Source organism: Ananas comosus, linkage group 8, assembly GCF_001540865.1.
Source record: "Ananas comosus cultivar F153 linkage group 8, ASM154086v1, whole genome shotgun sequence".
Classification (NCBI taxonomy): Eukaryota; Viridiplantae; Streptophyta; class Magnoliopsida; order Poales; family Bromeliaceae; genus Ananas; species Ananas comosus.
In genome coordinates this window covers 3502937-3575025 of record NC_033628.1, presented here as the reverse complement: position 1 = coordinate 3575025, position 72089 = coordinate 3502937, and the positions used below count along the sequence as shown (strand labels likewise).

Genomic DNA, 72089 nt, shown 5'->3' with positions numbered 1-72089 from the left:
CCTACAGTAGCAATGTAAGTGTAAAGAACAGAAGAAGTATAAGTATGCAACAACCGCTATTGTAGCTATATGCGTCAACTGGACGAAAAGTCCAAATGTACCAAATATATACTGCCGTGTAGGTCTAAGGACCTTAGGCAAGCCATAAGTACTATGTCTGACATATAACCCTAGCATAAGCTCCTACGCTCATGGGTTGGTAACCAACCACTTTTCCGGAAAAGAACACCCTCCTGCGATGGTCAGATCGTTGGTATTTGTGAAATGTTGTCGAACTGTGGCGATCGATGCAAATATGATCAATAGCCAACTATTGGCGAATGGCCAACAATCTCTACCACTCGGGGCACATCGACCAATAGGTCATTAAACTGTAAGGGAACACAAGTACCGACCACTCAGGTCAACTGAGATGGAACAACTCAATATTCTCTCAAGTGTATATAAATACCGACCACTCAGGTCAACGAGTAGATATGATGTCCATGTCACAAGGGGTATACAGGCACTGACCATTCAGGACAACTAGAAGGTGTATATTAATGTCATTACCGCTCTACTCTAAGTAATAAATGCAAGAGAGAATGCACTACGTAGAGCAAGGTTAAGGTCATGTGGTGAAAGGCTCAAGTACTGGATAGACAAGTATATGTAAACAATAAAGGATAGAGATGAAGGGAATATCACCAAGCATACACCACTGAACCGACTTCAGATCGAAATACCCACCTGTGTCCATCGTGGCGGCTAGTTCTTGCGAGACGAAGGATATCGACCGGACCTATGATAGGTTCACCGAGTCAGGATCTAATCCTCATGACTCAAAACGCAACTCTCACAAACCCAAAAGCACCTGTGGAATGGATTCACCAAAACCGATTCCCGAAACACGCCGAGAATCCCAAAAATGCACCGGGATGCCCTCGGGATCTGCGAAACATCACAAAACACACCGACTCATACCGAGAGTCACCCGATGTCTCGAAATCTACTCATTTGGGTGTTCGGACAACAAACACAAATTTTCGGATCAATACAATTATCGCTAGATAACCGTTCTACTTCGGGTTTTCGAAAGTATCCAATTTGGCACCGGAAGCCTTCGCCAGTCATCGGCCTCCTCCGAACACGTGAGGGGACCACGGCGGTCAGCCAACAAGGCTAGGCGATAATTTTCAGGGCAACCACGTATCCTAAAACCCATCACGACACGAAACCGCGTTCTACCGGCGGTTTCGCCGAAAAACACACTGAAATCCTATTTCCGTTCGCACAAGCACTTCGAAACCTGGACAACAAGTCTAGAGGGTCACAAACAGTGACTACGCGCTACTCGAGGCAGCCAACAATGTCCAATTTACAAGATTGCCCCTAATCAAGTTGTTAATCGTAACTTTATATACATAAAGGAGGTGTTTAAGGCTGTTACCGCAATCCGTGTGCCTCCGAGATGAACCGATGACTCCAGCGGATTGGTCTCGACACACTGGACACCGTGCTCACTGTCGGGAGCGAAAATGACGGTCGAGGAGCTTGCCAGACCCCCAACAATCAACAGCATGAGAACCTCGTTCTCTTCACTGTATAATCCTAGTTTAGTCAAGACTTACCTCACACTTTCGGACTTACCTCATACTTTCTGCTGGTAATTAACTTTGATACCAACTATGATGCCCCGACTTCCCAGGAGGTCACTTATCTTAGGACTACTCCCATCCTCGCACGCTTAACTCTCTTTCAAGCCTAATCACCGCCTAAAATGTTTAAACCAGGTTAAGAGTTTAGTCTTTTTATATCTTATATATAGAACTACCTGGAGTCTCACATAAATGGTATTATGAAAAAAAAAAAAACCAAACAAGTTGTTAAAGATTTACAATAATAAATTAAAACAGATCAATAAAATATTAAAAGTAGTTCAAAAAAATTAAAATTTAACAGAATATCCTATTAAGTTTGTTATTTTTTAAATAAAACAGTTTTCTTTCTATTTGTTCAAACAAATTTTAAAAACTAATATTAAAACTTAAGGATGGCAATTTCCGTGCAATGCATGGGTTAATTACTAGTTTTAATATTTATAATAACTAAACCTTCCACCATTTTGGCATCCATGTAAAAGTTTTATACTGGGCCAAAATGGAACTCTATGGGGAACAACACGATGAATGGGCCTAAGGCCTGCTTAGTTTTGGACCACCAAAACCAGGGCCTAGGCTGGTTGGGTTTGGTTTTGGTGATCTAGGGTTTAGGCCCGGTACCCGGTATTCAAATTAACCTATAATGAGCCAGCGGAGGAGGAAGTAATGTCGCAGCCTCTCCCCGATTGATATCTTAAGCCACATTAGATATATATACAAATTAAGAACCAGCGGCGGATTCAAATTTTTTCCAATATAGACAAATATATAATAAAAAATAAATTAGTCATAAATAATATATTAAACAAAAAATTATCATTTCTATTTAGAATTGTTCTCGACGTAATTTTATTTTTGAAAATGATTTATAATAGGCTTATTGGTAACACCGTCAAATACATCTCTTTTTATGTATTTACTAGCCAAAATTTATGATAAAAAAATTACTTTCTTGTGAACTATAATCATATGCCAATAGCCAACAAAAATAGAAACATAAATCAAAATTATTTTTCACAAACAACAATAATAACTAAATACAATTATACTTTTATATATTACAATAATTCAAAATATTCATAAATAAAAAATTGATAATTAAAAAAATAAATAATAAAATTATTATACCTATTGACCCCACTTTCAGATCAAAGTTGACCCCAAAGTCAAGCCAACATGACCAAAGTGGGGCCTTTCTTTAATTGGGCTGGTTCAGTGGGGTAGCCCAAGGAAGCTATACAACCACCAATGCAAAGAACTTGGTTGAAAATTTTTATATATTTACTGTCTAACTTAAATGCTTTTATAAGAGCCAATAGGAATTCTATTTATAGTTTCTTAGACTTACAAAAATATAAAAAATACTTTAAAAAAATTCACCTAATCTTTTTATTCTTATTCAAATTAGTTTTATTCTTATCCGAATTAGTTTTATCATTATTCAAACTGGTTAAATAATTTGATCATTCTTCCAACCCCTTAAAACATCCCGATTCTTATCCTATTAAAAGTAGTTGAAACCGCCTCCGCCTTATACACAATGATTGAAACTTAAGCCAACTTTTTTAAAATTCTGGTTGTCCCGGATCAACCTCCGGGCTAAATCATGATTTTGTGCTTATCACAGCGGCGAGATATTGTCAACTCTATATTTTACAACTATTTCTTTTGAACAGGGTCTTGACCATATCGTACAACATCCATGGAAGAAAGATGTGTAGCTTTGTTCTCAATAAGGACAGACAATATTTGAAACCTGCTGGTGTCTCAGCTAGATTATGTTAAACTTATTAGGATTTTCTTTAACTTGATATTATAAATCTTCTGCCGGGCTAGCTTCTTCTTTACTTAAAATGCTCCGTAGCAGCTCAATCAAACTGTTAGATGTGTTTCGAAATTTGGTAATAGATTTCGATTTTTAAGCCCTCAATTTATTAATAGTTTCACAGTACGATAAGTTTGAAAAAGAATTTCGAGAAGAAAAAATGAACGTGTGTGGTGGGTAGCAGAGGGCTTGGGCCGATAGGATCGGATCCAAAACCCCCACGGTACGGATCCGATCCGAAACCCAATAAGAAATCTTTTTTTTTTTTTTTTCCCCTTCTGTTTCNTCTTTTTCTTTTTTTTTTTGCCCTAGACACGATACAGCGTATTGTACTCACAAACTTTGTACTCCTTCTTTCATAGTAAAATTCTTCCCTCCTTCGTCTGTGATTTTTTTTCTGCAAAGAATTTTTTATATAAATTCTTGTGTTCATTTATGTTACTATTTTTATGGTTTATCTATTTCACGTTCGCCATTTTTTTTATTTTTGTTTGTACATTTGTCGTAACACAAACCCACATCACCCTAATCCCAAGGTAGGATGAGCCAACAGTCGTCACTGACTTCCGACCTATAAGTTTGTGAAATATGGGGCATAAGATGATAGCCAAGATACTGACTTTGCCCCTAATGCCTCTACTTCCTTCCCTTGTGCTTATGGCTCGACATTTACCTTCTGTTATGGTTTGGGTGGATGCATTGGTGACGTTCGTAGTCGAACTTGCAAAGCATACAGAAATTGTTGGCAAGTAAACTAATTGTTGATGAACTTTTTGGTAAGGAGGTTGCAGTACAGTTATAACTATATGCAAATAAAAAGCCTTAAGGGCTGAATCGGAGATTGCTTTCTAAATCTGATGCACTATATTATCACTGAATAGCAAATTATCTAATCTCAATTCTAATTTCTTTTAGAATTCATCATCGCCTATTGTAAATCTTACATTTTCTGAAGTTTAAAATATTAATATATTCAAGTATATATCCAAAAGTAAAAGTTAAAAGGCGAAAATGTGTGGAGACCACAGTTAGTTAATTCGCGAATTATTCGTGAATTATTGAAAATCCGAATAAAATGGTCCGTATACGATTTATTTCCAAAAATTTGGAATAAAATCTGAATTTTTTGGTTAGATTTATTATTTGAGAATAATTCGTGTATGTCGAACTATTAGGTTAAAAAAATGCGCAAAATTTTTGGATAAAATCTCTTTTCGAATTATTGCCGAATTATTCGTAAATTATTGAAAAACTTCATGAACTTTCGGAATATGTAGATCATGAAAAATATGAAGATGGAGATGCCAATAAAATTTAATTTTGCTTTTTCTTACTTAATCTACTTTGTTTTGTGAATCTCTATTTTTATATTCTTAAGAAGTTATAACTATGTATGCTAGAAACATAAATTTAGAGAAAAAAACTTAGTTTAATAGCAGAATTTTTGATCTCGAATTTTTAATTCGTAAACGTATAATTTTCGTATAAATTGTATATCCGAATAATTGACAATCCGTTTTCTAAACCATATTTTTTAATAAATTTAAAGATTGAGATACGAATTTTATTCAAATTATATCCGTACCGAATTTTTGCCAGATCCGAATTAACTAACTATGGTGGAGACTCCCTAAACCATACAACATTATGCAAAAGCCCCCTCAACTTCTAATATTTTATTTTTTTTGTATTTTGTTAGAGTTAATAATTAAAATTGTGAAATTTAATAATTATCAATGAATTTGATAAAATTTTTAATTTTTTAACTAAAGTTATTTAATTTCAGAAAAGGCGAGAGACTAGAATAAAATGAATAACAGGGCCTCAATACATTTTTCATCTTGATGGAATGAAAAATTTTATTAGTGATATAGATCTTACATCTAAAATTCATAATTTAAAAAATTGATGTAGCAAGTAAATAAATAATGATGTTTGGATAATTTGGATATAAGATATGCATCACACCCGCTTTGGATGTACCAACAGCATTGCTCTAAAAAAATATTGCGATATGGTCTACGGCTGACGTGGTAGACTGGGTCTATCCAATAAAATTGTCCGGTCGAACCGTTAGGTCAATTTAGCAAACTAAAATCCTTTTGCCCTTGTTTGGTTGGGGGTTAAGGGTGGAATAACCCCTTAACCCCCATTTTATCTCCAAACACTCCAAAAAATAGATGGGATTAGCTAACCTCACCTAATCCCACCTTAAATAAATTATTCCGGATTAGCTAACCCCACCTAACCCTACCAAACTCCAACCAAATACTTTTTTCTATTCATAATAACCCACTATCTTTCTTATCATACCTACTCCAACCAATCATTATCCTTCTTTATCAATCATTATCTTCTTATCCCACCTACTCTAACCAAACGCTATTTTTTATTATTCTAGAGTAACTCCAACCCCCAACCAAATACAAAAAAATTTTAATCCCACTTTAATCCTAAACTTACTGAAATAACTACTTTTTTCTTAACCTCGAACCAAACAAAGCAAAGGATTGGGAACCTCGACTTCCGGTTCTCCTACATCCACTCTGAAACTCCTATAAATCTCACAACTATATATTTCATGTTGGATTCCTCCTTTTTTTTCTGACTTGCGTTTTATTAGCGAACCCGGTTCAAAGAAAGAAGAGAGAGAGACCCCAGTACTTACTCTGTGCTCCTCATCTTTTGCCTTACACCGGAGTTTCCCAAATTCAGAAAGAGAGAGAAAAGCGAGAGAGAGAGAGAGAATGAGGGGAAGAGGCGGCGGCGGCGGCGGCGGTGGTGGTGGGAGGGGTTGGGGAGGAGGGAAGAAGTACAGGAACGCCTGCCTGACGATGCACCAGCCCTGGGCTTCCCTCCTCGTCTACGGCATCAAGCGCGTCGAGGGCCGATCCTGGCCCTCCCCCATCACTGGTACTTTCTCTGTCTGCCTTTCTCTCCCTCTCTTTCTCTCTCTCTCTCTTTTTTCCTTTTTTGGGTTTCTTGAAAAAAAAAAAGATTTTTAGAAAACAAAAAAAACTATAGTTGTCGGAACTGTAATCCGCCGCCTGTCTTGATTTGATTGCGTCACTGGATTCTTGGCAGAACAACTCTTTCTCTGCTTACCTCTGCTCGTGGTGGTCAATAATATCAAACATTGCGAAAAAAAAACAGTTTGAATCGCAGTTACCAGCTGTGGGAGTATCACATTCTTTTCTCTTTTTCCATTCTGACGTCTTCGCGAGACTCGAGCACCATCACAGATAACAGACGGTGTGAGACTCGTCTCATTAGTCTTAGATGATCTTGTCAGAACTGGGGGCATTATAGTTGGTATCAAAGTTAATTACCAGACTTGTAAGTGGAGTATGGCTCCCCACAAGGTCGGCTGTGACTAGCGAGACGAGACGAGTCTCACAATGTCTCATAACATCCGGTGCTTGTGAATGTGCTTAAGTTTGACGAGAACGTCAGAACTTAAAAAGGAAAGAAATGTGACACCCTCAATATTTGGAATAGTATTATGTGAAATCATTAATGGACTTGGATTCTTTGGAAGTAACTTAATTATTGGGTAGGAGACAAGAGAGAGAATTTGCTGAACTCGACGAACAAATTATTTGTCACAGGGGAGGCTTTTTTTCGTAAATAATTGTTCCCTGAGATTATTCTAGTAAATATACATCACCGTATTTTAAATGTGGTGAATCATTCACCGTGTGTGTAGGTGCTTTTGTATTTTTTATAAGAATTCCTATGAGTAATTGGTTACCGCATTCAATGAATGCGGGTGAACCATTCACTGCGGAAGCCATTCAGAGGAGATTAATTTGCAACAGAAGTTTTTAGGACCTGTTATTTTGCGAAACAACCCTCGGGGGGCGGCAATTGGTTCATCTGCTCGATATTCTGTTTGGAATCATAGAACTCTGTGGAATTCCAATTCAGTTTTTCTGAGCTCTATTGTTTGGAATCGGGCATTGCATTGATTTCGTTTTGATGTAGATTGTTCTCAATAAGCAAATCCAAAGTCCTACGGCGTATGCTTCTCTTCGTTTTCATTGCGAGCGCAAATTAGTAAAACGGTTCACATTTTTTGAACAAACCTATCATACTCTGCCAACGAGTTGTTTGAGAGTCAGCTGAAGATTTATCAGCTTTAGAACTATAGTGCTCAATCAGATCCTTTTCTTTAGCTTACTTATCTCTTCACTGCTTCACATTAACTCTTGAATCACCCCAAGTGACATCTCATAAACTTAATAATTCAAACATTTCACAGGGATAGTCATTTCCAATATTTGTCTTGGGGACCCCATTACCAACTACGGATATGTTTTGGCGATTAGTGATCTCTATTTAGCGTAACTAAAGATGTTTTCCACTTTAGGTCGACTGTGGATTCATGCTGCCTCAAAAGTTCCAGATGCAGATACTATCAAGGCAATGGAGGACTTCTACAGGGAAATCTATGCAGTTAATGGGATCACAGACATCAAGTTTCCTGAACACTATCCAACCTCACGATTACTAGGTACGTATCTCTCATTCTTTCATATACTATTATTAAGAACTAAAATTAGCAAAATAAAAGCACTTTTTGAGTTCTTTTCTTTGAACATAATTCGTGCGGCACCTCTTGTATAGCATATTAGTATGTGGATCAACTTGTCGAAGCATCTAGGGCAAAGAAGAGACTGCCTTTTGTACGAATATGTCCTTTGGGATGAGCATACTTTTGGTTGCTCTGTCATAAAGATATGATTATGAGTTGCAATATGGTGACATACAGTTTTATTACGCTACCAGTTAGTTTAACGGGGTCATGACGAAATAATAAACAATTTACTATTTGTTGTTTTTGTGATTTTTATGGTTATTTTAATTGCCGTTGATGTTATTTTGGCTAAATTTCACTTTTGGTCCTCAAACAATGAGGTGTGTGACACTTTAGTTCTCAAACTTTAATTTGTTGTAATTTTTGGCTTCAACTTTTTAAATTGTTGCAATCAAGTCCCTTAATTTATTTGACTAAATATTGGCGTACTGTTGATGTGAAAGTAATGTGGCATTGTAATCATTGTTGCGTCATCAATCACAACACTTTCACATCGCTTCCACAGTAGAGGCATGTCAATATTTAGTTAACTAAATTGGGCCGTGAGACTTGATTGCAAATATTCAGAAAGTTCAAGCAAAGAATTATAGCAAATTAAGGTTTGAGGATCAAAGTGTCACGCATCTCATAGTTTTAGGGCCAAAAGTGTAATTCAGCTCATTTTTTTTGTTCGTCCTTTTCCGTAGAAACACAGCTATGAGATGTAATATTTCAATTTAGTGCAACAATAGTCTACTGTATAATAGAATGAGATTTAGACATTTGTTAGTGCAAAGTAAGGTTCATTCAATGCATTTTTGGTCTTATCAACCTTACATCTGTTTCTTATTTATCTTTGATTTATAATGTCACGTAACAAAGCTTAAGATCTCAAAGAACCTTCTATCAGGGCTCGTCAGTATCTGTTTGTTTAGTCTTTTTGTCTAATTCTTCTCTGAGTTACTTCTTGTACAATTGTATTGTAAAGCTAATTTTTCAATGGAGTGATGATATTAAATGATCAAAATTTAGAAATAATTTTGCAAATAGAAAGTGCTTTGTACTAAATGATGTTCTCCACTTCTAACCCGTGAAACTAATTTTTCACCTGAAAACTTCTTTATCCATGTTGCTTATTGTGCTGTGTGAAGTTCTCTAATATGACAGAACTAAATTTTGACTAAGTAGCTCCAAATTTCTTCACATAGGTTATAGTTATCCAAATAGGACAAGGAAGCTGAAATCCCTTACATGCAAGGAATCAGAATAGGGGTAAAGATTGGGCCAATGAAAAGAACAGCAATAGAGGACAACTATCTGGAATAAGAAATAAAGGCCCAGTGAGCAGAATAGCCCGAAGTAAGAGTCGATGAGCAATTAAAAGCTCGAAAATTGAGTCAGATTAAATCAAAACTGGAATGATCCAAGATTTTGTGGGCACATTTGTTAGAACTAAATAAACTAATTTCGAACTAATATCCGGCAACTAAACGAAGTATGAAAAACAAATAAAAGACTGTAAAGATCTGAATATGAAAATAAAAATAAGTACATTTATGCTGCACCATTTAACAAGTGGAGATTTACCACATAATAAGGTAATCTAGCAACCAAATGCCCATAATCATTCTTAACCAACGCATGCTATACATGATATATAAGGCTCTCATCCAGCCTATGCTAATTTAAGATAGTGTTCTTTGTATACCATACCTTAGGAAAGCAGAAAGCAAACATTCTCACAGAAACTTGAGAATTAGTCCGTTAAGGCCTCAGCAGCACATGAATTTCTGATGAAGTCAATAGCAGAAAGCTTGTTTTTTTTTTTAATCCAATTTAATCTGGTTGACCTCTAAACAAAGATTGTTGCATGATGGTCTTTGCATGACAAGGACAGTATATTGTTGGCATCTTTTTGGGTTTTTTCCCCCTTTTATCTACACCGTCTTAACTTTAGTAACACAATGTTCATCTCTATCTCCTGAAGTACATTTGCTATATTTAGTAACACGTTGTTCACAGTTCTATTTTTAATCTAAATGGGGTTTTTAGAAGTTTCCTGTTGCTCAGTGTCATTAAGTAGTAAGAATAATCATAAATACGTTATGCATCTCCTCCTTCGAACTAACTGGAAGGATGCTTGCTGAACACATTTCCACCTGATGTTTTAAGCTTTAATATAACGAAGACGTTGATGATCATCTATGTGCACTGCAACACTTTAGTCTATGTTCCTTGTGAAGTAGCTCAGTTAACATTTATATGTTGGAAATCCAAAAAATATTCTTGTTTTCAAGATCATTGTGAACTTCTATCTGACTTAAACTTCATTTTACTTTATCGCAGGTTGTGTTGAAGTGGTAGGCTGTGTAAAATGTGAAGAGCTCGTAAGCTGGGAAGCAGTACCTGAATCAGTACGTCCCCATTTCCTCATCTTTATTGCCTTGTGTTTCCTGGAGTTGCATCTTTTATGTATGGTTTTCATTCTTCTCTTTTTGTTCTTGATTACAGGTGAGGCTGGAAGGACTAACAGACTTCTGCTGGCTCTGTGAAAACCCACAAGTACGTTACCATCCTTGAAGAATATCAATTACAGATTAATAGAAGTCCCCTTTCTAATTATAGACTCTAACTCATTGATGAATATAATTAATTTTACTTTATAATAAAAACAATTGTTCCTTGTTCTTTTTCTTCTTCTTTTTTTGATTGATGCAGAGATTATTAGTGCCATTTGCAATGCGAGGCTACCAAGGTGTTTATAACCTGGAAAAGAGGGTATTAATTCTCAACCTTTGTTGTAAACTCTCTCTTAATCTCGTTAAAAGGTGCCATAACTTTAATGGCTGATTCATTTTTTTTCCCCACAGATCTACGATGCAGCAGATAGAGGCCTTCGTCCTGTCCAAGGCCCTTTGCCTGTCAAATTTCCTCTTCCAAATCCCCAGGATCCTTTCTCACTGAAGCCAGGATCTCTTGTACGCTACCTCAATAGCTCCACATCCTCTGCGGTGGAGAAGCCACTGAGCATTACAGCAGCCATAGCCGGTGCTCGAGCTGCGGCTACACAGTTTTCAAAGAAAGATCAGATCAAAGCCAGCACAAGTAGCAGTTTAGATTGTGGTGTGAATGAACCTGGAGTAAGTAGCCACAGTATAAGGTTCGAAGTTGATTCTGTAAAAGGAAAACATGCTGAGCAACAACAGCAGAGTGACCAGGCTCAGAGTATCACTCAAAACCAGCCCAATGCAAGAAGAGGAGATGCTAGTGGAGCCCAGAATGAAGTTAGGAAGTCGCAACTAGGAGCTCCTACGAGGGTTCGTAATTTACCTTTTATGTTCGTTATATTTTCTGATGAATATTCCTGCATCTTATACAGAGGTACTCGGATGTAATCAATGCGCATCAGCTTACAGTAAAATAGAATAAACAGTGTCATACTAATGTTAAATAGACAATCATATACTCTGAAATGGTGTATTAAAATTGTTGTATAGTGCAGAAACCCTATAAAAATCTGACACTAAACATTGATATCCAAACAAGAGAGTGTGTGGATCTGTGCTGCATAATTAGAAGCAACCAAAACCTGTTACATTATTGAGTAGCGACTTTGCAATATGAAATCCCAAAAGCTAGAAGCCTTTTTGTATCTTTCTGGTTTGCTGGTTTAGCTTCATCATGCCAACTCCAATGAGCGCGGAATGAGTCCTCTCCTGGAGATCATCAAGTGCTCATGCACATATTGCTTGTACTCTCATTGTTTATTGCTATTGTTAATTTCATCATGAACATGCATATTATTACCACTTGTGCTCTATAACTAGCTGATCTTTTGGGCTCGATTCTAATTTGACTATTTTAAATTGTTAGCTTTTTGCAGCAGCCTTCAGAGAGTTGAAGTTCGAATCAAACAGGTGATAGAGCTTACACTTCTTGGGACCTGAAGCCGTGAAAAGCGAAGGAATTCGACTGCGACAAGCACTGACCTTCATGTTATATAGCTGGATTCGACATTATTTATCAGAACACAATAAGCTGAAGCATTTTGTACATATTTATCTCTCTGAAGGCAAAGTTTCGCTGAATTTAGAATTGTGGTGCATGAGTGTGATGTAGTAGTAGCAGTGTGTTTTAATTGTTAGGTGTTGCCAATGTAAATAGATAATTCTGGGGGTTTTCATGGGTTGTACTAATCAGAGTAGTGTGATAATCGAAGTTGCATAACATTGTCATTTTATTATTTGCTAAATTAAATTCAAACGTTTGTTTTCTTCTCTTCTGTGTTAATTTCTGGTATGCTCTACCTTGTTGATGTTAGATACAGAGATACCATAGTATGATATTTCAATTTTGAGGTACACACTATTATTTTCCTTTTTATTCTTCCTCCTCTTTTCTTTTTTTAATTTATTGTTATCCTCGAGAACATGCTGTTGAGGGGTCGATGCTGGGCAGGAGATGAATAAGAAAGGCTCAAAAGTCATAGCCTTATATGTAGATGAAAAGGTAGGGGTTTGTTTGGTCCCCCTTATGCTTCTGTTTTTTTTGCAGTAATATGTTCTAATAGAGCATTAAACAAAAAGATAAATGAGAGAAAAAAATTTAAAAGCTTCGGTTAAACATGTCTAAGGGTAAATTACACTTTTGATCCTCAAAACTTTAATTTGTAGAAGTTTGCTTTACTTCTCAAAACTTAAATTTGTAATAAAGTCTAGGGGACTACTATCATCCTCAAAACTTTTTGGCCTTTAGATTAAGAATTGTACGATTAGGATGATAGTAGTCCCCTTAGGGTTGAGTGATCCCCTAGAGTTGAGTGGTCTTCATAGGGTAATAATATTAGTTCAAAAGTTACAAATGGTCGCAGGGGTTGATCCATGGGCCAAAAAGTCGGAAGCACCAACTTTTTTATGATTGAAAGCATATTAGCTCTACTCTCTCTCTCTCTCTCTCTCTCTCTCTCTCTATATATATATATATATATATGGTTGGGCTAGAATAATATGGTATTTGTCCGTTTTGCTATCAAATTTTTAGCCTTTAGATTAATTCCTTTGATCATTTCTAATCATTGGATTAAATATTATAATCCAGTAAGGACCACTCCTAGGGGGACCACTAAGGGATTAATATCATCCTAACCCTATAATTTCTCATCCAAGGATTAAAAACTTGATAGCAAAAAAGGCTAAATACCATCAATAGTATTCCAACCCAACTCTACACATATATATATATATATATATATATATATATATATATATATATATATATAGTCCGGCTACTATACTCTTATGAGTATAGGCCTCTTTGTGCACATAAGTTTTCGGCCGTTAAATCTACACTTTTCAGCATTTTCATCTATTAGATCATGCTATTCAACCATTCAACCAACCATCCACTCAACCCTATATATACATATACCCACTCAACCCTATACGTATACCCTATATATACAAATATCCACTCAACCCTATACGCAAATATCCTATACACAACCCTATATATACCCTATATATGCCCTATACTCAAATACCCTATTCACTCAACCATACAAATACCGTATACTCAACCCTATATATACCCTATACATATACGTACCCTATATATACAAATACCCTTATATATACATATAACCTATACATATACCCTATATATATACATATGCCCACTCAACCCTATACATATACCCTATATATATATATATATATACATATACATATACATATACCCACTCAACCCTATATATATATATACTATTCAACCAACCACCCACTCAACCCTATACATACATACATATACATATATGTACATATATATATATAGTAGAGCTATCATACTATCGTATAGAGAATCTGGTGCGTCCAACTTTTTGGCTTTAAGATCCGCTCCTTTAATCATTTCTAGCCTTTGGATTAATACTATTACCCTGTGTGGATCACTCAACCCTAGGGGTACTACTCAATCTTAAGAGGAAACGCAATCATCCCAACCGCATAATTTTTGATCCAGCGTCAAACAATCGGAAGCATCAAATCCTCTCTCTATATATCAATTTTCTTATAAACATACCGTGATTATTTTTACAGAACACGCAAGAGGGACACACAGAAAAAGTCCAGAAAATTAAGAAAAAGTCGTGAGAAATTCGTGTGTCTAACGTCCTGGGAGAGAGAAAACCATTTTCTCCATTGTCATGGTGATTTTAGAGGGTTGTGAATGACAAAATATAGGTCTAGCTCTTTCATAGCTGGATCTACCGCGGGGTTGAAGCATTAAAAGACTCTTATCGATGATTCAAAGACACATGAATCAATTTCTACAATCCGAAACTAATTGTGTGCAAAAAAAAAGTTAAATGCGACTTATTTCTGACAAAAGACAATCTAATCTGTGTCCTACAGCAGCATTTGGTTCGAGAATAAAAGGGAGAATGAGCACTTATTCTCCTATTTGTTCCTAAATGTAAATTTTCGTATCCGAAATTAACAGTAATTCTCGAGTTCCTGAAATAAGTTGCTATAACTCATATAAAGCTAGAACTGTTGTTCCATCTTTTTCCTAGAACAAGCTTGTTCTCGAGTGGAAACAAAGTTAATTAAAGTCTAAATTTAATTTTAATTATGATATTGAATTAGTAATCAATCTAATTAATATATTTAAATTATTATCCATTGCTTAAATAATAATTAATTAATTTATTACTTATAATTCCTTAGCTAATTAATTACTAATAATTTAATATTTTTACCCATCAACTAATATTTATATTGATCAACTATTAATATTTCTATTAATCTAATTAATTTTTTTTACTAGTTATCTTACTAAAATAATTTATTAAATTATTTTTAAAATTTAATTAATTAATTTATATATTTTTATTATTTTACACAATATTCAAATCTAATAAATTTATTAATTTATTAAATTATTTTTAATTTAAAATTATTATAACTCTTAATCCTCTTCGTTCAATCTAACCATTCAAACACTATTCGTTTATTTCCAGAAATAATCCAATTTTCTTTCAAACATAAAATTGGTCTAGTTTCTATCTGTATCCGAATTTGTATCAATTTCTGAAATAAGCAGTTTATACTTATATCAGAACCAAAGCCATGTCTTAAAAAATAGCGTAGCATATTATCTGCTTCGATTATTTTTTAAGAAATAAACTTAGCTGAATATATGAATCAATTAGAATTCGAACTTAAAGCTTCAGACACGCACCATCAAGAGTTTTGCTACTTGTCTTAGGCATGGTCGGTATTTGTAATTTTCAACGTAGATGACATGTTATGGTGGCAAACTCCCGGGTAAAACGCTATCATGTAATTAAGGTGGCAATTGCCATCAACGGCTGCAGGACACGTGATACGGTACATGTGATCTAGTACTGACTCATAAGTCATAACTGGCGAAATATAATTCTTTTTATGTTAATGTGTCAGCTTCGTAACAGTGACAATATTCCAGCAAATATATATATATCTACCCATTAATATATTGTCCCTAAAAAGTTGACTTTTGTGAAAGGGTTTTGTTCGACAATTTCTACCACTGCTGTGACACATAGGGCTAATTAAAAACTGTCTAATACAATTAGATATTTGATAAAATTATATTCGCATCCATATTTTTTTCACATTTAAATTTATATAAAAATATATGTGGGATGCTAAATTTTTCATTATCATAGTCTGTTCAGATATGAGTCGAATTTGTATTCGAATAATAATAATATATATGAATTAAAATTAATGTGAATAAAACATACAATGCAACTGAAGGTTGGCATTCGTGTACAAACTTTTATATACCTGCTTATATTTTATTCAATAAAATTTAATATTTTTAATAAATATAAATATAATTTTAATATGAAATTCATAATGAAATAAATGAAGAACATGATGGAAAAATACTTCATCCCGCAAATAATATATAGTGATATTCCCCTTATCTCTTTAGAATGAAAATGGTTGATTTTTTAAAAAAAATCATATTTGCATCCATATTTTTTTTCGAATACGGATTCGAATAAAAATATATATTGAGTGCTAAATTTTGACATTCATATTCGCATTCTATCGAATCGGTATTGAATTCAATTACAGTTTACCTTAATTCTTTTCGCCCGTTGTCACACAAAAATTACATATATACCTTAATTCTTTTATAGTTTTAATTTTTTCAATAAAAAATTCAGAAAGTAGAATTTTTTTTTATAAAATCTAAAAAAGCTTATAAGAAAAACTATTCTTTTCTAGGAATTAAACAGATGAGAAATATTTTTTTAGTCAGAAAACTATTTTTTGCGATATTTTGAGAAGAACTAATTAAATGGCCCACTAAAAGAAAATTGATTGAACCCCTTGTATCTGCTCATTCTATTCTTTAATTAAAGTGCTTTAAAAACTACTAAAATCTTTCCGAAAATAAAACAGGTATTAAAAAACCATTTTAGATTAGTATTAAAAAAAACATTGTTACATTGCATGACTTGTGGTCGCACGTGTCTCCTCATTAATGCGCGCAATGTAAGCATTTTTGTAAGCTAACATGGTTGCTTAATTGACATAGTGTTGCCCTTTAAATTTTTTATGAGAAATGCTTGAGATATCTCATTTTTGGGTATCTTATATATTATATTACTAATGTGTTAGCATATACTTGTGAATAGGTTATGGTATAAAATTTAGGATATAATGTTGCGACTATTTCGGGTGTGTTTGGTTCGCTGCATTTTTATCCTAAAATCGAAATCGTAATGGACGAATTCGTTTGTGGGTGTTTGGTACACATATGTTCTATTCCTATTCCGATTTCCGAGTAGAATGGGAATCTCCCAATTACCTTTTTTTCTGGCTTAGCAGGCCGGATTGGAAGTTGAATCCGAACGGAATTGATATTTATTTAGATTAAATTTATTTTTTCAACTTTTTTAATCAAAATATGACTTTAAATTTAAAAATTAAATATATTAATTATAAATTAGACTTGTTAAGCTTTTGGATTGGATCTGATCAGTTCTTTAAAAATATCGATCTTAATTTAGGTTCATATATAGGAGTTAATTAATTAATCCCTTCCCATACAACCCCATCAAAGTTCGTTGGCACTTATATATATATATATATACCTTGAGCAACTCAATTACGCAATATATACATATATGTACTATGCACCTCTTAAATGTTTAGTTGAATAGCTTTATTTTAAAATTAAAACTATATAAAATAAACACTCAACTTTTCTTATCTTGGCACTCAATTTCTAACCCTTTTCTCTGGAGAAAGCTATGCATTAAAATTTGGAACTACTACATTGAATATATATAGATACTTCTCTCTCACACGTAATTGCGTTTTATATTATTATTATTACTATTCTAACAATGAGAGAGTGACATACTACTTATTTAATGGTTGTTAATTTGTTATGTTCACATGTCATGTTAGGTAATTAAGTCGCCATGGAAATGTCATCTTATGACTAATTGGGAGTAATTAGTCCTACTCATGATACAATTAATCCAACAAACAATTTATGAGGCGCATGCATTTCGTGCTGTATATACTATTTGTGATTTATGCCCTTTTCTCTCTCGAAAAGAAAAAGGACAATCAAATTTAGATTGCGGGTCCCAAAACTATCCAAGAAATTTGGATTGTAGGTTCCAAAGACTATCCAAGAAACCCAGACTTAATTTGCTAAATGGAGGACCTAAATCAGAATCTAAATCCGAATCTAATAATTATGGCTTTGAAAGTTAGGATCTAAACCCAATTAGAATCTCACAAATTAAAGTTAAATGAATGCACTGCTTCTGCTGTAGGTCTAGGATTGACTCGAGTGATCAAGAGCACAATAATACGTTCAATTTGAAATTCAACCTCAGCTGTTCATCACTCCTAAATAGAAAGAGCAGTAAATGATGGCAAAAGTAACAGATGTTGCAGATCAAGTTACTAATTAGCGCGTGAGGTTAACCCTTTAGTATTTAGCTTATCTATGGTGGCCTTTCCCTTGAATTGGGTTAGTGAAAATCCACTTTAAATCCACTAGTGATAAGTTTTTACTTTTAGAACAAAAATTGGATATATGGATCAGATACTAATCTCACATGGTTAATTAGGGTTAGCAAGTCATTTTCCTCACATGTTTTCCTAACAATATCATATTAATCTCCTAAAAAGTCAAAAATAGAAATAAAAAATAATCACATCCATGTGCATGCTTTGCCCTATTGGCTAGTCTCCCCTCCCCTACATTTGAACTCTTCTCACCTCCTCTCTCTATATATATCTCTAGTTTATTCACCCCTACCCCAACATCTACTTAATCTTTCAAAAACCACCTCATACTATAATCCTCAAAACCTTTTTTTCTCATCACTTTATTCTATTCTATCTCCACCTTTCACACACATCCACTATATCACTATGTCCTTCCCAACACTTCCCAACTCCTTAAACTTTAGATTCCCCTTCTCAACCTTCAACTTGGTCCTTGAGCTCGATTTCTCCTTCAATCTCTTGCCTATTTTCGAAGCCTTTTGGATCGATCTCGACGATCTCCTCCCGTAATTCTATTCATCAATAATAAAATGGATCCAACTCCCTTCACAAGCCAAGCCCCACCACCCTTCTCTTCTTCTTCTTCTTCCCCATCCACCTCTAACTTCCGGATCTCCGTTGCCATCGCGGTGGGCTTTGCCGCAACCTCTATCGTCCTCATCGGCTACTACGTCATTGTAGTCAAGTTTTGGCTCCACAGCCGCCAACCAAATCGACAAAACCACGACCCACCTCGGATATTCTTTGCAGAAGATGATGAAAGACGGGGCGTCGAACAATCGATCATCCGATCGATCCCCATAGTCAAGTTCACGAACGTTGAGGAGTACGTCGATAAGGAGAAGAGGTCCTTCCACGAGTGCGCAATCTGTTTGATCGAGTTCCGCAAGGGGGAGAGCCTCAAACTCCTCCCAAGTTGCCGCCACGCATTCCACATAGATTGCATAGATACATGGCTTCAAAACAATGGCAATTGCCCTATGTGTAGGACAGGTATCACAAGCCCATGTAGTACTCCTCTAGTTGATTGCAGCAGCAACAACAACAACAACAGCAACAACAACAACAACAACTATGTTGGTTGTGACAATACAATACAATCCTCTCAAACCCTAGAGATGATCATAAGTGGTGAAACAGTGATAGAGGAGACAGAATATAATGGAAGGAGTGGTCAAAACCTAAGTGGTGAGCAGCAACACATTAGGAGATCATTCTCTATGGACTTTTTTCATGATAGGAAGCTCACTTCTCTAGCTAGTAATAGCAATAACAGTGGCGGCGGCGATGGCGGGAGCGGAAGGTTTCGGCGTCTGTTCCACTCATTTGCTCTCGGTCGGAGCTCGAGAAGCGCGGTGCTTCCGATTCGGATTGATGAATAGCATGTGGGGTTTTCCCTTCCTTTTTCTTTTCCTTGTAACATTTGGTGTTGTTCTTGTTGTTAATCGATTGATGATGAGAGTGATGATGGTAGCAATATGTATATACAACACTGTTTGTTAATTAGGTGGTGGGTTAGAGTTTGGATACTGAGTAGTTTATTAGTTGATCAGATGACTTATTCAGTTGTTGTTTTGTTTGTGAGCATAATTAGTCATTAGTAATTGCATCACATAACTTAATTAGTTGAGAAATTGGCTTTTTTGGCATAATATTGTCTGAGTATGGTGTAATGTGACATGTCATGATTTAGGTAGGGTGTATACAGTATTAGGTTACATTTCCCTTCATCGTACATAGGATGATTAAATTTCACACATATATGCTGCTGGTTAGAAATCTGTGACTAATACTGATACTAAGTTTTTTTCTGATGTAAGCTTGTTATGACAAAAATAAAAAGATCCAGTTTGTCGAGCACAAAAATACAAAAAAAAAAAATCGAAAAAGAGAGAAAAAAAATAAGACACACAATATTTATGTGATTTGACCACTGATCTACATCTACAAGTGAAGGCGTAGTGGAGATTTTCATTATAATTAAAATGATATACAAAATATGCCTATCTTATAAAACTCTAATCTCTGAAAAATACACCCATATTTTCTCTCATCTGCCACACCGAATTAATAGAATAAAGGGCATATTTATGATATTAGTTAAATCCTAATACAACTTGAATATAAACCTATTAAGATTAGGCATAATCTAAACTTAATTTAATAGGATAATCAAAACGAAATACGGTTAGAAAACCTTATGGTTCCAGAATTTGCAACATATCTAACACCGCTAAAGTTCAATCTCAGTTTAATTTCATTCTAGAAGCTATCTAGTTTCAGTTCAAGCATAAACCTTGATCTTAATTTCCAATTTCATCTCAATCGGTTTTGAAATTTGAATTTTAACTTAACAAAGAAAAGTCTAATAAATGAAGTAGCATATAACTTATTCGAATGATGAACTAAAAGACGAATTTTAATAAAGTATTAAAAGCGCAGAGGTTAATTCTTCATATATATAGGAAATTAATAGTGTAGGAGAAATTAAGAATGAGTGGGATTTGAAGGAGAAAAAAGTCACTATCTTATATAGTTCCTTGGTAGGTAATATTTTTATCTCACAAATTTATTTTTGTTCTTCTCAGTAGCTTTCTTGGGTACTAAGAGTAACATCAGATTGTTGAAACATAGCTAAAATTAGTTGTGTGGCTTAATTTCAGGTTAAAAAAACACATTTAAGTGATTTTGAGACTTTTCCAAGATTGCTATTTTGGTTTTTCGTTGGAGATTTACATTGATATCCAGTAAAAAAAATTCGGACTTGGATCAAATTTGAGCCATGCTTGTGCATGCCATATATATATGTTTTTGTTCTAAATACGAAAATCAAAATTAATCAAACTCAAATTTTAACGGATTTTATATCTTATTTAGATCAAAATCCGTCTCAAACACGATCCAAAACTGTTGAGCATTTCATTATCAAAGTAAAGCAAGACTAGGTCCAATTAAAATTTTAGGGAAAACTTCACAAGCCCCCCCATGGTTTCGTACTTTTTTACTTTAGTATCCCGTAGTTTAAAGTGTATCAATTTGCACTCCTGTGGTTTCGTTTTTCTCTTTTTAGTATCAATTTTATTATTTTTTTTTCTTAAATCAGTGACAAAGTTAAAAATTAAAGGGTACTAAAATAAATATTCGATAAATCTAAATAAGTATCTGAAGTTTTTTGTATATAATTTAACGAAATATTAAGGAAAAAGTAGCCGAAAAGATAAAATCGAAACCACAGGGGACGAATTAATACACTTTAAACCACAGGATATTAAAATGAGAAAGTTCGAAACCAGAGGGGGGTTTTTAAAGTTTTCCTAAAATTTTAACCTGACTAGTAGGGAGGACCTTTTGAAACTCACATTAAAATAGCAACTTCAAAGTATTATTGTTTTTGAGTTTATCCATGTGGCTTCCCTAAGATTTAGAATAATTTTGTATATAAAATATAATAGGGTTAAACTTCTTAACTCGGCTACAATATTTTGGGCGGTACTTTAGGATCAAGAAATTAAAGGAGTTAAGCATACTAAGGTTACAATAGTTCTATAATAGATAACCCTCTAGAAAGCGGGTGTCACAGTAGTTATAAGAATCGATCAATAGTCGGAAGTATGAGATGAGTGTCGGATGAGTTAGGGCCATACAGGGAGCAAAGTGCGGCTCCCCGACTGACAATCATCATAAGTAGAGCATGGCTCCCCACAATGTCGGCTAAGATTAGAGAGACGAATCTTGCATCACCTTAAGGGGCTATATATATTGCCCATTAATAACAAGGGATCGAGTAGCTTTTCTAAAAATCGAAAATGCTTTGAATAATAACCTTGATGTGCATATATATTGCAATGAATTTATTCATTGTCTCGTATAACATTAGTTGATTAATTTGTATATAACACACCAGCAATTAATGTATTAAAGGCATATTTCTCGGATGCCAACTTTGAAAATAATGGATGCAGGCCCAACACCTGCAACTCATCTTAAAAAACATCTAAAAGCTATTTAATATTCTTCTTTCGATGCTATCAAATAATGAAGCCTCTTGCTAGGTTTCGAAACTATAGCTAGGGCTGCTAACCAATGATTTAAAACCAAGTCAAATCAGCCATGGCCACATTTTCAGAATACATTTTTAAAACATTTTTATATAAATATCCATTTATGCTAATATTTTTTTTAAAAAAAACTCTATTAAAGCATAAATATAAATTCCAATCCAATTAAAAACTAAATGTTTCTCTACTCAGCCAACCACACTCAGCCCACTAGGCCCGATTACAAATAAAAAAAAAGATTGATCACNGAAACTTCAAATACCCCCCTGTGGTTTCGTACTTTTTCACTTTAGTATCCTGTGGTTTCAAGTGTATCAAGTTAGTACCCTATGATTTCGCACTTTCTCACTTTAGTATCCTGTGGTTTAATATTTTGTTAAATTATATACCCCGAAATAGATAATAAAAAGAGAAAATTGAAACCACAGGATATTAACTTCATACAAAAATGAAACCACATGGTACTAACTTGATACACTTGAAACCACAGGGTATTAAAGTGAGAAAGTGCGAAACCACATGATACTAACTTGATACACTTTAAACCACAGGGTACTAAAGTGAGAAAGTGTGAAACCACATGGGGGGTATTTGAAGTTTACCAAAATAAAAAAAAAAAAAAAATTGATCACCATCTCTCTTTCTCTTTCTCCGACGCCGCAACCGATGAGGTAGGGTTCCGGCGGCTGGAGTTTAGCCGCGAGGATCTCGTGGGGACCGTAGAGAATTACAATCGCCACGTATCCCTTCACCACAGGTCACTGGAAAAGCGGGTGCCAAATACAAGGTGGCCCTACCTATAACGACCCCACATATAGCAACACTTTTAATAAGTGTCGGTAATTTAGCCAGTAGCACTTTTTTTTGACATGTACCGATATTTAAAAGTGTCGCTATACACCATTTTTATTGTAGTGGGCCTGTTCGACTGATGCAACTGTAATCTAGTCTATAAAGCAATTCGATTCAATCCTTTGAATTGAATAAATCAAAAAATTATTTTGAACTGTTTGAGCCGGTGATTCAACCATCGAACGAGTGAACCGATCCAATTTTAATCAAACCGGTTGGATCTTTTTTTTATCAAATTATGTTAAAATCCAACGGCTTAAAATTAATTAAATGATTTTATTTTTTCATTAATACGGTTTTTTATTTTTTTTGGCCTAAAAATCAGTATTTTATAATTGAGTATAATATTAAAATTATATATATATATATATAATAAAATTAAAAATAATAGTTAAATATTTATTACGTCATGCCGACTTCGGTGGTTCAAATAGTGAGTCAACCATATATTGGTCGGACCAGTGACCGTTGATCCAGTAATACTCTGACTCGATTTTTGAAACATTGTAATAACTTTTTCAATTTGTCGCGCGCTCTCTCTCTCTCTCTCTCTCTCTCTCTCACACTCAGAGGGGGCTAGGCTATTAACTATACTTGAGATTTTTTTTATGGGAAAACTTCAAATACCCCCTATTGTGGTTTCACTCTTTCTCACTTTAGTATCCGGTGGTTTAAAGTGTATCAAATTAGTACCCTGTGGTTTTGCACTTTCTCACTTTAGTACCCTATGGTTTAAAGTGTATCAAGTTAGTACCGTGTGGTTTCGCACTTTCTCACTTTAGTATCCCTATGGTATGGTTTGAAAACCACATGGTATTAACTTAATACAAAAATAAAACAACAGGGTACTAACTTGATACAAAAATAAAACCACAGAGTACTAACTTGATATATTTTAAACCACAAGGTACTAAAGTGAGAAAGTGCGAAAACACAGGGTACTAACTTGATACATTTTAAATCACATGATACTAAAATGAAAAAGTGCGAAACCACATGGGATTTTTTTAAAGTTTTTCCTTTCTTTATTAATCATCCTAGGAAGAAAGAGAAAATTCTGAATGAAAAGGTTCAAACCGAATTACCAAATCGAACCGACGCAAATTTGTCAGTTTGGTTTGGTTTAACACATAAATCGATTCTGTTCGATTTTAAAAGTTGAAAACCAATTAACCAAAATTTTAGTAACTTAAAATATATTAGCCTTAAATTTAAAATTAATTTGTATTAATCTTAAACAACAATTAAATAACTAGATATGTTAATTACTATTACATTTAAATTACTTATTTTTAAAATAAAATTAATTATGAAATATATCTTATTTCTTGTAGTTTAAAAAGATTTAAACCTAACAAAAATATTTTATTAAAACCTTATAGTACCGTTTGATTCGGGTATAAGCAAGAACTAGCTATTACAGGGATAGGTACAAGTATGGGGATAAGAAAAATAGCGTTTGGATGAAAATTGGGTTGTTCCCGAGGATAAGAAAAATATTAGAAAGTTTTATATAGAAAATGGAGGTGTTGGTGGGGATAACCGAGAACTACTATTCTCGGGTAAAAAATTAGCGTTTGGGTATAAAGGGGGGATAAGGGCCTATCCCTATCCCTATTCCCAAACCAAACGGTGCAGTACATAATCGAACCGACGGAATTAATTCAATTCGGCTTGGTTCGGTTCAGTTTATGCTTCTAATTTAGTTCTGTTTGGTTTTTAAAAACCTGTATGTTGTTTTCCGAATTTCCTGATGCTTTGACCCTCCTCGGGAAGTGTGTCGAAGTGAAAATCGGCTGCTGATCGTGACCCTCGAAGTTTGCGCCCGCGACGGGTCAAGCGATTCGACCGATGAGGGATCAAATCGGCCGGGTCCGGAAACCTCCTTAGTAAATTTGCTTCGGCAAGACGAGCCGAATGAACAGGTAGGGCTTATATTCAAGCTGAGGGATGAACCGAATAGTCAAGACAACACGAGATCTGGTCGGCCTGAGGAGCCGAAAACGACTTTCTATTAATAAAAAGGGAGTGATGCCCGGAGGGCAGACAGACTCCGAAGTGTACAAGGGAGTGATGCCCGGAGGGCAGACAGACTCCAAGGCGTTTACAATGAAGTGATGCCCGGAGGGCAGACAGACTTCAAAGAGATTAAGTTACAAGCACTACTCCTAAAACAAAAACGAGAAAAAATGAAGGTGGTCTCTTGTGCGCAGGGGCGAAGACCCCTTTTTAGGGTACTACAGGCCTATTTATATATTTTCCCCTCGTGTTCAGTTATTGCACGATCGGCCATCTTCTCCGGATTGGAGGGCCACGTTCGGCCGATTGGAACTGCCATTGGGAACTGCCCATAACTGCTTACGGTTATCATATTTTTCAAATAATCACAGCTCATATCTCCTGGCGCGTTTTCCATGCTCCCGATCCAGCGCTATATGAACTCGGTGTGCCAACTGTCTGCGCCGTATTGGTTCAACACTGTAAAAGTCAAACTGAACTGGGTTTTTAGAACTCTGTAAAAGTCAAACCGATGCTGACCCTATTTGTATCTATGAGAATGTTAATTATAACTAACGATGTACACGCGCTTTGTTATAGATACGATAGGCATATTCTCAATTATATTTATAAAACATAGTATATATTTTTATTAAATATACGTATTAAATATATTTGTATCAAAATCTAATACCAAAATATAAAATTTTCGGAAGCAAAAAGGTAAGTTCATAATATGCTTATTATGTTGGCCCGTTTGTCCAAAAATTGCAATATCCTTTTTGGTTTTTTTTTTTTACTTCTTATTCTTCTAATTCTATTTAGATCATTTTTGTTAATCAATACATGTAATGCCAAGAATTAAAAATATTATGATAAAATAGAAAGGTAGTTACTTGATTTATAGTTTTTTTAATTGATTGATTTTACAATATTTATCTAAAATTTATAAACATATATTTAATTTTGTAAAAAATTTCTAACTTTAGCAAAATTAAGTATCAAATAGTTCTCAAAAGTATAAAAACGTTGGAGAAATTAGATATAATTTTTATAAAATTAGGACTTACAATAGATAATTGACAAAAAATGTTGGAGCACTCCAATTGGTTTAATAGTTGATAGAGAATAAAACTGTTAAATCTAATAAATCTTCCAACTTATTTATTTAGAATAATAGCTGAAGTCAAAATAATTCGAAGTAGCCTTTAGTCAAACTATTGACTACACCCTAGGGCGTGTTTGGTTCGCTTCTTTTCTATTATGGAATTGGAATCGAAATTGGCGAATCCGTTTGTGGGTGTTTGTTACGCAGGAGTTCCATTCCAATTCCGATTCCCGAGTGGAATAGGAATCCCCTTATCAACTCTTTTTCCAATCCGGCCTAGAAGGTCGGATTGGAAATTGAATTCGGACGTAATGGATATTTATTCGGATTAAATTTATTTTTTAATTTTTTAATTAAAATATGAGTTTAAATTTAGAAATTAAATATATAATTTTAAATTTTAATTTAAATTTGAATTAAAAATTAAAATTTAATCAAGTATTTCAAATCTAACTTATGAATTTGAATTTAAATTAAATTTTAATTTACATAAAGTTTTATTCAAATTTTATTTAAAACTTAAATTAAATTTATAAATTCAAATTAAAATTTAAATTAAATAAGTTTGAATTTGAATAAATCAAAATTTAGTTTCATATTTTAAATTATCCACTCAACTTCAAAGTTAAATTTTTTAAAAAAATAGATTTAAAATTTTGACATTATTTCAAAATTTTGATGTAAATTTTTAATATTTAATTTTCAATTTAAATTTAAATTAATATATATAAAAATAAAGTTAGTATATTAATTTGATTACGTTTTTTATATCTATCTGAACCAAACACCGACAATAGAAATGATTTATTCCGATTCCGATTTAGATGATGAACCAAACAGAATTTGATAGTGAGTCATTTCGATTCCAATTCCAGCTTATTTCGATTCCGATTCTGATTCCGATTCCAACTTCGAACCAAACACGCCTCTAGTGTATATGTATATCTTATAGATGTCAGTAAATTTGTATAATAGAGTTGTCAAATCTAAATTTCAGTTAATTCAATTTATTTTATCGTATTTAAAATATCTATATGTTAATATTTATAAATTTAGGTATATTTACTAAAATATATGTGAGATCCCTGGTGTACTGTTGTGGAGGCTTATGGGCAGCTCTGGAGAGTGTCGGGACAAGTCCGAATCGCGTTGGCGTCAAATAGACGCAAAACGGACTCCGTGCGACGCGAGGGCAGCTTATAGCGAAGAAATCTGCAAAATAGCAGATTTCTCTGCTTGTTGTACCGGTACAACCAGCGAGGTTGCGCGCAGGTTGCCCTCGGTTTGGCTCTTGTACCGGTATAGGAGCCCGTGTACCGGTACAAAGGGATAGGTGAGAGGGTATTTGAGTAAATCTCCACCTCGTTTGTAGCAGCAGCTCTCCCTCCCTCTATATAGCTTTGTGTAGAGAGAGAGAGAAGTCCTTTTGCTTCATCTTCATCTCTCTCTCACTCTCATCCGGTTGAAGGTAAGGAAGAAGCTCGGTTGGAAGGTTTGTTGCCGACGTCGCGCCGCGGAACCGTTCGAGCACACTTTTGACGCCGGGGTAGCGCGAGAAGGTCGGGCGAGCATGGGTTTTCTTGCTGTCGCATCGGTGCTTGGCGTTGTCGAGTTTGGGTAATTCAGCATTTCTATTTGTTTTTGGGCAAGTTCTTACTACTTCAAACTCAAGTGATGCTGTTTTGCTGAAATTCATCGTCGACTGTTAGTATTTCAGCTCGTATTCAACACCAGAGCATCGGATTTTGACGAGACTTGGTTCGCTCGATTCAGGACTTCGAGAGGAATCCACGAAACCCTTACTTGTAGGATTTGGTGAAGGTTAGCTTGGTCGAAGCTCTGTTTTATTCTGCTGCTGTGGATTTTGGACTGAATTGAGGATTTTCGATGTTTATAGTTAGAGATAGCTCGATTTCGGGACTCAGACATTTTCAGTCGATCCAGCAGGTTGTTCCGCAGCCGTGGGAGTTCTGTACTGCCAGGGATTAGCGACCGAGGTGGGTTAATTATCGGCTTACTCCTAAGTGCCTATATAGTCAACATGTATTAGCGGAATTCTTTTGCGTGTCGCAATTGCTCGGTTCATTGATTTAGTTTTATAATAATCTGAATTGGAGCTTAGTCTATTTATCTATGGATATACATACATGTTGGACTTGGATAAGACTTAGGAGAAAACTTGCGATATTAATCGTCATATGTTAAACTACCTGATTTAACCCTAGGGGCCGTTGTATGATTTTATACTGTTGCAGTATCATCATAGTGAGTATCCCAAGTAGATTAGAATGTATTTACGCTCGTGCTGGGATGCCGAGTAAATTTTTTTATAGTAGCTTTCAGGCTGTTTCGGACTGTTTGAGGCCGTCAGGGTTGACGGTGGATCCGTATCGCCTTTTTAGCGACGGATTGTGCCGAGGGCATGTGATCTGTTAGTTGTTAGACCAGTTAGAGTTGGTTACTTGACCTTAGCCTGTAAGAGCAGTACGAACTTGACAGAGACACTTGTAAACTCGGTTGGGTCGCGCCCACGAATGCCATTCCGGAATGAGGTTTCAGTACGATGAGTGTCGCAGTTTCTGTTGGACAGTTCTTGAGCCGGCTACCCTCGGGGTGGTGTATGGCGCAGCTAGATACAGGCAGGGTGGGTCTGTTTTGGGCAGCCCGGGTGAGATAGTGAGTGACGCTTTTCCCTACCTTTAGTGAGGTTGTGACGTGAGTGGAGTCTTAGCCGTCCTGTTGGACCTTTTCTGGAACCGACTACTATTGAGATACGGTGTAGTCTAATTAGGCGAAACGGGTGTATTCACAGTCTTTAGAGAGTTTTCTCTGCCGGTTACTCTTGAGATACGGTGTAGTCTAGTAGACGAGACGGGTGTATTCACAGTCTCTAGAGAGTCTTCTCCGCCGGTTACTCTTGAGCTACGGTGTGACCTAATTAGACGGGATGGGTGTATTCACAGTCCCTAGAGAGTTTTCTCCACCAGCTACTCCTGGAGTAGGTTACGGGTTCGATCCAATAGGCGGGACGGGTGTGTTCATAGTCCCTAGTGAGATTGAGTCAGTTGTGACTTTTACTACAGTTGGTTAGTGTAGATCATACTAGTGTAGCGATATGTAGCTGTAGATTTCTTTCCTGCTTTCCCTACTAGCATTGTTACCTTCTGTAGACTTAGTGGGTGGACCGATGATTGTTGAGGGCGGCATCCACTGAGGACTACTTGTTTCTACAGTAGTTCTCACGCCCAGTTGTTACCCCGTTTTTGCGGAGCCTTCAGCTTCGGCTGCTGTTGTTGCTGATCAGGATCTAGGTAAGGGCGTCGTGAGTTAGAGCCCTACCCGAGTGCAGAGCTAGAGGCACCCCTACTGCAGGTAGATGTTTTGGTTTGGGTTCATGTACATACAGACTTTTAACTCGCCAACGCGAGTAGTTTTGTACTCTGGGATTCAGTGTATGTATATGGAACTCGGTTTCTTTTACTTTACTAGTTCTAGTAACTCTATACTACTGTTTATAGTATTGTATGTTTTACAGGTACAGCTGTCGCTTTGTATACCGAAAAAATTTCTTTGTATACGGCGGATTTGTCGGCGTGCCCGGAGAACGTATAATCCGGGGCGTGACAGATATATTTACATTTTTCTTATTTGGTCTATAGTGCACCTGGTGCACTAATAGAATGGACACATATCTACAAACAATGGCTCCTCTCTCGTCGAAATTATTGCCTACACCTCATGAATGTGTACATTTTATAAACACCGTAAATTTGTATGATTGACATGTCAAAAATAAAATTTTAAAATAAATATAAATGTCTATATATTAAAAAATATAAAATTTAGAGATATATATATATTAAAATAAAATAATATTTTTTATAGGATTGCAGTGCATCGGGTGCACCAAATATATAGGGGACACATGTCAAACAACTTTATTATATAGTAATTGACTACACATAGTGTGTACATATATATCTCATACACACCAGTAAAATTTTACAATAGAGATGTCAAAACTAAATTTTAGTGAATTCAATTTATTTTATAATATTTAAGATATTTATATGTTAATATTTATAAATTTAAGACATTTATTAAAATAAAATTATATTTTTATGATTAGATCCATTGTGTATTGGGTGCACCAATAAAATAGACACATGTCTGTAAATAATGGCACCTTGAAACTCAGAGTAAACTTCAAATACTATCTCTGTGGTTTCACACTTTCTCACTTTAGTACCTTGTAGTTTAAAGTGTATCAAGTTAGTGCTCTATGGTTTCATTTTTATCTTTTCATCAGCTTCTCCGTTAATATTTTGTTAAATTATATACAAAAAACTTCAAACACCCCACTTAGTTTTATTGAATATTCACTTTAGTATCCTTTAGTTATAATTTTGTCACTGATTTAATGAAAAAAATTAGTGGAATCGATAATAAAAAAATAAAAATAAAACTACAGGACACTAAATTGATACACTTGAAACTATATGGTACTAAAGTTAGAAAGTGTGAAACTACAGGAGTGGTATTTGAAATTTTCTCTGAAAATTATTACTTGCATCTGGTGTATGTGTACGAAATGTCAAAAATAAAATTTAATTAACTAAATTTATTTTTTGGTGCTTTAAATGTCTATATATTAAAAAATATAAAATTTAAATATATATATTAAAATAAAATAATATTTTTGACTAAGATTATGGTGCACCCGCGATGCACTGAATGCACCGAATATATAGTCGGAACATATGTCAACTATAGAATAGTGCACGAGGCACTTTAGTATATAATATAAAAAATAAATATAGATAGATATAAGATGGTTTTGATTAGGTTTAAATTGGACATGGTGTTGGGCTGTTGGATGAGGGTTTCAACCGGGGCCCAAATAATGTCCAAGCCAACCAAACCCGGCCCATTAAAACTTCAAAATCCAAAATATTATAAATGCCCCGTCAAAATGTAAAATGTCATTTGAACTCTCTAATTTATGAATTTATCACACATCTCCCCACAACAAATTTTCTTAAGCCTATTTGAATTAAAAAGAGACTAGATACTAATTTAGTTAATGAAATGACGATTTTACCCTCTACTATTTCTTGTGGGGCAAAATATTAATGCATTTCTTTTGGGGTTTTGAATATCAGATTTTAATTTGACAACTTATAGCATAATTTTTTAATTCCTTATTAAATGCGTGATCTATAACTTTCATTTGATTAGATTTTTTTTTCCTTAAAATATATTTTAAAATTATGGAAATTACTTTTATATTGATAAGTTTACTAAGTTTTTAGTTTATTTGGGGGTAAAATTGGAATTTTAGATCTAATTTATTAAATTTGAATGAACTTTTACTAGGAAGGGCATTTAAGAACTTTTTTTTTTATGTTAATGAGGATATTAATGATATTTCAAATTTAAAAGATACTTATAAAATTATAATATTTTACGAGGATATTCAAAAAATTATTTTTTTTCCAAACTTAATTTCTAAATGGGCACTGCATACACTTGTTATCCAAAAAATCGAATCAATTTGATTAATCGAATAAGAAACTGAAGTTGGAAATCATGTTACCGCATTATCTAAAAAATTGATATACTTCGAAATGGCCTAGAAATATATATTTAAAGATTAGTTCAGGATACCAACTGTCATGTGCGGTTAATATGATAGTGGTCCCCGATTAGATTGATAGTGGTCCCTGAGGTTGAGTGTGTGGCTGGTTGACAAGTATGATTTAATAGTTAGAAATGATGAAAGGAATAAATTTAACGGCAGAAAATTCGATAGTATCAGGCGCTTAGTACTATCGATAGCAAACGGGCTCCGTTGGCATGCTATCGGTAGCAAACGAGCTCCATTGCCACCCATTTGTTTTCGATGATGGAGCCTCCAAATCGACGATTGGCAATGTTGAACATGATCTATACCACTTAAAGTACTTAGAAACCAAATTTCATATTTTTTCGTGATTGTTCTTTTGACCATCAAGTGGACACAAAAATAAACGACTGAAAATAAATATCCTTTAAAAAGTGATGATAGAAGTCTTGTAATCAAGATTAAGAGTATAGATTTTGGTCTAAATAGTTTACAAAATTTTCTAACCAAAATTCAATTCATTTGGATATCTTTATCCCGTTAAACGAGAAAACATCTTATATCGACCATTAAAATAATAAATTTTGAAACCATCTAATCATTAGGCCAATGATTTTGAAAAGATTTGAAATTTGATTTTTAGATACTTTAAGTGGTATAGATCATATTCAATAGTACCGATCATCAATTTGAAGGCTCCATCATTAAAAATAAATGGATGACAACTGAGTCTGTTTGCTATTGATAGTATTCCAGCTCAATTATCTCTCTCTCTCTCTCTCTCTCTCTCTCTCTCTCTATATATATATATATATATATATATATTAGACAGAATGCATCTCACTTGGAAGCATCTAATAATTGTTTTTTATTAAAAAAAAACTCTAGTGATGCAATTGATCTTATCTAATGAATCATTTAGAGATTTGACAAAGTTTATTTGGGTTTCAAAACCCTACTTACCCTATTCTATTTTGCACCAAGTAGTGCTTCTTCAAGTTTGTGCTTTTTCTTGTTTGTTTTGTGGGTGATATGTGTGTGTAGGAGTGTCAATGAGCTACACGAGCTGACTTGTTAAAATATCGAGTCAAAAAATTCAGCCGGCCATGAATAACAAGTTAAATGGATTAAATTGAATATATATAGAAAATAAATTTTCAAGATCTTATCCATTAAATTTTGATCTAATGGTTGAAATTTTACATATAAAAGAGATTTTTTATAATTGAGTTGAGTTGTACATTTATGTTGAGCTAAAAATCAAACAATAAAAATATATATTATATATATAATTATTTATTTATCTATATAAATATAAAAATATATAAATTATATAAATATAAAATATATGTATTCAAGCTGTTATCGAGTCGAACACGAGCGAGCTGACTCAAACTCGTGTTCGGCCCATTTATTAAATAAGCAAAAAAATTCAGCTCGTATTCGGCTTATTTTATAAACGAACGATTCGATTTCAAGCTCATTTCGAGTCGAACACAAACCGGCTCTAAAACATCGAGCTCAAGAACATCAAGCTCATTTTATTTTTTCCCGAGATCCACCTCGCCTACTTAATGGGATGAAATATATGCCTAATAACCCGCAACAACTAAATACCTGCCTCCCACCGACCGTCCCTAGCACAAGTGACAAAGTGCTTGGTGATTTATATCCAAGGTCCCAAATTGGAATCCTAATTGATTTACATTTTCAGTTAAATTTGTTTCTAAATGAAATAAACGAAGCAGTTAGCATGCTACCTACCTATCTCAAAAAAAAAAAAAAAAAAAAAAACTGCCTCCCACAAGTGCTACAAATTCAGCCTACTAACATTTTTTATTTTTTATTTAAATTTTTATAATTAAATTTTTATTATTTTAGTTAAAATAAAATTATAAAAATACTAAAAGTGTCGTGAAAATAACTCTCTTCTAAATCACATTTATTAAAAAAAAAAAACAAACTAATATTTCAAGCTCAAATAATATATAAAAATAAAATATATTTTATAATTTAAATATTTATTTAGGACGGATTCGAGATGGACCAAATTTGGAATAGATCAATTTTTTCGCCGTCTCTTGCTCCGAATCCATTTCGAGTTAAAACAGTAGTCCTGTGAAATATCCTGAAATTCTTTTTTTAGAGACTCCGAATCCATTTCGAGTTAAAACAGTAACCCTGTGAAACACCCTGAAATTCTTTCTTGATCCCTATTTACTGCCTCATTCAAGGGGGCCAGAGGCCAGATAAAAGCGAGAGTGCGAGCTCCACCAATCTGAATCCGTTTGCATCCCTTATGTGTGTGTGGGATGGGCCTACCCTCCTAATTTAATTAACTTCAAAATAAAAAAGATATTTTTTCAGCCTAATGTCCCAATAGTTTTCATATTAAAATTGGAAAAGGATTGTTTGCGGGTTTGCAGGAACTAAGCATTTCAGTATTAAAAACTTAGATGTAAACTATTTTTTTATTTATTATAAGAGAAGACGGCCTTATTATATTTCACACAAAAATTAGATTTCAACCTACATATCTGATTGGGTATATCGAGAGCATGTAACAATTCGTTCCGCTAGTTATAATAATAACTCGTTGAATTCAAACTATCGGTCCAAAATATTGAAGCTCAATTATTGCTACAAGAGTGCACAATCTCTTATTTTTTCAATCAGAACCTTTTTTCTTATCCAATGTAGGACTATTGGGATATTACAGGATTTTAAAATCTAAACGAAGAAAAGTTTGTGATGCTCTAATAGTCCTCGCATTGTATGGAAATAGAATTATTTAAGCTTGTACAGATAATTAAGTAATTAAATATTTTTTGGCCAATGGTTTAGGATTGTTATAGTAATTAAGTATTTCATGTTGAGACGATGTATTTATAAATGTTTAGGTGTTTTTGTTATCATGAATCTAATCGGCCGGCAATCAACAGCTCTTAGAAAAACACAAATATATAGAATCAACCATCTTTAATGCAAGTGGCAAAGGATTTGATGATTAATATACCAGATCTAAAATTCGAATTTTAGTTGATTCATATTTTCAGCTAAATTTATTTTTAATAAAAAGAAACAAAGTGAATAACAAGTTACCTTTCTCTCTTGAAAAAACAAAAAAAAAAAAAAAAAAAGATAGACAAAAAATGTAGCGGAGTGTGGACGGTGTTTGTTAATTTTTCTTTCTCATTTCTTTCCTTATTTTTTTTTTTTTTTTTTTTTTGAAGATTAGTTGAATATTTGTTATTGATTGGGTCAATATCCCAACAATGAATATATAGTTTTAAAACTGGTTTAGGCATGTGAAGCGGTGTGCCTAGCGGGGACAAAGAAGTATGTGCTTCAAAGTAAATGGACCCATTATGTCCTTTGACTTTCCTATAATATATATATATATGTAGTAGAATATTTGTGATGATAATAAGGTAGATGTTCAAAAAACTAATTAAGAATAAACTTCAAATGACATTTCTGTAGTTTTATATTTTTTTACTTTAGTATTTTTTGATTTAAAGTATATCAATTTAGTATTTTGTAATTTTTTTTTTTTTTTTTTCGCCGGCTCTTTCTTTAACCGTTCATTAAATTATATACAAAAAACTCCAGATACTCCACTTAGGTTTATTGAATATTCACTTTAGTACCTTTTTGTTTTAACTTTGTCACTGATTTAACCAAAAAAAATTAGTGGCAAGGATAATAAAAATAAAAAAATGAAACCACGGAATACTAAACCGATATATTTAAACCACAGGTACCGAAGTGAGAAAGTGCGAAACCACTGAGGTGGTATTTGAAGTTTTTTCAAAAACTAATTAACTCGGTGGACCAGAATATTGACCAATGTCATTTCAATCCAATTGATGGAGAGACACTTCCTGTGTGATCTCCAACATTGTTTTATCATAGATTGGAATCTTCTTAATTTATCAAATCAAACCTTTCTGTGGCCAATTAGAAACGAAAATATTTTTAAAATTAGTCTTAGTAATCTTGCTTATTTGTCCAGTACAACATATATATCAACGAAAAAAAGCTAGCAATGTAACAGATAAAGGAGAGGAATCTAACTTTTAAAACATTAATGGATCTAACATATCAATACCACATGATCAATCTGTTAGAATTCTTTTAAAAAAAGAAAGTTTGGAACTAGTTAAAATAATGCAAAAATTACTATCTATAATCTGATTAGAGAACAGAGGTTCTATTTTGGATTGTCCGGATGCATTAGATATAGTTAAAAAAAAAAAAGTGAGGTATATTAATTTTCCATTTATGTTTGAATCGCAATTGTTCGATTACAATACTGTTGTTCGCTGAAGGCCGATTTATTCCCATCTTTTCTTACTAAGTAGTATTAATTATATAGCTCTTAATAACTAAAGACTGCTTTGACCGATGACCGTCTCTAGCAAAATAGTAAAAAGCATGATGGTTGATATTCGAAATTCTAAATTCGAAATCTAGTTATTTTATATTGCCAGATAAATTTATTTTTTTAAAAAATAAATAAGAATAATAGTATGCTATTTTTTTCTCTTTCTCAGAAAGAAGAAGAAGAAGAAAGGAGGAGGAGGAGGCGGCTCCTTTGTCATAAAAGTTGCTTTGTAATCTATCCATTACTGTTCCTATCCTTTTCTTTGCCATACTACAAACACATGGCTTTGCCTCTCACTGTCCCCACACCACTCATTCCCCTACTATTTCATAACCCTTTTTATCTCTCATTCCCCCAACTCTCTCTCTCTCTCTCTCTCTCTCTCTCTCTCTTACTACTTTCCCTTCTCCTACATCGATCCATACAGCAACTCTTACAAATATACTCAACCACCTTGACCGTTAATTAATGGATCCACCACCACCGTCCTCGTCCTCCTCGTCCTCCTCCTCCTACACAAGCTTCCCCATCTTGGCCATCACCATCCTAGGCATCCTCACCACCTCCATCGTCCTCCTCAGCTACTACCTCTTCGTCACCCGATGCCGTCTCTCCTCCGCCGCCCCGCTCCGCCGCGCTCTCCCCCACCCCGCGGCCGAGCCCCGCGGCCTCGACCCCTACGTCATCAGCATCCTCCCCATCGTAAAATTCGCACCGCCCTCCGCCGCAACAGTGCAAGATCAGTGCGCCATCTGTCTGGCCGAGCTGCGCGGCGACGACGCGCTCAAACTCCTGCCCGCCTGCTCGCACGCCTTCCACATCGACTGCGCCGACACCTGGCTGCAGAGCAGCACCAGCTGCCCCCTGTGCAGAACCAACGTCACGGCTCCATTCAAACACCCAACTGGCCGCCGACTGCACCGCCACCAGGACCACGCACAAGGAAAGAGCAGGAATAAGAACATCATAGGCGGGAGCATGGGAGACGAGTGCATTGATGTTCCGAGGGAGAAGGATGAGAGCTTCTGCGTGCAACACATGAGGAGATCACTCTCTATGGACTCGTCCGGTGATAGGCAACTCATTCTCTCCGTTCGGGAGATGCTTAAGGAGAAGCAGTTTTCGCCGTCTGAAGGGAGTAGTAGCGGCGGCGGCGGCGGTAGGGTTCGGCGGCCGTTCTTTTCCTTCGGCAGCGGTCGGAGCTCGCGGAGCGCTGTTCTCCCCGTCAATATCGTCTAGCTAGCTGGAGTCCGCTAGCTCTGGTAAAGAACGCACTAACAAATTAAATTTAAGTATTCAGTATGAAAATGCAAGTAAGTTTTTCACTTTTTGATTGGTCAGTGCCTGCTTTACCTGTGTTGTAATGTAATTAGTTAGAATGTAGAGTTAGTTGAGCGGATTAATTAATTAGTTGGGATTTTATTTGTTTTAAGCATGATTAGCAGCATGATTAGTGGAATCAGAAGAGGTGGTTAATTTGGTTCACTTTTTGTTAGTTTTTCTTTTTCTTTTTCTTTTTCTTTTTTTTTGAGCTGCCTTTTAATTTCTTGCCTGATGTAAAAGACAGATCAGAAATGTAGTTGTTGTTTATTGTACTCATGACTTTGTACATTCCAATAGTGCTTTATTTGTGTATAAAAATTCATTGTGTGCTGATCATTTTAATACTATTAAACTTGCCTAAGAAACAAAGTTTGGTTTAGAGTCTAAGTACCGGAATTTGCAAGAGAGTTTTTTTTTGTACCACATCAATCCTAATGAAATATGATAAAGATTTACTGAAGAGAAATTGGGGTTAAATTCAAAGTTAATATTGTTAAAAACAATATTATTCTTATACTTTTAAGCAAAATGAACATATTTTATTAGTTATTATTATTGTTTATAGGCTTTTATTAGTCATTATTATTGTTACATGAAATATTTCTTAATTATAAAGAAGACTTTTTTTGTACTGCTTTACAATTTCTTTGCTTATCCGTGTATGCATTGTACTCCATCTGAGTCCACCAGCTGGTGTCTTTCTATTTTAAATTTCAAGGTTCATTAATCCTAAGAATAAGATTACTTACTGCGGCCAATTTGGCGTTAGAGATTCCGGAAAAACAAGACTCGACCAAGCTAAGCAAAAAATTCCATTTAGTTCGGGTAGTTTTAAATTCGGTGTGAGAAATCTTTAAACGATCATAACTTTTCACTCAGGTGTCCAATTTCAATATGCAATCCTAATTCAGAAAATACTTTTCGATATCTACAAGTCTAATCGCACAGGCATTCCGATCGAGTTTGGGGTCCAATTCTATTGTTCTGGCCTCCGTTTTTGTATTTTTATGTTATTTTTGAGAAGTTCTGTTTTTTTTTGTCCAATTATTTAATTATTTCTGATTTGATTAGGCTTAGGGTGCGTTTGGTTCGGGTTATTCTAATAGGATTACAGGCAATCCTGTTAGGATTACCGTGCTTGGTTTATCCAGTATGTAATTAGGTCGTTAATATAGCATTACAAATGGTACAGAATTATACCAAAAATATTAACAAGAGGGGGGTGTGTATCTTGCATTACCGAAATTCAGTAATACTGTATATTATGTAAAATAACAATTTTACTCCTCTAACTTGCGAAATGCTTTCAATACGTCATTTTAAAAAAATTTAGTTTAAAATTTTGAATTATCAACTTTTAAATTTCAATACTGCATATTAGAATTATTATTTTTGTTCAGTAGGATTAGGATATTGCCTCTATATAAAGATATGGCGCGCAGTCAATGTAATTTAGATTATTGAAAGTTAATAAATAATATTTTCGTTTTTGTCGGAAAAGTAATTTTCTTGTATCATCTCTTTTCGTTCTTTTATATATATATATATATATATATATATATATATATATATATATATATATATATATATATANTATATATATATATATATATATATATATATATATATGTTTCATTCCTCTCAACGTGGCTTAGAGCTGTGTCAACTTCAACCTAAAAGATTCATAGGATGTTCATGTTGGGAAGATCTTTCTTTTTCCCTGTTCCTATTAATACTAAACTTTGGGATGGAAACAACACGTACTACCCCACTTTTCACCTTACTATGTAGTACTCGTATTAATTAATTCTTTACATGCACAATTTAGAACCTTCCTTTTTAACTTGCAAGGGACATGAGTCCTAAGATCCACTACTCCACGAACTTTGGCATAGCTTTTAGATTTAATATTTGATATGTTAAACTATTAATACTATTTTACTTTACTCTATGTTATTTTTTCTTTTTAATACTGGCCTACACTTTGGTGGGAAACCATCCATGCAAGATTCATTTAATTAGTGGCCCTGTGAGACCCCAGATAGTCCTATATATGAGATATAATAGGGCTAAACTCTTAACCCGGCTTAAGCATTTTGGGTGGTGGCTAGACCCAAGAGGTTAAGAGAGTTAAGCGTGCTAGGACGGGAGTAGTCCTAGGATGGGACCGACTGAGGAAGTCGGGGCGTCACAGGCCCCTAATCCCATCGTATTTCAACCCTACGTTAATGAATTACAGTTTTTCTTATATTTAGAGCATGTTTGATTCAGAGAGAAAATCAAAATCGGATAGAAAAAAAAATGTCCCAAATCGAAACAGCGTATAAAAGTAACAATTTTTTTTTATTTATAAGAAGAATCAAAATCGAAATCAAAATCACTTTTAATTGAAATTCGATATATAGACAAACGAAGTCAAAAAATTATGAATTTGGTTTCTATGTAGTTCTATAAGTAGTCATGTTAATGGAACGATTGCCGAATCGGATTGTCTCATCATTTGAAAAACATTACAAGTACGGAGGTTTGCGTACTTTCAAAAGCATAGGAGCTAGCTCTCTCTCTCTCTCTCTTCTCTCTCTCTCTCCTCTCTCATATTATAGTATATATATATATATATATATATATATATTAAAATTTAAATTTGTTATTCAAAATTTTAATACAAATTTGAATCTAAATTTGAACTTAAAATTTGAATTTATAATTCAAATTAAAAATCAAAGTTAAAATTTAAATTCAAAACTATAAATTAAAAATTAAGAATTTAAATTTAAATTTTAAAATCATATTTCAAATTCAAATTTGAAGTTATGATTTAATCCAATGAATTTATTTAATTTATGTTTGAATTCAAATAATTATTGGTGGAAAAAAAATTCCAATCACTTACGAAATCAAAGTTGATTCTAACCATGGAGATGGGAGTAACTTTTGAGAGATACAAATCCACCGAGAATGGAAATCAAAATGCCAATTCCTCGATCCAAATATTAACAATGACAATGATTTATTCCGATTTTCAATCCAAATATAAATACTTTAAATCAAGCATCCCCACAATAAGACTGTTAAATTAAAAGTATAAGATGGACAGAAGATAATAAATTTTTAGATGCAGAGATGTACAGACCAACCGTGTGTGGGCAATTATTTTCTTAAATTAAGAACTTAAATTGAACAAAACCAAAAATAGGGAGTCTCGGGAGTCGAACTTAAAAGTTGAAGGATCAAAATAAAACTTTCCTAACAATTTAGAGACGGATAGTGCAGAATCTGCTTTGAAAATTCTAAAAAAAAAAACCCGACCGTCCCTAACCCAAGTGACAAAGGGCTTGGTGGTTGGCAACCGAGATTCCAAGTTTAAATCCTAATTGATTCATATTTTCAGTTAAATTTATTTTTAAATAAAATAAAAAAAAAAAGCAGGTAACATACTACTAATTTTTTAGAAAAAAAATTCTAGAAAAAAAAGAAAAAGAAAAAGAAGAATCATTTCACCTCTTGAAAAGATATTCATGGGTTAGTATATTGAAGATCTCTCATTTTCCCTTGCCTTCTTGTACTAAAATGTGGAACAAAGGACACCCAGTGCCCCACCATTCACCAAAACATGTACGGTACTCTTCTTTCTTGTTCACATGCTGAGTCTCCAGGAAACAGTTACTTCCCTAGTGGAGAGCTGTCCCAGACACTGAAAACAACAGAGCATGTGCATTTGCTTGCGTACTCAATAAAGAGTAGCCTTAAATGCGTCCAGGGACATAGCACAAAAGATAACAATCCAACATTATATCACCTATTTACTGTCCTTAAAATAAATGACAAAATATTTAATGATTGATATTTAAAATTTTAAATTAAAAATTTAATTATTTTATATTTTTAGCTGTTGGCATTCGGTCAAATCGAATCTGCTCCGCTCATGATCGGACTCGATCCGACGATTATTATGTTGCCTAATTGGACTAGATTTGTAAGCTATTTTGTAAGAGAGAAAAACTACATCCTTTATTAACCTATTACTTCTAAAGGGTTTTGAACGATGAATTATAGATCTAGCTCGTTGATAACTTGATTTACCACGGGTTTGAAGTGTTACACGACCTTCGTGGACAATCCAATGACACGCAAATCAATCTCTACGATCCGGAACTTACCACATTCTAGTACAAGTCACTTCCGCAAAACATAGGAATAAATACTTTCGCTGCGTTCTACATTGATATCAGAGACATAATTAGATTGATTATCTTACATTTCTAACTAAGTTTATTTTATTTTTTAACAAAATAAATGAAATAGATAGTATACTACATTTCTCTCTTTATTTTTTTTTTAAAAAAAAAAACATAATAAGATCTACTTATTATTATTTGCACCATGTTAGCGCCATAAAAATTGCGCCACGTGCTGAGTCGGAACACACTACAGAAATAGCTCCCGAAGCCAAATATAAAGTGACATGTGGTACACCAGGATTTGAAAAGAATGTATCCAGAAAATTGAAAATTGGTTAGAGTTGATGCAGTTAGGATCGGCCAAGAGTGACCAGCAGAAGCAGGGACAGAGCTGATAATGAGGAGTAACTAAATAAATAACAGACAAGACTATAAATAGCCAGAAGATGCCTAACAAATAGTCTTTTTTCCCTAAGAACAAGAAGACCAATTTATTTTCGCACATTTTTCTGCTTTTCTAGGAGCTGTAATCTCTTCGCATTATTCGACTCATTTCAGCCGAACCGAATATATAGTGTAATATTTGAACTTGGCTGATCAGATCCCTCATCAGCCGAATCGCTTGATTCAGTTGTGGGCGCAAACTTCGAGGATCACTATCAAAAGCTACTCCACTTCTTTATGCACTTTTTGAAAAAGGACATTTTACCGAGTCAACGGTTTAGGAGTTCAGCTCATAACACACTCATATAACACTTAAAAGCAACTTTGGATTAAAAGCAACTTTGCCCTAACAACATTGATGAACTTCACCAATCATCCGTAGAGCAAGTGGCAAAGGATTTGGTGGTCGGTACTCGAGATCCCAAGTTCAAATCCTAGTTGATTCATATTTCTAGATAAATTTATTTCTAATTGAAATAAACGAAACGGATAGCGTGCTACCTATCTCTCTTCAAAAAAAAAAAACATTGATGAACTTTGCCCGGTGTGAAAGCTCGTCTACACAAAACCTATGCATCAAAGTGAGACCTTGAGTTTTAATTTGGTCCCCAACACTCCACCCCTTTCCACTTTATTACAGCTGGATTTGGTACCATAATATATAGTTGCTGTAATGCGGATGCAACTACAGCTGAATCCGAATGAGAGTGTTAGCTGTAGGATATATTCAGTCGGAAAATACCTAAATCAAAATTAAACATTAAAATTGTTTGGGTCATCTATTTGCCGCTGAGCTAATTTTTATAAAAATCGTCCTTTTAGTAACTTAAACCTCTAAAAATATTCCGGTTGACTGTAGTAAAAAATATTAAATAATATGTTTGATTTTCTAAAAAAGTCTTTCGAATTTTTTTTTAAGCTAGTTTAAGTTATGTTTGATCTTCTTGTTCTCTCAGTTAGACTGTTTAGAATAGCCTTAGATGACTCTTACAACCTTAAACATGAGAAATTCAAAAGAGTAAGTTTTGTGAGGTGACAAGAACAATTGGCGGATTGACTAATTACTTTGGGACACATAGCCACAAGTGGGAAAACACCACTTTATTGTGCTTCTTCTAAAGCTCCTTTAGCACTTTCCATTGATTCTTCCAATTCTAAAGATTCTACCAATCATTTGCTGTCTCAATTAATGCGAGGAAATTAAGCTTACTTGAAGGATCAAAATCCTTAGTTGTCTATTCGATGAACTGTGACACCCCAATAGTCCCACATCGGATGGGAATGGGGTTGTCATTGGGTTTATAAGAGACTTAGACACTAGTAATAATAACTGGGCTTAAGCATTTTGGGCTGTTGGATAGGCCCAACGAGTTATTATTGCTAGTGGGCTGGGTCGTTACATGAACTGTATGAAACTTATTAGGAAATACAAACTATCAAAAAACTTTGGCTTGCCGTAGAAGATGCCTTCGGTACAAATAATGGAGGCGATGCTAGGTTTATCATTATTGATTTCAATAATTTAGAAATGGAACCGACCGTCCTTAGAGCAAGTGGCAAAGGACTTGGTGGTTGGTACCCGAGGTCCCAAGTTCGAATTCTAATTGATTCACATTTCCAGCTAAGTGTATTTCTTAATGAAATAAACAAAGCAGGTAGCGTGCTACCTATCTCTCAAAAAAAAATAATAATAATTTAGAAATGGTAGACAATATTCTTATAAATAACCAGATTTATTAATTTCAAAATTTTGTCCAAAAGATTCATAGGAATAGGTCAACTTTAGATAGAACCTATCAAGCCACCTGCCTACTTGATAAATTATCCCCTTTTTAGTCTAAGTTTGCCCAAGAACTTAAAAAGGACTCAAAGGACCCTTGATTTCAGATTGGTAATCCAAACTATTTTAAACTATAAAAATAAAAGATTAATACCGACTTAGAAAAATTAGAACGACCCATAACCTATCTAACATAAATTTGACTGAGATTCAAAATCAAAGACATGGACCTAACTCCAAAGATAAAAAAATTTAAACCTAAGGACAAAAACTTTAAAAAGTAAGAACTAGAACAAAAATCAAAGCTTGAACTCGAATCATACCCAGAAACCTACTACCTACTCCTAACTTCCTAGGAATAAGAAGATGGATGACTTCTGTACGTGTGTGGCCCTGACAATCACTTTCCTGCAAAATATTTTTATTAAAAGCAAAAAAAAAAAAAAAGTGTCTATAAGAAGGGCTAGAACAATTAGTATAATCATTTTAAATGATTAAGAGTGAACCGCCCAACTCTACCTTTAGGTTGATCTCCTCAACACCCTTTGTTAACCTTACTTTCTATGACTTAAATTGGTGATTAGACTCGAAAACCAATATTCATATCTGTACTTGAGATTCTTATTCTTATTCTTATTTTATCATAACACAAGTAGAGAATATATAACTGTTGGATATAAGAAAGCTGTCACTATATGTGACACCCAATAGTCCCACATCGGATGAAAATGAGATTGTAATTGAAAATATATCATAAATCACAATAATAATAATTAGGCTTAAATATTTTAGGCTAGTAGTTTGGGTTCATTGAATTATTATTGCTAGTGAATTGGATTGTTATATTGTTATTAGAGCCCGTTCACCAATTGAAAGTGTAAGGTCGGCTTCACATCGCCTGATGAAATTGGACTATATGTGATTGGGTTGATGAGGACGTCAGAGCCTAAACACGAAGAGTTTGTGACACTCCAATAGTCCTACATCAGATAGAAACAAAATTGTGATTGTGAATATAAGTGATCATGGATCCTAATAGTAATAACTTAATTTAATTATTTTGGGCTAGTAGTTTGGGCTCAACGAATTAGGGGTGGAGTCTTATAATGTGTTAGGAAACGAAAAGGTCGAATTGAAGTTAATTGCTGGAAAAAATTCTTGATCCTTCACAATATACAGTATGCTTTCGATAGTGGATCTTAAGTTCTCCTTCTTATTATTTTACTGTTGTTTTCAATACCAAATCTTGTGATGTATAACATGATAGATTAGGGCATGTGAATTTAAGATCTTTTTCAAAAATGATCAATTTAAATCTTATTTCTAAACTCAAGATTGATTCTATGTCCAAATATGATAAATCTTTTCTCTCTTCCCTCCAAGCTTATTTGTCTTATTCCAACACGAGCCTAACCGAGCCGGTTCGGGTCAGGTCCACGGGCTTATTTTATATCCCTTTGCTTTCATTATTTATCCTAATTAATAATTTATTTTATTATTTGCGTATTTTCTGGATTTTTTTTGTTCCACTTCATGCAGATCGAGAGGCGTTTTTACCCACGAAGAACAAAAATACGCCTCAAGATGATACCCCGCACACTTTCGTATCAATCAATTTATAACTTCCTACTACATCAGTGTCTGATTTTTCTAGTATTTTACAGTGTTCTCAATTTGTTATTACATCACAAGTTTTAAGTTAGATTACATAAATCACAAACAAATTTTAATGCTCATGTTATAACAGTAACTGCTGTAGATGAACTTGCATCTAAATTAGCTGCAACTCCATCTGCAACATCTAAACTTTGTGGCACCACTGAACAAAAAGAAAAAATCTTTGCTTAAAGAGATAAGATCTAGAACACCACCTTCTAATTACATGCATCCAAACAATATAGTTGTATCTGCGGAAGTGACAACTGTATATTGCCCGACATGATAAATACAGATCTAAATACTAATAAATCTCCGCTTACACGCCTCTAATTGCAATCTATGTTGAACCGAACGGGCCCTTATAATTGCTATAAAACTTAAGTTGTCAGATTTATACGGGCCCGACATTGATAAATACAGATCTAAATAATAAATCTCCGCTTACACGCCTCTAATTGCAATCTATGTTGAACCGAACGGGCCTTATAATTGCTATAAAACTTAAGTTGTCAGATTTATCCCTCCAAAATTTTGTTGTCCGCAAATATATCCTTCTGTTACTAAAATTTAGATAACTATAAATTAAAAAAGCTAATCACAATTAATTAAGGAATAAAATGACCTTTTTATTCCTTATATATATATATAATTTGTATGTGAGTCCCGTCATTTTTCTCATCATCTTCTCTTTATCTTGGACGACGGCGGTACCTACGGCTGCAACGACGTCGAAAGCGAGCCCTCGACTGCGGCAAAAATAAAGTACGCCATACGTACTGCAACGAAAGCTGGGAGAGAAAGAAAGAAAGAAAAATAATTTTTTACATGAACAAATTTGTAAGGACAATAATCATTATACGCATTCATCGTTAAAAAACTAACGGCGAATCAATTGATATAAACATATATAAGGGAACTAGAACTCTATTGGGATATGTTCGCAAATCTGAGAATTTTTGACAGTATAAATCTATTTACTTTAAGTTCTATAGGAATTTATCTATTATCCGATACTTTTATAGAGATCTATATGAAATTAACCTAAAATAGTAATTGCAGGATGAGATGAAGGATAAAATTGTAATAAAACAAGAGGTTGAGGACCAGAATGTAATAATTCTATTGCTGGTTAGGGTGGCAATCCAACTCGCTATTTGCGAGCCAACTTGTGTTCTGCTTGAAATAAGCTCGAGATCGAATCGCTCGTTTAGTAAACAAGCCAAACACAAGCTGAATTTCTCAAGTTGTTTAATAAACGAGCCGAACACGAATTGAGATTAACTCGCTCATGTTCGGCTCGATAACAGCTCAAATACATATATTATATATTTATATTTATATATTTTACATATTTATATATATAAATAAATAATTATACAATAATATAATACAAACTTTTATTATTTTTTATTATTTAATTTTTAGTCCGACCTAAATATAAAGCCAAACTAAATTTAAAAAAGATCATCTATATATAAAATTTTAACAATTACATCAAAATCTAATGGATAAGATCTAAAAAAATTATTTTCTATATATATTATTTCCAATTCTTTTTTGGTCATCAGTCAACTGAACAGGAGCTGAATTTTTCGGCTCCTTTATGAAATGAGCCTCGTTGACAACCCTAATGACTGGGGACCACACTCTTAACTTCGTGAGACAATAGAAAACTCCCTATCCAATTTTAACCGCCCCTCATTCATTATCAAAAATATATAATAATAATACCCAGGAGACCAATCAATAATTGACAAGTGTCGACCCTCTAGTCAACTTAGACCACATAATCTCTGGAAATAAAATGAAAAATAAAACAACCAAACTTTAAATGCAGTCAAAAGCTAAAAAGGCTGTATCAAGGTAATAATATACTGCACAACTTCACTGCCAAGCCACACAGTAATCAATATTTAATTAAATTCATTAAGAAACACTAAGATGTAATTTACCATTATACAAATCTCTTATCTACTGTGGTCTCAGAAGTTACCTCGAATAAATAAATAAATAAATATATAAATAAATAATATTATAATGATGGGTTCTCTTGGGAGCAACAAATACAGCTATTACCTGCAGGGAACTGAGGCTCTGAGTTGGAGAAGCAGAGAGTAGCAGCAGACGCAAGGAAAACTCAATGCATATGTGCATGAACATCACCTGCGCATTGCTGAGCTTATGAACAGCAACTTCTCTTTGGGATTCCTGTGCATGAATCAGAACAGGTCGAACGAGTATGTCCTGCGTATGATATGCCATGTGCACGCATGTGGGCGATCCAGAGTGGTCACGGTGTGCACCTTGCGATTTGCGCCTCATCGAGATTTGGAAATAGACTCGGTGAATCTCGTTGGTTTGCTCTTCTAATTGTCAAAACAAATCATTGGAAAGCTCGTATGGAGATGATGCAGTTCCTAGTTATAGCATATCTTTCCATCTTCCTTGCAGACCGGTACATTACCTCACCTTATTCATTTTGAAACCTGTGCGAGGGCAGCAGCATTGAACACAAGACAAATATTGACTAGAAGAACGCTGCTGGAGGTCATGCACGATCGCCTGCTTCCAATAGAAGATTATTAGTTCATAATCAGTATGTTTGACCACACATCTCCTTAACAAACCCAAAAGAAATTAAAGAAAATTTGGCTAGAAAACTGTTTCCAATAGTTAGTTTATTTACCCTCTCTATTTGAATGTTCTGTTTGGCCTTAGCTTGAGCCTCAAAGAAGCAGTACAGCTTTTTCATTCAAATCCCACCACAAGGTTACTGCTACAATAGAAGTAGAAACTTCAAACTAGAACTTCGGCTTCAGGATCCAAAAGTTCTTTTTGCATTCTACCCGGGCCAATCCTCTAAACTCTAGACTTATTTTGTTTATAAAACATCTAAAATCTAATTGCTGCTCCACGAAGTAGAGAAGTTGTTCCATAAACCAAACCAAACAGGCAACCCATCACATCATTATTCTACCAGAAGACTTAAAAATCAAGTTCAGTTCCAAGCCAAAATTAGACATATAATAAGCAAGGTTACTTGAGCTGCTTCATCATTCTAAAAGATGACCTTGCCTAAGAATGAAACTGGTAATACAATTAACAAAAGAGAACACCTATAAACATCGATGACTTACATTTGAGTTGTGGGAGATTGGCAGGAATTGTATCACTTTCTAGAAGGCGGCAGTGGAAGAGAATTGGCCGGAAATACTGCAGAACGAGATCCCTGAGCCTTTTTCTTTAGCTGCTCAAGAAGCCGGTGAGCTTCTCTGACCTCGTCCGCAGCACTAGGCCCCTGTGCTTCCCACCCATCGACTACTTGTTGTTGGAAATCCATTGCAATCGCATAGCTGTATTAGAAAGTAGCAAATTATGTAAGTGGAAACAACAGACGTGTTCAATTACACAGAAAATTCCATTCTACTTTGAGATATACCAGTTCATAAGAGGCTTTCAAATAAAAGAAATTTACTAGTGCATGCTGTTTTAATCAAAATAGCACCTTCAAGCAAAGTAGAACAAATTAGCTCGCAAAGAAGAATAAAGGGAGGGGGGGCATACAGTGTGCAAAGCTATATTGAACACATCAAAGATATAAAGTATTCCGATTGCTAGTCCACGCTATCATTTTATGTCATAAATGGAACATTCAGCAAACTAAATTACAATATGTATTTATTTAAATCTTGAAAAACTGGGATAAATTAAGGCACCGATACAACCAAATGATATGGACTAAAGGAAATAGGACTACTTATAGTACTACTCATGCTAGAAGGTATAAGAGGACCTCTCCATCTTCAACATTTACTCCTCACGCCCTACATAAAGGGTCTGAGCAGAATACATTAAATCATCTAAACCTTAAATCAACTTCCAACCAAATCTACAAGTACTTATAATCACTGATTTTGAAGTCTACACATTATAGATCATCTGCTATAGGACCATTGTAGTGGCTTTCATTTCTTGATTCTTGTTTTTTTCCAACTATAACAATGCAAATGCAAGGGCTATTTATGCTTGACCTTGTACAGTCTTAAGTTTTTTCTCTCTAAGTTGCAACAGCTTTCCAAAAAGTTAAAAAGTTCTAATAGTGCACAATATCTTGAAGGGTGCTTTTCTTTGTCACTTAGATCTCGTTCTAATAGTTTGCTGCAACTTCTTATTACATTCATTATCTTTCAATCACTCAAATGCCCCTTCCCCGAGTTCTAGCCTCTTCTGCTCTTCTCTTCTGTCACTCCATGCTATGTTTCTTTTCCCAATTCCTGAAGAAAACATTATTTATACGCATCCATCAATCTCAATTTCTCAACAAAGTAGATGAAGGTAAGGTTCGAGGTCCGGACCTCAATCATAAACCTAGCTATATTTTGGATAGAGCTGAGCTAGATTTGAGCTGCTATGGTGTTTAGAACACTCCTTCACCCAGTCATAGCACATGTTGCGTCAAGCGCCAGGTTAAGATAAAACTGAGTCTATAATGTAGTTGGATTAGAGTATTTTAGGCTGAGCAATGGAGCAATTCATGCCATCTAAGAATAATGAATACTCTATTTACACATTGTGGCCATATCCGATGCATATCAGCTACGTATATGCACCAAATAATTAGCCAATATGTGTCGGCTATTTAAGCATGGATACTTCAAATTTCATGCTATATCCATATCGAACACATATCAGATACCGATATGCGCCAAATATGCGCCTAGTACGCGTCCGATATGGTAATGAAGTGTCCGGCATTTAAAAAAAAAAAAAAATATATATATATATATATATATATATATATANCTTGGATACAAAAAGAATACGGGGGAATACAGGGGGGATATAGTCAATTCTTTTTTGGTCTAAAATAATCAGAACTCAAAATTTTTCAACAAGCCCACATCCAAGCCCATTGGAAATAAGGAAAAGAGTGAGAAAAATGCCAATCTCACTTCAATTTGTCATTTATTTTATCTTTTTACTCTTGAATGGTTGAAAGCGCTTTCTCCCGTTCTATCTCCACACAGTATTAAAGCACTTTCTTCCATTCTATCTCCACCGTATTAACCTATGGTTCAGTCCTTTACTGCTTCTCTTGTACTTTCTTTCATCTAGTTTGTCAACCTAGCGCTAATCAACAAAAACCATAAAGAATGATTTTCTTCTTCTATTAAATTATTAGCTTTTTTTTTTTATTACTGTTACATATAATAGATCCTAATAAAACATACATAAATGTTGAATGGCTAATTATCTAGTTTGTGCAACTAAATATCTATTGTTATCAATTCATTAAGTTGGATGATACTTGGCTTATACTTTTTGAATTATTATTTCATACTATTGATTATCTTTTTTTATGAACATATGTAAAACAATTATACAAGGTAATGTATATCAGAATATATTCCTTAATATAATCCAGATTTCCAGATTGTCCTCAATATATCATTAGATATAATTAACATATATTTAAATATATTTTTAAAATAATATTTTACTTAAGTATACCCCGCGTACTGTATCCTTGAAGTTTTAGAAATTGTCATATTACCGTATTGTATCGTGTCATATCCATATCCCCGTATCTTCTATGCAACATAGGGTGTCGGAAACGTAGGGGTGAAAATGGATCGAATACGGTTGGATATTTGACAAAACCATATATGCATCCATATTTATTTTTTCGAATACGAATTCGAATGCGGATGTGTCGAATATTGAATTTTTGTTACCATAACCGCTGAAAACGGATTCGGGTACAAATCAAATATTTGTTCAGATTTGAATATGGATCAGATTTTATTAGGATATTATTCGGATAACAATATATACTAATTTGCACATATGAATGTAAAATAGAATTAGCGCAAATAAAACACGATGCAATTAAAATTCACACTCGTGTTCAAACTTTATATGCCTATATCTTATTCGGTAAAATCTAAGAGTATGTTTAGTTCAAAATGTAAAGCGAAATCAGAATAGGAATTAGAATAGATTGTAATGGAAAACAAAATGGCGAAATATCCTAATTTGTTTGGTTAAAAATAGGAATCGAAATCAGAATCAACTCTTTTTTATTGTTTGCTTAAGAAAAAATCAATCGCCAATAAAAATGTTTAAAATAGAATTCACAATTCAAAATTAAATTACACACTCAAAATATAAATCCAATCTAAATTTTAAATTTTGAATTTGAATTCGAATTCATGGTTTGTATTCAAACCTCTTATACAAATTTTGATTCACATTTCAAATATAATTTAATTTAAATTTATGTTCAAATTTGAATTCAAAAAAATATGTTGAATTCAAAAAAATATGTTGAATTTACAATTTAAATCATGTTCATATTGAAACAAAAGAAAATTAATGAAAATTAAATCCACTATTTAAATTCGTAATTAAAATTTGAATCCAAATTCGAACTCACAATTTAAACTTAAAATTTATATTTCAATACGAATTCACAATTCAAATTCAGGTTCAAGTCAAAATTTAAAACTATATATAAATTTAGATAATATTACTTAAATTTAAATAATTGTTATTGAAGAAGTAAAAAAAAACAAATGTAGGGATTAAAGACTTGAACCCCACACCACCCGCTTCCTTCGCAAGCCTGCTACTATGCGAACTATACCAGCATCTTATTTGGTTTTCCACAATATGTGAATTAATATATACATATGTCATTTTCAGATATCCATATCCAAATCCGATTTTCTGGATATCCAAGATATTTTGCACTCTTTCAAACCATATCCACATCTGTATCCAACCCAATCCGAATATTTCCTAATCGGATGCAGATGAAATCGAATACAAGCAAGAATATGATCGGATATTATCCAATCAGTTTTCACCTACAGACACGGCCACAAAGTATCTGCATTTTCAAAAAAATTTAAAAGAAAAGATACGAGATGCATATGGGAGGATACAAGGGGGATACAATAAGTATATTGATGACTATCTATTGGTTAATTTTGGCCAAATCAACCTTCATCTCTAACCAATTAATCCATTGTACAAAAAAAAAATTGCAACAGTCTTCTTTGCAGCCAGATTATTGCTTCATATGTTTCAAATCATTTTGATATATATCACTATGTAATAAATATAGCGCTTGTTGCAGATTTATGTATTCAGAGGTAATAAAACCAAAACAGGGACATGATAATAACCAAAAATCTTTGCTAGGATTGTAAGAACAGTGGCTACAATATCCAAGAAATTAGGTCAAAACATGTTTAGATTTATTGTTAATAAGAGCTCAGAATAATAAGGTAAATGGGCAAATATTAACGTGTCTCTTTGACTCATCACATGGAACAGGGACATGAATATTCTAATCCTGGCAACAATCTTTACAGTGGCTACCTTTCAAAAGCATAATGTAAGGATATATGTAGCTTTTGTCATACTTTATTCCGATACTAGTATTTAGCATGTTTTTTCTTCCTGGTAGTTTGACTCTGTAACTTACATTTATAGTTCCCCATCAACCCAACACTATGTTTGAACTACAGAGACAAGCACAAGAAAAAAGGTAAACAAGGAAGCATGACCAAAATAGCATCTATGTTTTCTTAGTGGGGATCCAAGATCACAATGAGAATAAGACACACAATATAGAAAGTTCAGAACTAACGATATTAAAACACTCTAAACTCTTTTTCTAGTCAAAAGGCTAATGAGTCACACCAGGATCTCATAACGAAAATCTATGAGAAATAAACTATAAAAGAGTCAAAATATCGCAAAATTAGGATCACAAGCCTTTGATACAGTCATCCAGATAGACAACCCCATTGATAAGTTAGGTTCTTTAGTTGTTTGTCTAGACTGTGGAACTCAGTGATGTCAGTTCTGAGTGATACACAAGCTGGCCGACCAGTCAGCAAGGACCAGTCAATTGATCAAAATTCTCTGCTACAACCAAACTTTGGCCAATGACACGAGTTTTACTAGCAAGACTAATTTAAAAATTTTGATCCTATCAACACAGCGATTGGAGATGGTCATAAAAGTGATAAAATAGCATAAAGGAGTTTCAATTAATTGATAATTGATATGCCAAACAACTGAATATAAAAAAGAACAAGGACATTTACAATATTAGATGGCGTATATAAGCGTATCATGTTTTGGTTTAACATAATGAATAACTCACCAGTTAGCAACTCATACTACAAAGAGTATTCAAAAACTTTATTTCCCTTAAGCATAAAATTGAGTAGAAAATTCCGCAGAAGTTTTGCAAAGTTGATAATATCAGATATCAAATATGTGAGAAACTGCAAAAGCTGATATACAAATTATCAAAATTTGTAAGAGCGATCATTTTGTCGAAAAATAGATTATAGAGGAAGGGTAATGCACATAACCTCTCTTTTACAATTACCACTTGCCAACTCATGTATCTATGAATCAGCTTAGGCAAAATCACAACAGAAAAATACTGGAGGATAATATAAAATGATGCTGAATGTTGGCAAAGTACATAAAACAAGAAAAAACTTCAAAAACCGTCATGTAATCCAACCATCTCCACTTCACCATCTTGTGGTTGCAACACTTTTCACTCTAAGACTGTTTTCAGCTAATTTTTAGGACATTGGAACACTAGACAATGATGAAGATCACTAAAATGTTGCAAATAAAGATTTAATCCCTCTATCATATTGATTAACCTTAATTAGAAATTATTTAATAAGTCGCCCTACCGTCACATGCTAAAATTATCTCAAGTTTTTCCATAAAGAAAACTGTAATGAGAGGAAAAAGAAAAAAACAAATGTGAAAAAATCTATGAGATTCGGCCCAACCGGCATTCTTAAACCACTGAAACTGGCAAAGAGGGGATGCTATCGTCGGTAAGAGCAAAAAAGAAAATGAATCAGGTGAACGTGACACGGAGCTGACTGGTGACTAAAATTGTTCCTAAAAAGCTATAGCCTTAGTCGTCAACCCCAGGTCCCCAACTCTTCTCCACTAGGAGCTGTCCGACTCTTCTAGACTTGCTTAAGCAACTCATCACTCTTTTAGGCGCTTAAGTAAAATTGAACCTCTCATCAACCAATCCTTCCACACTCACATGATATACAAGTAAAGGTACAGAAAAATCAAATTTGTTTTTTTTTTTTTTAAGATTTCAAGCAGCCCGCATAAAGATCATTAATATTTGATGAATTTTATCTACTCTATGAAACTTATTCAGAAATTGGTGCCCAGGTACATGAGTATAATGAAGAGAGGCAGATGACGAAGAACAGATAGGAGGAAAAAACCAGACATCTTAAGCAAGAAGATAGTCTAGAAAGTGAAACGGCCCGGTTAGTCTTGCTTATGATTTCATATTCCAATCAATTAAACACCAAAAAATCAACTCCAAGGTCATATCAGATAAAAGATAACCTTTAGGCATCACAATTTAAGTGTGGCAACCAGTAATTAAAGAAAATTGTTAAAAATAAAGTAAAAGCAGGGTAACAAAGCATACCTTCCCATTATTCCATATGCATTTGCAAGACACTGGTTCGTGTCGATAGAATCCTCGTGTTGTGTCCCAAATGAGATCTCAATTATGTCCTTTGCAAGACTGAGAAACTTCACAGCCAACTGCAGCTGATTCATCTCCAAATAAGCCTGCCCCAAATGCTTATAAGCAAATCCCAACCCAAAATGCTTAGGTCCAAAGGAATTTTTCAGCTTCTCAATCGCACTTTCCAGATACGGAACAGCCTGCGGCACTCTCTTCGTGAAGAGAAGCAACCAGCCAATTCTTGCTGAAATACTTCCCTCCATGTGCTGCATCTCTGGAAGCTTCTGGAGCATAGCAAGAGTCCTCTTCATCATAGATAGGGAAGTCTCAAACTCGCTCATTGACTCATATAGCATTGATACCTCCGCATAAGCTTCGACTACTTTCGAAGGGCATGAAGTCTCCTTCTTGTCAAGAATACCGCAAGCAATCTCCACGCACCTCCTCGCCTCCCCAAACTTCTCTTCGCAACACAAGGCTTTCGCCATCGTTACCAACACGAAAGCCCGGGCCTCACTCTCCTTCTCTGCCTTCTGAATGGCCATTTTCAAAGCACTAGTCGCTTCATCCAACCTACCTAATAAAATTAGTATGTTGGCTGCATCAATTTCGGCTTGTATCAATTCATCAACCAATTCTAAACCCCCAAAAATTCTCCTCGAGAGTTCGCTCTGTCGCAGCGCTTCCTCATTCTCCCCCAGTCCGATATAAATAACCCCAAGAAGCTGCCGAACCTTGGCCACCTCAGCCGAATCGAGGCCAAACTGTTGCTTATGAATCTCCAATGCCTTCAAACAGAGAGGCAACGCCTCCTTAAACTCTAATACCAATGTGTAAGCCTCTGCCGTATCCTTATAGGCGCACCCTAATTCCCTACAATTTGGCTCCAAAATCGCAACTTTAAGCTCAAACGACCTCCGTTGATCGACCAAAGCCTCCCATCTTCGCCCCAAGGCGGTCTTTGTCCTCGCGAGCTGGTCGTGGGCAGCAATACAGACATTAGCATCTCCCCTTTCCAACGCACCAAGAATCTCCACAGCAGTATTCAGCGACTCCAAGCTCTCATCAAACCGCTTCATCTTGCAACTGATGGATCCGACCACGCAAAGCGCCTCTGCGACCGGAAGCGACCACCCGCCATCGGACTTCTCGAAGATCTTCAGAGCTCTGAGGGCAAAGGCGAGACCTTTCTCGAAGTTTCCGGATCCTTCGCCGCTCATACGCTCCGCTAGCTTCAGGCAAGCCACGCCGAGCTTCCTCTCGTCGCCGCCGCCGCCGCCGCCGCTCTCTACAGAGGACTCCATGGCTTTGAAGGCGACGAGGAGCTCCTCCATGGTGGACGCGGAGTCGAAGGATGGGGGAGCGGGGGGAGGCCATGGGAGGGTTTGGAACGCGCGGGGGGAGGGGAGGGAGACGGAGAGAGAGGAGGGAGAGGGGAGGGGAGAGGAGGTGGGAGGTGGGGAATGGAGAGGGAGGTGGGAGGAGAAGAGATTGGGGAGGAGTAGGTTTCGGGGCGAGAGGAGGAGGGTTCTGGAGAGGGAGAAGAGGTAAGAAGAGAGAGGAGCTATTCGCATGGCGTCGGGGAGGGCGTAGGGTTTTTCCAGGGAGAACGAAGGTTTTCGCCGGAGAAGTAAAGGCCTTATGCACGAATCCAGGCGAATAAATTGGGAATTTGTATTCTTTTGGTTGCAATGAATGAATGAATGAAATAGTGAGCTCTCTGCCAAAATAAATTTTTATTAGCGTATAAGATAGGAGCAGCTAGGGCTCCGTAAAATAAGAACATAAAAAGGGTAAACTTTTAGTGTATAAGATAGGAGCAGCTAGGTGACACGGATAAAATGTTTTCCGCTGACTGTTCCTTGACAGTCGCCCAACTTCGCTAGCGGAGCGAGTCGTTAAAGAGACCCAAACCCAACCCGCTGTGGGAAGACGAAGGGTTTTGTAACTTTTTCTATCAATGATGGAAGCTCAAGAGTTATGAGATTACCAAGAGTTAATAGGGTAACTCTTGGGCTTTTGGCTCATTATGAGGGTGAGTTAATATATGAGTTAGTGGGATGGCTAGATTCAATGTATCTAGAAACCTATAAATAGTGGGGTTTGGCTAAGGCCTAAGGACACAAGAGAGAGTATGTGTATGTGTAGGTTGTAATTCTCTTTTTCTAAGTAGTGGAGTACTTAGTTTTTTTGAGTGAACTTCTGCCTCTCTCTCTTTGTCATTCCCTTTGCATACTTAGTCGTATGACACGAAGGTCCGGGTTAGCAACAGGGACGAAGGCTTGCCCATCTTCGAACAGGAAGGCGGGCGCCGCACGGGCTTTGCGAACAGAAACGCTAAGGCCGTGACATAGGGCTCCGTAAAATAAGAACATAAAAGGGGAAAGTCGGAAAAGGAAGAAAGAAGAAAAGAAAAAAAAGAAAAAAATAGAATAGAAAAGCGATAAAAAAATGGAGGAAATAAAAGCTAGTGTCAGAAAAAGGCGTTAGAGGAGCCCGATCTAAGTGGCCGTCAGGAGTTTGACTCGTTCCATTGACTAGGTAGCGTTGGGGAGTTTCACTCGAAAAATAATATTATTTCTTTCCGTCCAAATGACCCACCAGGTTGCTGACAAGAGGCTTAAATCTTTTGTTCTCTTCGCGGCATTAGAGATGCTAGTTGTTTTGATCAAAAGACCACGAACGTCGCCCAAGTCCTCAATAAGTGCATCCAATCCCCCACGCAGAGGAGTAGGTATCTAACAAACACGTAGTAACACAGGAGATGGTCACAGCTTTTCGTGATGAACGCACAAAAAACACAGTATTGCTCCACAAACATGCCTCGGTTGAGTAGCCTATCGGCAGTGAGAATTCTCTTACGAAGTACCAACCAAATAAAGATTTTGATTTTGACTGAAATTTTTAGTCTCCAGATATGTTGATTCATCAGGTCTCTCTAACCAGCGTCAGTGAAGAATTGGTAAAAGGATTTGACGGTAAACAGTTGATTGGAGGTCCACCGCCATTTGAGCGAGTCTGGCCTAGTACATGGACAACTGTGTTGAAGCAAGTCTTTAAGCAACGTCAGCTGTCTATGATTTTCGACTGAGTGGATGCCGCGAAACCTCTACAGTTGAAGCGCCATCTCCATCCGTTTGAATTCAAGCATTGAGATACTCTAACCTCTTTGTTCCTAAGATTGACAAAAATATCTGGAAACAAAGTACGCAGTGGTGTTTCTCAGATCCAGATGTCAGCCCACATCCTGATATCTCTTCCATCGCCTAGCTTGTAGGTGACGCCGCATTTGAACATGTCTCGGCAGCGTACCATGCTTCTCCACCATTGCCAGTACAATACAAAGGCTTTGCCCTCCTGTAATGGCCTTCGTCCGGTGTAATAGAGAGATCTAATCAACTTGTTCCAAAGCAGGTGCGGCTCATTAAAGAAGCGCCACCACCATTTGGTTAAGAGTACCATATTTATAGATTTCATATCTATGATCTCTAAACACTAATTATTATTATTTTATTAATTCCTTTTTTTTATTCACGTTGTAAGTTTACCTTAACCATTTACTGTAGGATCCACTTTCTTTATTACTAATCTTCTTTTCTTGAACTTGCTTTTTTTTTAAGATCACTTTTCCTTTCGTCTCTTCGGTAGAAGAGAACTTTATTCTGCCAGTTTGGTTTCTATGTTCCTCTCCTAAACTCCGTAAAATCAGCTTGAAATCCTACTCTTCTTTTATCTAAAATCCTTTACAAGCTCTCTCCCCTTCCCTCACCTCACTCCCCTCGGCGCGGTGGTTGGCGCCACCGAGATTGACACCGGGAACGTGACAAGGACCACGACCGAGATCGACAGCACGAGAGAGCACTGCCCATGTCCCAATACCCTGTAGTCCCAAACGATGGCTCCAAACCCTAGCATTCGACCTCTAGGGTTGGCGGCGATGCCTCCGAGGGCCGCACTGAGTGGTGTCGGAGTTACGGCGGTGCGCCCGGTGGGGACGTATGCGGTTGTGCCCGAGCAATCGCCGGTGCACTATGGGCAAGTTCCGAATGGGTATACAGTGGTTTCTCCTCTGCCAAGGCTGATCCCTTTTCCTATAGGTTTTCTTGACTATTATTTGCTCTTTATGATCAATTTCATTTTTCGGCCCTTTTTTTGCTAGACTACTATCTATTATGATTTGACTTTGATTCGTGGATTATAGAAAAAAAAAATGAGTTTTACATTAGTATTAGATTTTATTAATTAAATTAATGAGTGGCGGTAAATTATGTTAAATGTGTTGTTAATGGAAATAAGCGCATAGGAGACACAAGCCACAGTATATTATAATAAGTGTTCTGATAAGTTTTGTATTGTTATGCTATGTGTCGAGATACGCATATGTTGATTATGAAAGTAGAAGGATGGATTGATTGGTGAAAAGGAGTTTTGGGCACCCAAAAAAAATAGAAGCTATTATTTGGAAACTGATTCTCTTGATATCGATAATTGGTATTTTCTGCTACAACTATGTATCATTGTTATCAATGAGAAACGTCAGTAATCGTCATTCTTGCAATTGTTAAAAGATTACTTCTCCATTGTGTTGGTATGCTTAAATTTATCTAACTGCATTTCAATTACACAAATGACCATCACCACCCCACCTTGACCGAGCTTGCAAATGGTGTTCCCAATAACCATTGGACCAATATCAGACATCATAAAAATTACATATTGAACTTTTCCTTGCATATAAGTAAAATCTAGTAAAGCTTCAAATCTTCTTGGGGTGCTTCTACTAATGTCATTATTGTCATAGCTCGGCTCAGCTGTTCACCGGCATTTGTTGAGAAGATGATGCCTTCTTTTTTTATTAGTTATACTATTTCTTCTTGTCACGTGTAAATTTAAAATTAAAATTTATTTGAGTTTTATGATGAATTTAATTTAAGGTGGGTTTCTTCATTTCCTGTTTTGCAGGAGATTAAAGTGAATTTGATAATTACTGGTTACCGTATGCCGAAAATGACCGTGTATGATCTTCTAAACAGAATCAATGTATCTGTTTTAATGCTTAATTTGTAACAATATTTATAATTACTTTAATTTTTTGTTTCTAATTTTTTTTTCAATTTATTAATGAAAAATTTGATATATTGTTGATGCACGGATCATTTTCTTTGAAAGAAATTCTAGTTGCTATCATATCTTATATGAATGTGCCTTCCAAGATAATAAACTGTAATAAAGTCTATTCGCCGCATTGCGCGGATTCCTAAACTAGTTTAGTATTAAGGTCCAAACTTAGCATCAGAGAAAATAGAATTAGACGAAAATATATATAAATATATTTTTATAGTTTTTTAAAAAAGATTATAAAAAATATATCATAACTATTCGAGAACACAATATTGTGTACGAAAATAAGTAATTTTTTTATTTATATCATCTACCAGACAAAATAAAATTGGGATGAAAACAAATAGAAATATATTTTTCTATTCTTTGGTAGGATCTTAGAAAATATATTTAACAATATGATATTATGTAATTATTTAACAATATGATATTATGTATGAAAATATATGGAGTATTTTTATTTATCTACTTTCTCAATATGGGCCTGTTTAGCCATTACAAGAATTAAAAAGAAAGTTTTTATATTTTGCCATAATAGGTTGGTAGAAAATTTTGAATGAGCAGAATATTTTACTTTATTTTTCAGCATTGAAATAAAATATTGTATATTTTACAGAATTAAAAAAATAACTAGTTTTTGAAAAAAAAAATAATTAAAAAAACCCGTTTTGAATTATCTGAAAATACTTTGATTTACAAAAAGAGACTAATTCATTAGCATAGACACCACAAATTTACCCAAGCCGTCAAAAATTTTGATGGAATACCCATTTATTGAGTGGCATGCAGAAAAAAGTGGGAAAAAAAAATCACAAGCTGAGCTCACAAATATATATAAAACAACTAACTAAATAAAATCATGTTACTAGGCGCCCACTTGCAAACAATTTCCCAACACCAACATAGAACAGTCTCATATCCAACAAAAACATATGGCCTAATTTGTGCTCCTTCGAATAATTCTGCTTAAATAACACTTATAAGAAGCACTAATCACTAATTGGATGAAACATATACTATGATAAAATTGGGCAAAAAAAGAAATTTTACATAAACTAAGAACATACAGTTTTAAAAGACACCATTGAAAATGTTGCAAATAATATCAGGTACAAACATTGCATCCGAACAGGGTCTAAGTTTCTTACTCTTCCCAGTTGAGTTGATGGTGGCAATCCCACCATCTTTAATGGAAATGTATAGGATTCTTGGGATATTGCAAATTAGTGAAAGGAACGACCCCAAACTTGAATATCAATCATATACTTCATCAAAGAAATTTGCCTTATTGTAATAGATTGTGTCAATAAGATGAAATTCTTCCTTCTGGAATTTTTCTCTCTACTTGACTCATCCTCCACGGTGGCCAAACCACATGGGTCACCCGCCCTCGAACTAGACCCAAAGGAATCTGCAAGATTAAGCCCAAAATCATCAAGCTTGAATAACATAGTGATTAATTAGCTGTAATTACTGAACACACTGCATAATTCTACCAAATAGCCAAAAAATGTTGTACTAAAGGTGAGATAGGATAGTGAAAATTGCATATTATCAGTGTAATGCTATTATCAGTGAAAACCCAAATAATCTGACTTTTTAAGTGTAATTTCCTTTTTTAAGCAACTGTCTAGTAATATAACCAGTTTCGGGTGATTGTCAATATGAAGAAAAATCATCACAGCTGCTTCTTCGAGTCAGATGGATAGTCTACCACTTTCTTTCAAAAGAACTTTTGTCTGCTAAAATTGCTCCATATTGTTATTCTAACAGAAAATTTTCCAACAGAACTAATCTTTCATAAAATGCTTTACATATCATGGTTAAACAATTCTAATGCCAAATTGGAGAACAATTCACTCAGTAGTAAAATTAGGGTTATGACAACACATGCAAGTAGTCGAAAAAATCTCAAGTCAGCTACTTTCTTCTTTCTAAAATAAGTACACCGGTCCGTTATAAACTATACGTCTACTATTTCCTTCCTAAATTATCATGTCCAAGTCCATTACATTCTCTTCTTACTCTTCTAGCTTTTAAACTCGAAGCAATGTACACCAAGTTATGCAAAATGACAACCTTTACCAATATTTTCACAATTTATTATTTCTTTATCTTTTGTAGTTTCATAAATTATACACTACATCATTCTCATATAGGCTAAGATTCAACTCAAAAAACAAAGCTCAACATAATGGTTTCAATAGTGAAGGATTCAGTTAATTCGGAATTAGCAAATGCAAATTTCTAGCACATTGTTGATGGCTTGATGCATATCCACCAGAAAAAAGGAACACACTAAATGAGAAGGACGAACAAACCATTCATTCTGCAGACTTATTTGGAGGTTTTTGATAAATGTAGGTGTAAAAGCTCTAGTCTAAGTTTGTAAATGAAAAATTATGCAATCTTCGAACATACATGCGTGTAACATGATACAATTGAACAAATGAAGAGAAAAAAAAAAGATGCTGGACATGCTTCAGTATCCTTTTTCTTACATTCTCTCAATCAATGTATTTATGGTGCATTTGATTTGGGGACAATGCAGAGGATAACATATCCTACTACTGTTGATAAGTGAAAACAAAGTCGGTTTCCAGTTTGAGATAAAGAAATAAAATTCTGATTGTTATGGGGCAATCTGGGATGAAGGAATAGGGATAGCACCACTCATAGGAGTTAACTGGAATGCCAGTTTCCAGATTTCACCAAAACAAACCATCTGTCGAACTTTTTCTTGTGCTCGGCAAAATAAGGCACTAATATGTTTTCTCTTATACCCAGATCAAACGTATCTTTCGGTACTAGCGTGAGAGAGAGAACAATCGCATATGCAAACTAGCTAACTTGAGAAGACCACATTTCCTGCATTTCTTCATATTTCACGCATGTAGCATAAGATTAAAATGTTTCAACTCAAAGCAGGATGCACCAATGGCACCTAGCGCATGCTTACAAATATATCAACTTTCAATTTTAGCCAGCATGTTATTAGAAACAAGCACAGATGTACTTTACAATAAAAATTAATTAACTCACAAGAAATCAAGAAATATAGGGGCATGCATTACTTATGCTTCAATTGAAATCAAAATCCAGCTAAGAAAGAAATAATATATATAACAAATATTTTTTAAGATCCTGTGCAAATGTTTCAGTATATAAAGGCCAGAGTGGTATTAAACTTACGGGGCCAAAAGATCTAGAATCCCAACTACAAGCTGCATTATCACCTTCAACCCAACAGTGCCCCTCGGGGATCCTCAATATCTCAGAAGACTCTGGAACTTGAATCCAATCACCTGGTAAGGCAATTAACCTCTTCACAAATATCTGCTTATGGTCACTCGGGCACCTGAAGAATATTGCAAGTTATAATACAAAATCAGCATATAATAAATGCGTAAGGTAAATCCAAAAATTTCTTTATGGTTCCATATCCTACTAACTTAAATAGTATCACATCACCATTGGAGAATCTATACTTGTCGAGGCAGAACCTTTCGGCTAACGCAAGATCACCTGGCAACAATATTCCAATCAGCAAAAGAAAAGCAGGAGAGAACTTTCTATAAAGCTGCGTAGGAGTTTCATATTTTAGCAAATAAAAAATATGTCATTGCATTGGAAATTTCATTTCAACATCAAACTGGCAATAAATTGCCAAAACAAAAAAGACCATATAATACGCTTATGTCAAAGGCAAATGGGTTAGGCAAATCCAACATACGTCAGTTGATGCCTTTAACAATGATAAGTTGGTAACTTCTGATGCTTCAGATAAACAACTTGAAATTTTGAGTATTATGAAAATCATCTTGCAATTTTTGATCAGGTACCTTCTTTCTTCTAAATTTCCATTAATGGATTGTATAATAAAAAAAAATTATCTTTTGAACATCCCTTGAGATCAGAATTAATGGTTCATTCTCTAACATTTCTCATTGGTTGATTAAATGTTTAAAATAGAAATAAAATTAAAAAAAAAACCAAATTACCTTTCAAGGATCCTGGAAAGGTTGTGGGGCTTGCCGTGAATGTAGGGTGCATAGAATCACCCCTTACAGAAACAAAGGTCAAGTATCGATCTGAAATGGTAACACCAATAATAATGCCAGTTATAGACTTCTTCGTGAATAGCCACAAATTATTCCATGGCCCCATATCCAATCCTCTATTTACAAGGTGATGGGATGAGAAAAGATCGCACGGGTGCAGGTATATGTGTATAGTCGCAGGACTGGCCCAACTGTAATAAGAAATCCTCAACGCATGCAATTGGCACGATCTACCTAAATCCCTGTCAAAACATCAATACTAGAATCTAATTAGAAGCCAAAAAAACGAGATCAAGGTCTCAAAACTGATCGATCGACGAAGCTAGAGAAGTTGTGGTGTCACGCCCAAAGGTCCTTTTTTGTAGAGCCATTTTGAAATCGAGCCATTTAATAAATTAGAGTCAGCAAAAAAGTACCCATTTTTTTTTTAACCGTGTCCCGAGGATGTAACAGACCCGCTACAAATACAAAAAAAAATTTCGTTCAAACAGACAGTCCCTCCTATATTTGCACGGCGTAGCATATATTACAATTGACAAACATGACCTCCACTCGCACAAACAACATTTCAAAAGTTTCACATCATACAGCTAGTCGTCCTTAGTCACAACCATTCCATATCAACTTCACATTCATTCCTATTAGTTGAAAGCGTCTCCCACCCGAAGGCTTCACTTTGAAATTCTAGTTTTCCAAAAATCCATGAAAAGCCGAAAATCATTTTGAAAACCGTTTCCCACATAAAAACCTTTATTTTAAAAGCAAGCTATCCCGAGGAGTAGAAATCCATCATTCGAAATCCAACTTCAAAACCACAAGTAACCGAAACCTCAGGTTTCCAAAATCTACAAGTATCCAAAATCTCATGGGTCACCAAATCTCACATGGATAAACAACAACTGAACCACGACTGTCTATCTACTTTTCTGTGTAAAAAGGTAGAATCTGGACTATCAACAATGTCTATCTAATGATATGTATAAATATGAGAAGAATCCAAAAATGCTACCGTAAGTCGGGACCTATATCACAAGCTTACTATCTATGTCCTCACGCACCATCCCGACCCTCACCGCCCGATCTACCTGAAAAATGGTGGGGGATAAGAACGTGTAAACAAGTCTCCCCCTCCTAGTGGGTACCACAAGCTGACGAAGGCAAGCTGTGCACACCGACAGATGAAAGGGATAAACAGTAGTAGTAACAAGTAAATCGGGTGTGATAATAATGAATAACAACCACCAATAATCACCAAAGAAACTACTACTGTAAAGTGAGATAATAAAGTAGCAACCAACTATAATCAACAGTCAACCTAGTGCAGTAGCAATGATAACTGAACTAAAAACAACTGAAACAATAGTATAAACAACCACTGCTGCACAGGAAGATAGAGAAACGATTATGCATCAACTGCAACTGATAGCACAAACATACCCAAAGCTAAACCATCGTGTCGGTCTAAGGACCTCAGGTAATGCCACGCCTGCTCTAATTGGCATATGACCCTAGCAGTAGGCCGCTAGAGCTCACGGGTTGGATGTACGACTACTTTTTCAGAAAAAAATACCCTCTTGCGGTGGATCAGACCGCTGGTGTACATAAAATGCTCATGAGTTATGGCGATCAATGCAAATATGATCAATAGCCGTCCATCGGCGAATAGCCGACAATCTAACCCCTCAGGGGACACCGACCAATAGGTCATCAAAACAACACTGGTATACGAGCATTGACCACTCAGGTCAACTAAACTGTACAAGGTCATCGACAGAGCATCGACCACTCAGGTCAACAAAAAAGTACGAGGTCATCAACAACATGAGCATAGGAGTACCGACTAGTCAGGTCATCTAGGATGTATCTACGAGAACTGACCGCTCAGGTTAACAATGACACATCCACAAGAACCGACCGCTCAGGTCAACAGTGGGGTATCCACAAGAACCAACCACTCAGGTCAATGATGATGTACGATCATGCATAAGCAAGAACACTACCACTCTACTTCAAGATCATGATAAATAAGGACAGCAGTATAACTAAGTAGAGCAAATGCATAGCAAAATCATATGGTGTCAAGCTCAAGGAGTAATAGGTATATGCAAGAGGTAACAAGAAGAATGGAAGAGACATCACCGAGCGTGCACCACAATACCGACTTCGGATCAAAGTACCCACCTATGTCAGGTGTCGCACCTAGCGCCCGAGGTGCGTAGAATCGTCGACCAGACCTACGATAAATCCACCGAGTTAGGGTCCAACCTAGCCAACTCAAAACACAGCACGCACAAATCCCAAACTACCCACGGAATTAGTTTAGTAAAGCCAATTCTCGAACTCGCCAGGAATCTCGAAAAACGCACTACGATGCCCCCAGGACCCACGAAATGTTCCAAAAGACAACGACTCATGCCATGAGTCACTCGCTGACCCAAAACACACTCATTTGGTTGTCCGAGCAGCAAACACAAGCTCCTAGGCCAACTCGATCATCGTCGGTTAATCGTTCCACTTCAGGCTTCCGGAAGTGTCCAATTTGGCACCAGAAGCCCCCGCCGCTCATCTGTCACCTCCGAACACTCAAGGCGACCAAGTCGGCTAGCCAACAAGGCTAAGTGATGATTTACAGGGCAACCGCGCAGCCGAAAAGTCACCAAGAAACGAAACTGTGTTCTATCAACGAATTTGCAGGAAAACGCATTGAAACCCATTTTTGCTTACACGAGGGCTTCGAGATCTGTTACAACTAGTCCAGAGGGTCGCAAACAGCAAACATGCGCTGCCCTAGGCGGCTCACAATGCCACAATTGCAAATAGACCCCTAACACTCCACTATTCACATAAATACATATAATACGAGAGTGTTAAGGGCCGTTACCGAAAAGCGTGTACCTCCGGGACAAAGAAAGAGCTCCAGCAGATAGGTCTCAACGTGTAAGACACCGTGCTCACTGTCCGGAGCGCAAACGACTGCCAAAGAGCGCGCCGGAGCTTCTTCAAATGCTGTTTTGAATGGCCACCGGGAGTGACGATGTCAACACGGCGAAACAGGGCCTCTCCGGCCGGATCCGAGGTGAGCTAGGTGATCAGTGAAGATCCAAGGTCACTGTGCTCACTTTCCGGAGTGTCGGGAACCCCTCGGATGGCCGGAACAATGAAGGAGGCTAAAAGGTGTCCTAGCTCGGCTAGGCAGGGAGCACTCCTGTCTGGATGCCCGAGACTGCCCGACGAGGAGCCCCGCGGATGCGGCGCCCTCGGCAGAGGTTGGGGCCGCCGGGGATGGACCACCGGAGATCCGGCGTCGCGGAGGAGAGGGCTTTAGGGTGGTGCGGCCCCCTGGGGCTCGGGTTCACCCAGTAATGATGAGAGAGGGAGAGAGGGAAAGTGAGGGAGAGATTGAGGGAGAGGGAGAGAGATGGTGCGGCGGCCGGAGGAGAGTCGCCGGCGGCCGGGCTGGCGGCGCACCCTGATGGGAGAGGGGGTGGCGGCTGGGTGAGAGGGTGAAGGAGAGAAGGGTTAAGGTGAGAGGTGGAGAGAAGAAACCCTCGATCTCTTATTGCCCCGAGGGGTGGAAACGAGCCGAGCTCGAGCGAGCTTATGTGAGCTCAAATTCGGCTTGAAATTAATTTCGAGCCTAAATCTAGGCTCAAGCTCGGCTTGAAATTAATTCGAGCCGAGCTCGAGCGAGCCTAATTTCGAGTCGAGCCGAGCTCGAACTCTAAACGAGCCGATTGAAATTCTCGACATTATATAATCAATAATTTAATTTTTATAGAACATTACCTACAATTTGATGCAACATGTCCAATAGTTCAAAATACAAAATAATTATAAGAAATAGTGAGGCTATGGGTTGACTTTCCTGACTGGATGAGGGTGAGAGAGAGAGGGAAAAAAAAAAGTAGGAATTTAGAAATTGAATGTTATCATGTTTTAGGATTATGTGCAATAGTGAAAATCTGAAAGAGAGAGTGTATTACGTAAATTAGAGTTGGACTCAATTGCACGGTTGTACTTGTTGGGTTTTTTATGGGCCAACAATAATGGCCCAATTAAATTAAAGCCTATATATAATAAAATAATTATATATATATATATATATATATATTATATATATATATATATATGATATATATAATATATATATGGTCTGGGGCTACTATACTCTTATGAGTATAGACCCCCTTATACTCATAAATTTTTAACCGTTGATTGATGCGATGTGTGGTTAGGATGATGGTGGTCCCCATTTAGAATGATAGTGGTCCCCTAGGGTTGAGTGGGTAGTTGGTTAAATAGTATGATCTAACGGATGAAAATAATTAATGGAATAAATCTAAGGGTCGAAAACTTATGAGTATAAAGGAGCCAATACTCATAAAAGTATAGTAGCCGGACTTTATATATATATATATATATATATATATATACCATCTTAATCTGTCACGCCCTGGGGCCGATTTTCAAAGCCATTTTGAAAATTCATTACCATTTTGAAAACTCAGAGTCGCGGAAGATGTACCCTTTTTTTTTTTCCAACCTGGCCCATGTGACGTACAGACCGGCCACAAATACAAAGTTCATCTGTCCACTCGGACAGAATTTTCTTTGTATTTGCACTGCGTACCAACTATACAACAGGATCACAACCACAACCTACAATTACCAATCAACAACCAATTAATGTTATGCATTTTCATACAGCTAACAATCCTTAGAGATGATGCATGCCTCTAAGTACTCCTTAGGCGCTGGATGATACAATGTACAGTACAACAATCATCCTATTTAAAAGTGCTCCCCACACGGAAGCTTTTATTTTTGAACTCTAATTCATTCATCATGAAAAACCATTCAAAAACCTTTTTAAAACTATTTCCCACACGGAAACTCTATTTACCGCCGTCAGTTGCTTGCACATGTCTTTCAATCATTGTTGAGCGTTCCTCTGCAAACACCGATGGTTCTGCATCCATCGTATCAGCATTGGTTTGGTTCAACAGAATGGAACACTTATCAATGTGTTTCTTAACTTCGTTCCAATAAGCAAGCATACGATCTTTTTCCTCCACTAAAGAATTGTAAAAACAAATGTTACGACCTAGCCCACTAGCAACAATAACTCGTTGGGCCCAAACACCGGTCCAAAATACTTAAGCCCAATTATTATTACTAGTGTCTGAGTCTCTAATAAACCGAATCACATCCCCATTCCTATCCGAGGTGGGATTATTGAGGTGTGACAGACTCCCCCCGTTAAGGCCCTGACGTCCTCGTCAGTCCAATCAGACACACAACCCAAGATCACTAGGCGATATGAGACTCGTCTCGCTAGCCTTGTCATCCAGACCCTGACATAGCTGGTCACCTTGTCATACAGACTCCGGCATAGTCTATCACCTTATTTTTCAGACTCTGGCTCAGCTGAGACTTGCCACACATTTCTGGCTGGTGAACTAGCTCTGATACCACTTTAATCTGTCATGCCCCCGGATCCTTTTTAGTTTAAAACATAGCGGAAAAGAGTCTGAATTTTTTTTTTTTGAAAACCTGACCCCAGAGTATGTCAGATCCGCCACAAATACAGGGAATCCACTGTGCACACGGACAGAGTCTCCCCTGTATTTGCACGGCGTCGCACAAGTACAAGAAGCAATCCAGGTACAACCACAACCAAATGAACATACAAGTAACCAACAATTATATATTCATACACCATTCACATCACAGGTTCACATTTATATATTCAATATTTAAACATAAATCCACATCTATCAGTTAAAATGTTTCCAACTCAGAAACAGGTTTTGAAATACTAAGATACAAAATCCACAGAAAATCTTTTGAAAACTATTCCCTACACGGGAACTTTTCTCTTTTAAAAACGCTACCACGAGGGGTAGAAAACCTTTTATTTTACAAAATCCAGAAATCCACATTTTCCAAAGTAATAAAAATACTGAACCATATAAACCGACTAAACTATATATCAACAGAAATAATAAGGGTAAAAGCTAAGCCGAATAACCTGGGTCAGAAGATCTATTGACCGCTACGTACATGTCTCACGTCTCGTCTCAACCCTCACCGCCCGCGATACCTGAAAAATAGTTGGGGAGGTGAGAACATGTAAACATGTCTCCCCTCCCAGTGGGTACCGCAAGCCGATGAAGGCGAGGAGTACTCACCGGATCAGGAAGAGCTAAATAACAACAAGGGTCAGTGGAAATATAGTAGCAACAATAGTAAGGTAAAGAGCAGATATACCGAATACAGTAGCAATAAACTGAAAGAAAGTAAGAACTAGACTGAATAACGGCTACCGCTACTGTAACTGGAACCGAAAGCATACATGAATATCTACTATAGCAGCAAGACAACTATAAAGTAAGAACTGTAAGTATGCATGCAACGACTGCTACTATAGACATATGCGTCAACCGGTCAAGAAGTCCAAAAGTACCCAATCTAACCAATGCTCTCTTGGTCAGCACCGCAGACCTCAAGCCAATGCCACTACTACTCTCCAGTGCATATAACCCCTCTAGGGCTCACGGGTTGTCACCATTCAACCACTTTTCCGGAAAAGAACACTCCTTGCGGTGGATCAGACCGCCAGTGTTCGTGAAATGCGACGAGTATCGGGCGATCAATGCAATATGCTCAATGATCAACCGTCGGCAACCAGCCGACAATCCTGCCCCCCAGGGCCCATCGACCGCATGGGTCATCATGTAACCAAATCGACCAACCAGGTCACAAGTACAGAGTATGAAACTCGACCAATCATGTCACAAGTATAGGGTATGAACTCGACCAATCATGTCACAGATATAGGATATGAACTCGACCAATCATGTCACAGATATAGGATAGGAACTCGACCAATCATGTCACAGATATATCATACGCTGATGAAATCTACTCTACTCCTACACAAGATACTAAATATGAAAACAACTGAGTAGAGTAAATACGGAAATAATATGGGTGCAAGGCTCAATATGTATATGCACACAGATAATAGTAAGAGGGCAAGGGTAAGAAACCATCACCGAACGTGCACCACTGTACCGACGTCGGATCGAAGTACCCACCTAAACCCTAAACCCTAAACCCTAAACCCTAAACCCTAAAATTATAACTTTTTATTATAATTCTGTTATTTTTAATGATATTTCGGTATAAATTATAACTAGTGAAATTATCCGCGCATTGCAGCGGACTAATATTATAAAAGATAAAAAATCAGGTCGGTGAGCATGTGCTGCTCAAGGTGTCGCCATCCAGGGGGATCAAACGGTTCGGTTTGCGGAACAAGCTTAGTCCGCGATTCGTGGGACCGTTTGAGATCCTAGAGCGCGTTGATCCGGTGGCTTACAGAGTGGCTCTTCCTCCGAGTCTCGCCCGAGTGCACAACGTCTTCCACGTGTCCATGCTTCGGAAGTACATTCCGGATCCGTCCCACGTCATTAGTCTGACATCCATTTAGTTACGGGAGGATTTGAGCTATGAAGAGGCTCCGTTGCAGATTTTGGCACGTGAGGTAAAGCAGTTACGGAACAGGAGCATTCTGTATGTAAAGGTCCAGTGGGAGAATCACGAGGAGCGCGAGGCTACGTGGGAGCTTGAGTCGTCTATGCGGGAGCGCTATCCGCAGTTATTTGCGGGGGAGTCTTGATTTAAGTTTCGGGGACGAAATTTCTTGTAAGGAGGGAATGATGTAATAATTGAGATTTCTGACTTATTGATTAAACCCTTTTGTTTGACGATGTTTTTGTGTGTAATGCAATTATTTAAGCACTCGTCAAATTT

The 72089-nt window shown here is 35.7% G+C and overlaps 5 protein-coding genes across 10 annotated transcripts; 3 read left to right on the top strand and 2 right to left on the bottom strand.

Annotated features, from left to right (window-relative positions):
- LOC109713625 lies at window positions 6101-12318 on the top strand. Of its 2 annotated transcripts, none has more exons than XM_020237774.1 (7): window positions 6101-6378; window positions 7835-7978; window positions 10388-10455; window positions 10553-10603; window positions 10760-10819; window positions 10912-11358; window positions 11915-12318. In XM_020237774.1, the coding sequence occupies exons 1-7, from the start codon at window positions 6213-6215 to the stop codon at window positions 11960-11962; spliced, it is 984 nt and encodes a 327-aa protein (XP_020093363.1). In that variant the 5' UTR covers window positions 6101-6212; the 3' UTR covers window positions 11963-12318. The 2 variants fall into 2 exon arrangements, with proteins under 2 accessions (XP_020093363.1, XP_020093364.1); XM_020237775.1 differs by having other exon boundaries at window positions 6102-6378; window positions 11925-12318.
- LOC109713732 (RING-H2 finger protein ATL1-like) lies at window positions 18370-19775 on the top strand. The gene has a single exon (XM_020237908.1). It carries the CDS (start codon window positions 18657-18659, stop codon window positions 19506-19508), a length of 852 nt encoding a protein of 283 aa, XP_020093497.1. The 5' UTR covers window positions 18370-18656; the 3' UTR covers window positions 19509-19775.
- LOC109714261 (RING-H2 finger protein ATL1-like) lies at window positions 36469-37769 on the top strand. Its single transcript, XM_020238805.1, has one exon. It carries the CDS (start codon window positions 36621-36623, stop codon window positions 37389-37391), a length of 771 nt encoding a protein of 256 aa, XP_020094394.1. The 5' UTR covers window positions 36469-36620; the 3' UTR covers window positions 37392-37769.
- On the bottom strand, window positions 47398-56793 carry LOC109714460 (protein KINESIN LIGHT CHAIN-RELATED 2-like). The gene is made up of 3 exons (XM_020239099.1): window positions 55048-56793; window positions 48677-48892; window positions 47398-48101 (listed from the first exon to the last, which is right to left on the bottom strand). The coding sequence occupies exons 1-2, from the start codon at window positions 56661-56663 to the stop codon at window positions 48709-48711; spliced, it is 1800 nt and encodes a 599-aa protein (XP_020094688.1). The 5' UTR covers window positions 56664-56793; the 3' UTR covers window positions 47398-48101; window positions 48677-48708.
- On the bottom strand, window positions 61042-67823 carry LOC109714201 (mitochondrial inner membrane protease subunit 2). 5 transcript variants are annotated; one of them, XM_020238697.1, is made up of 6 exons: window positions 67153-67823; window positions 66453-66505; window positions 64212-64513; window positions 63663-63735; window positions 63403-63568; window positions 61042-61621 (listed from the first exon to the last, which is right to left on the bottom strand). In XM_020238697.1, exons 3-6 carry the CDS (start codon window positions 64375-64377, stop codon window positions 61514-61516), a joined length of 513 nt encoding a protein of 170 aa, XP_020094286.1. In that variant the 5' UTR covers window positions 64378-64513; window positions 66453-66505; window positions 67153-67823; the 3' UTR covers window positions 61042-61513. The 5 variants fall into 5 exon arrangements, with proteins under 5 accessions (XP_020094286.1, XP_020094288.1, XP_020094287.1 ...); XM_020238699.1 differs by having other exon boundaries at window positions 67167-67823; XM_020238698.1 differs by lacking the exon at window positions 66453-66505.

Excerpts from the sequence above, each read along its gene's own strand:
- LOC109713625 (XM_020237774.1), top strand. The coding sequence starts at position 6,213 with ATGAGGGGAAGAGGCGGCGGCGGCGGCGGCGGTGGTGGTGGGAGGGGT. Across the intron at positions 6,379-7,834 it reads CTGGCCCTCCCCCATCACTG|GTCGACTGTGGATTCATGCT; the intron begins GTACTTTCTCTG and ends TTTCCACTTTAG. Across the intron at positions 7,979-10,387 it reads TCCAACCTCACGATTACTAG|GTTGTGTTGAAGTGGTAGGC; the intron begins GTACGTATCTCT and ends ACTTTATCGCAG.
- LOC109714460 (XM_020239099.1), bottom strand. The coding sequence starts at position 56,663 with ATGCGAATAGCTCCTCTCTCTTCTTACCTCTTCTCCCTCTCCAGAACC. Across the intron at positions 48,893-55,047 it reads GCATATGGAATAATGGGAAG|CTATGCGATTGCAATGGATT; the intron begins GTATGCTTTGTT and ends TTTCTAATACAG.
- LOC109713732 (XM_020237908.1), top strand. The coding sequence starts at position 18,657 with ATGGATCCAACTCCCTTCACAAGCCAAGCCCCACCACCCTTCTCTTCT.
- LOC109714201 (XM_020238697.1), bottom strand. The coding sequence starts at position 64,377 with ATGGGGCCATGGAATAATTTGTGGCTATTCACGAAGAAGTCTATAACT. Across the intron at positions 63,736-64,211 it reads CTTTCCAGGATCCTTGAAAG|GTGATCTTGCGTTAGCCGAA; the intron begins GTAATTTGGTTT and ends TATTGTTGCCAG. Across the intron at positions 63,569-63,662 it reads GGTGATGTGATACTATTTAA|GTGCCCGAGTGACCATAAGC; the intron begins GTTAGTAGGATA and ends AATATTCTTCAG.
- LOC109714261 (XM_020238805.1), top strand. The coding sequence starts at position 36,621 with ATGGATCCACCACCACCGTCCTCGTCCTCCTCGTCCTCCTCCTCCTAC.